Source organism: Sminthopsis crassicaudata, chromosome 5 (genome assembly GCF_048593235.1).
Source record: "Sminthopsis crassicaudata isolate SCR6 chromosome 5, ASM4859323v1, whole genome shotgun sequence".
Taxonomy (NCBI): domain Eukaryota; kingdom Metazoa; phylum Chordata; class Mammalia; order Dasyuromorphia; family Dasyuridae; genus Sminthopsis; species Sminthopsis crassicaudata.
Window position 1 is genome coordinate 230,266,321 of NC_133621.1, and position 72,089 is coordinate 230,338,409.

At 38.6% G+C, this 72,089-nt stretch overlaps 1 protein-coding gene across 8 annotated transcripts; it reads left to right on the forward strand.

Moving 5' to 3' along the window:
• The first annotated feature begins 6,076 nt into the window (after window positions 1-6,076).
• Window positions 6,077-44,570, forward strand: SLC11A2 (solute carrier family 11 member 2). 8 transcript variants are annotated; one of them, XM_074270383.1, is made up of 18 exons: window positions 12,378-12,414; window positions 16,830-16,916; window positions 19,670-19,741; window positions 21,288-21,436; window positions 21,960-22,085; window positions 22,665-22,784; window positions 24,691-24,797; window positions 25,187-25,257; window positions 25,365-25,432; window positions 26,412-26,567; window positions 27,717-27,875; window positions 28,158-28,244; window positions 28,774-28,893; window positions 29,774-29,923; window positions 31,535-31,608; window positions 35,744-35,897; window positions 37,243-37,296; window positions 42,285-44,570. In XM_074270383.1, the coding sequence occupies exons 3-18, from the start codon at window positions 19,708-19,710 to the stop codon at window positions 42,360-42,362; spliced, it is 1,707 nt and encodes a 568-aa protein (XP_074126484.1). In that variant the 5' UTR covers window positions 12,378-12,414; window positions 16,830-16,916; window positions 19,670-19,707; the 3' UTR covers window positions 42,363-44,570. The 8 variants fall into 8 exon arrangements, with proteins under 8 accessions (XP_074126479.1, XP_074126481.1, XP_074126482.1 ...); XM_074270378.1 differs by lacking the exons at window positions 12,378-12,414; window positions 16,830-16,916 and adding an exon at window positions 6,077-6,147; XM_074270380.1 differs by lacking the exons at window positions 12,378-12,414; window positions 16,830-16,916 and adding an exon at window positions 6,129-6,147 and having other exon boundaries at window positions 21,291-21,436.
• The last annotated feature ends 27,519 nt before the right edge of the window (window positions 44,571-72,089 follow it).

Here is a 72,089-nt window from a genome sequence, read left to right on the forward strand (position 1 = left end):
TAAAGTTTTGCAAGAGTCAATGTTGAAAAATTATCTTGCCTATGTTTCAAAAATAAAAAACTCCAATAAAATTAAAAAAAAAGAATTTAGTATAATGCTGAGTACATAGTAGGTACTTAATAAAATGCTAGTTCCTTGCTCCCCACCCGCTCCCACAGGTTTTGTTGGGATTGGATCTTTTTTCTTTCCTTTTTTCCTCCAGAGGGTGATATTGATGCTGTCCTGTAGATAGAGTAGTGGCTTTATCTACTATCTGTGTACCATTGGGTAAATCATTTTAACTCTTTTAACCCCAATTTCCTCAATCTCAAAATGAAAGGATTGGACTAAATTACCATGGAGGACTCCTGCATTCTTAAATATATGCTCCTGTAATTCCCTTCCTTTCTTGATGTTAGCAGTGATAGTGTTTTACCTGCCCTACTCATTTAATGTTGGAAAAAATAAATTAAATCTTTATAGCAGCCTTAGTAAAAATATCAGTGTGATATTTGGGTCCTTAATTATCTCTGCTTTTTTAGCAATGGGAATCTACTGGTCACTTCAAGATTAGCTATTTCTAAACCATATAGTGTTGGAATACATAGGAGCTGATGGAATACATGGGAGCTACTTGACAGTGGCTGCTGGAGATCCAACCCAGACCTGCAGAATGGATCTCCTCTTGTGAGAGGATGCTACAAGGAGACTGAGAGGCAGTTGCTGTTTTCTGACCTCTCTCACTGAGAGGCCATTTCATTGTCTAACCTCTCTCCTCTTCCCTCTGCCCACCAATTTATCTCATTCCTAGTCCACAACACCTGTGTTAGCAAAGGCTGCCTTGCAACTCAAGATGCTATGATCCACAATTGTGAAGGCTCTTGGAGAATTGATCTATCCCTTAAAACATATGTTTGAAATAGACGCGTAGTCTGAATAAAATATATATTATTGAACCATAAAAAATGGAGAAAGAAGTGGATTCAGAATTGGCCTGAATCATCTCATTGTAAAACTTTATTTTCTATTTTCAACAATGGGGTGGTTCAGGCTAGTTCCAATAGACTGCATCCAGAAGGAGGACTGTGAGGATTGAATGTGGATCATAGCATAGAGTTTTCACCTCTTTTTGTTAATGTTTGCTTGCTTTTTGTTTTCTTTCTCATTTTCTTACTGTTTTGATCTGATTTTTCTTGTGCAGTATGGTGATTGTGGAAATGTGTGGAGAAATTGCACATATTTGACATATATTGGATTGCTTGTTATTTAAGGGGGGAATTGAGGAAGACATAATTTGAAATGCAAGGTTTTGCTAGGGTGAATGTTGAGAATTATCTATGTATGTGTTTTGAAGATAAAAAGATAAAAAAATTGGATTCAGAGAAACACAAGTGAATTTATATAGAGTGAAGTGAGAGAAACCAAAAGAACAATTTATAAGATATATAAAATAACCACAATATTGTAAAGGAACAATAATCAATTCATTGATCAATCATGACTTCAGAAGAGGAGGATGATTCAAAGACCTTCATAATCTAGCAGTCCCCCCTAACGTTCCAGGTTTCATACATCTTATACCCACCCCACTTCCTCTCTACTCCTCAGATGTGAGCATTTTCTCTAGCTGTTCTCCCAAGTCTCTCCCTCCTCAAACTTGATTACTGACCTCCCTGGCTTCCTTTAAATCCCGATTAAAAATCCCACAATGTTGGGAAGCAACTAAGTGGTTCAGTAAATAGAGCATTGGGTATACAGTCAGGAAGACCTGAATTAAAATGTGGCCTCAGACACTTACTGTATTGCTCTGTGCAAGACACTTGATCTTTTATCCTTAATATACTGGAGGAAAAAAAAGCATTCTAATATTTTTGCCAAGAAAACCCCATATGGAATCATGAAGATTCAGAAATGCCTGAACAACAACAGAATTCTACCTTCTACATGAAGCTATCCTAAACCCCTCCTAATTCCAGTGCCTTCCTTCTTTTAATTCTTTCTTATTTATCCTGTTTATAGCTCACTTTGTATAAGTTTGTATGTGTCTCCACTATTAGTTTGTAGGCTACTTGAAGGTACTTACTGTCTTTTGCCTTTTTTATATTCCCATTGCTTAGCACAGCATTTGGCACATAGACAAATGTTACTGATTGATTGATTCTACCTTCTTAACAGAGAATGATGGACCAAGAAGTACAGAAGGAGATATACATTTTCAGGATCAGCCAAAGCTTAGATTTGTTTCAGGGACCATACATATTTATTGCAAAGAAAGGCTTTTACATTTCTTTTGGCAGTGAGGTAAGGGAAAGTTATGAAGAGAAGTGTGAGAATAGTAAGAGTGATACCAAAAAAAAAAAAAAAAAAATAGGTAGAAAGAAAAAAGATCAGTGAAAAATTTGTAAACAAAACCAAAGAGGGCAGAAAGAAGTTCAGAAGGATACACAGAGAAGAAGGACAATACTGGAACTTCTGAGTTAAATATAAGTGTTTGGTATTTTTTTAAAGAAGCTATTTAAATAAAGAAATAATGATTCATGGTGTCATGCACAATTCACATTTCCTCTTCTTCTTTATATAAGGAAACATTTGTTATTGCTGATGTTTATCAAGTTTTATTTGTCAATAAAAGAGAAAACAAAAAAAGACTAATTCCAAAGAATTCACAAATGTATGCATGCCTATTTGTACACATATACATAGACATATACAAATACATAAATACTATAAGTAAATATTGACCATAAAGACAAAAAAATGGAATGAAAGAAAAAACGTCTTCTCTTTCTCTTTCCTTCCTCCCCTTGCTATTGACAAGATGAAATTCTTGTGAATTTTGAAACGTTGGAATATCTGGAGTTCCCACTGAAATTAGTAGCAATGTGTATTGCTTCTGTAGCATTGTGTCTCGATCAGGAGCAACCAATGGCAGTATCTGCATTGGAAGTTGAGAAGCACATTGAGAACAAATTGGATACAGTAGGGAAAAGTAACTTCAGGACTTTTAGGAGTCCACTAGAGAGATAAGCAGAATTTTATTAGAACTCCATGAAATGGAAAAAGGAATTCCTGCAAAGAACATATGAATATATTCTTTAGTTGGGCCCATTGCCTTAAAGAATAATATTTTAAGAACTGTTTGTTGGATTGAATGAAGGACTGACTGAATGAATGAATTGTAGTTCTTGTCTTGAACTAAATTTAATTAGTTCATTAAACTGTCAGCACATACAAATTAGTTGAATTTGATTTCCCCTTGTGGGAACTCGAAAGAACAAAACCTTTCTAGTAACTATCCTTCACCCCCACTAGGAGTGTCCTGACTGCCAATAGGCAGATAAACTTAAAGATGATGGGAAAAGTATCACCTTCCTGATGCCCACAGCCTCCATAGTTGTAGTCTAGACCAAATTTTCTGGCATGGTAAAATCTGTTTTAACATCAGAAAATGAAAGTTTTATACGGAAATGACATTAAAGAAGTTTTGTTAGCTTCTGTTTTGCCAATTCTTGCCTTAAGAGGACTGTGGAACTTTTCCAAGTGATTTTCAGCTGGGACTTCCTATATGTGTATTAGAATATAAGCTCCTTGAAAATAAGAATTGTTTGGTTCTTTTTGTACTTTTCAATGCTTAGTTACTTTTTCACTTAGCAGCTTAAATGCTTTTTCATTCATTTATTCATTTGCATCTTCTCCCATTCCTAGAGTTAAGCTCTTTAAAGAGCTTATTATTCATATTATATCTCCTGTGTGGTACTTGATACAGTAAGAGTTTAATAAATGGTTTTTTTTTTCTCTTTCTTTATTGGGATATAAACAACTCATTCACTAATGCTTGCTAGCGATATTAATGAAAGTACGGGACAGAAATTAGTCACTTGTCCAAAAAAACCCTAGACATGAGTTCTAAGGTATAGATTTGAATCCTGGCTTATTTATTTACTAGTTGTGAGACTAAGGCAAATTACACATTTTCTCTGAGGTCTCCTTATGTTAAATAAATAAATGTTAAAATGAAATACAAAAAGATACAATCACATTTGCACTAGTTCATTTCATCAGCTTATTCTGAGGAAAACATGTTCAAAAAATTTAAATCTCTATATAATTTAGAGATCTTTTGATGTCTTAAATGGCACTAAAAGTAATTTTTTTCAGTTTTAAAATAATAAATTTGCTTATCATTCTTCATACAGAATTCTAGACATAATCTTTGACAGAAACATACCCATACTGATACTAACATATTAGCTTATGTTCAAAGAAAAATAAGTGACTGGGGGAGGAGAAGTGGGGTAGTTAGATTGTGGTGATGTGGATTTCTTAACCAAAGACTGTAGAAACAAACTTTGAGCCTGGTTCAAAAAACAAGGAGATAACCGGAATAGTGAAGAGTTGTTTTTATAAGATATGAAGTCATGAGCCTGGGAAGAAGAAAAAAAGATGAATTTAAGTCTCCCTGTGAAGATGGTAAAAACATATAAAAGAAGGAAGCAGTGGGTGTGAGTGACATAGATATTATTCCATTATGACTAACCTATAGTTTCTCAAATATTGCTAAACTCCAGCAGGCCCTTCCTTTTCCTCCTTGAGTTTTCATTTCACAAATGACTATCACACAGATCTATAAAAGGAACATTCCTTGGGAGAGAACATTCCCTGTTTGGTATGGCAAAGGTTCACTCCACTAGGATTCAGAAGACCATATGGGTGATTGAAATGAATAGGTCCCTGAGTTTAATGATTTAGAGAGTCCTGCTGAATCCAGGGTACTCTATGGCAAACCTGGCCAGGAACAATCATAGTTGTTATTAGCATAACCTGTTTGATCACTGACTTATAATTTATTCAACTGTTTGTTGGGTATAGTACTTAAGGTAGCCAGATAGCACAGGATATAGAGTTTTGGTCCTGGAGCCTAGTAAACCTTAGTTCAAATGGCAACATTTAATCTTTATTTGCCTCAGTTTCCTCAACTGTAAAATCCTCGAAGGGGATCTGTAAAGTGCTTTTGTTTTTGCCTAAGTCATTTACCTCTGGCTCATTCATAGCAAATTTTATCTTCTGACTTGTCATGGAAAGTGCTGTCCATCTCCAGAGAAAGAATTGGTGGAATCTGAATGCAGATTGGAGCATATTTTTCCGTTACTTAATTTCCTTGTTTGTTTATTTTTTTCTTTGGGGGGGGGCAGCATTTCTTTTTCACAGTATGACTTATATAGAAGTGTGTTTTACATCACTATGCATGTAGTATTATATCATATTGTTTGCCTTCTCAATGAAGGGGATGAGGGTGGGGGAAAGTAGAAAATCTGGAACTCAAAATTTGAAAAAAAATGTTATTTTTGTTTTTACAAATAATTAGGTAAAATCAAATATTAGATTGTTTAAAAAATTTTATATTTTGCTCTTTTTGATACTGAGATGGGAGGAGAGACTGGGTTGGACAGGTTCCTCCTATCTGTCTTCCTTCTATAATCTGATTATTAAAAATCTGGGCTCTAGGTTTTATATGGCCAGAGAGAAAGCTTTCAGATGGACTAGACTGTTCCTATAGGTCCTTGAGACACAGAATGCAATCCATTAATGGAAAATGCAAGTGGATTACCTGAGGTTAATTGTCCTCAACTAACCTGCTTGGGGAACAGAGTGTATTAGAAACCCCTGACACTAATGACAAACCTATCACTCTTCGCTGAATTTAATGGGAGGCTTGTTTCTAATCCATTGCTGTGATGATGGTGTGATTCAGAAGGAAAGAAGCCCTTAACTCCCGTCCCACTCCCCACCACGCACTAGTGAACACGTCCCATTTCAACTCTGACCAAATGGTACAGAAAATGACTTAAGAATAAAGATTTCCCGAACTAATTAATAGCTCATTAATATCTAAAGCTGACAGATATATGATACCTATCTACTTTTCTATAACAGGTCAAAGATGAAATTTGATTGTGCTTGGGAGCCAAGGAGGGCGTGGGTCAAGTTTATGAATTCAAATCTTACATTTTTCTGCCTAGGGCTAGAATTTGACGTACTTCTACCTTATCAAAGAAGTCGGCTCAGGTCTTATATAGAGGGAGGAACACACTCAGGAGAGAGCAAACCAGTTTTGCATCATGGGGAAGAAGCAGGCTGACACCGAGGCTGCTCCCAGCTGCGAGCTAAGTAAGTAGTTACAGAGCAGCCCAGCAGCAAAGACCTGCCTAGAGAAGCCGAGAGGATACTCCTACCCCGAACTGGAGGCAGAAATATTCAACCTTTTTTCTATTATCTCTTTTTTCTATTATCTCTTTGGGTTCTCCTTTCTACCTCGATCAGACGTTTCTGAAGAAAAGTTTCCTATCTTGAGAAAAGTTGGAGCAAACTCTTCCTGAATCTCAGATTTTTGCAAAGATTCAATCTCTTTTCTGATTTGTTTTTTTTTTTTTTTTTTTTTTTTTCTTTCTCTCCAGAAGAATACTATTTTGAGGCTTAGGAGCCTTGAGGATAATTGCGGGGGTGATTCGGTTTTGCTTCTTTGTCTTCTGGTCTGCTCTCCCCCCCCCCCCCCCCCCCGCCTTGCTGCTTCGTGTCCCCCCACCTCAAACTTTGCAGATTCGCTCTTAAAGATCTTCTTTTCCCGAGCAGTTTGTGTAAGGCATACCAACCAATTTGATTTTCCTGGCTGCTTCCAAGTTTTGTTTTTCCTTAAGTTGCCCCTATCCCCAACAAATAACGCTTAAAAAAAAAAAAAAAAAACTTTTAAAGAAGCATGTTGTATGTAGTTTATTTTTTTAAAATTTAAATTGTATTTTATTGAATTATTTATTTGCCCTTCCTAAAAGATGACTCAGAAGATCCCTGCTTTTCCCTCACTGCTTCTCGGCTCACTTCTCCAGCAAAGAAGTTGAGGTTAGTTATCGATAGAGTGTAGCTGAGTCTTGGAAAGGAACAAGAAAAGGGGAACTTGTAGGGGCGAGGTGCAGAGTTTAGACTAGTGAGTTATACCAAGCGGAGGGAGCCCGAGTTCAAGGCCAGGTGGCTTGTAAAAGGATGGAAAGGATGCTATTACGAAGCGGCAGGGGACCAGGGACAGCGGGGAGTTGTTTCTTCTCCCTCGGATGGAGCGTCAAGATGTGACGCCCTTCAGGACATCCCTGTCCCCAAACTGCGCCGAAGTGCTTGCTGGGGCTCGAAATCCAGCGCGGAGGGTGCAGCGAGAGCTCCTCTAATTCCCAAAGAGAGTTCCTGCAGGAGGCTGCCTATATCTACAGCGGATGCTCACCCGGGACACTTCTCGCACCGCCGGCGCTCCAAAGCCGGCTTTTAGAGACGGACCGCATTCGCTTGCGCCCCTCTCCTCCAGACGCAGCGGGGCGCTGCTCCGGAGGACGGGCGCGTTCCCCTTTCTCTTTGCCACGCGGCATAGCTGGAGAATCCGGCCAATGAGAGTGCGAGGTCGCAGCACCGCCGACCAATCCCGCTGACGCTTGGTGGGACTGGCGGGCGGAGGGGGGGTAGGGAAGGAGAATGGTAAGGAGAAGGGAGGGGGAGTGCCCGGGAACTGAGAGCGCTGGGTGTAATGGATATACTGGGAGCGAGAAAACCTGTTTACGAAGGGCGGCCCTGCAGGTGAGCTTTCGCGCCCCAAGGCCGCCGCAAGGTCAGAGGTCAGGGCTGGACTAACAGGAGCCAAGAATCCTGTGATCTTATATCTTTGTGCGTCTTATGAGACTCTTGAGGGCCGGGGTCCTAGGAGAAGTAGTAGTTCCTGAGTTTTCTAATAGCCCTGCGGGGCTGGGGGTGGGGAAGGGAATGGAAGTGAAAGAGGAGATCATCCCTTTTCCTCCTCCCTTCCCCCCCAGCATATCCCGTGACCCGCAGCCTGGCGCCGCCGCAGCGGATCTCGGCCCAGGGCAAAGTCTCCGCGCTCCAGAAGCCCCTTGTCCGGGCGAGCCGCGCAGTCCAGAGGAGCCGGGTCGCCTCGAGGGAATTGTGGGGACGCGCGGGGCCGGGCTTGGTGGGCAAAGCCTCCCTCTCGCCTCGGTAAAACGCGCTAATTCCTCCCCCCCCCCCCCCCGTAATAATAATAGCAGACGTTTTGAAGACTGCCAAGCAATTTGCAAAAAAAAAAAAAAAAAATCATTTTCTCCTAGAAGTGGGCGGGCAAGGCGGGGCAGTTCTCGTTTTACCGAGGTGAGGAAACTGAGGCAGACGGCGAAGGTGAGGTCGCGTTTGAGCTCGATCCTCCACGGCGCCCCCTGCAGTCTCGAGCTGGGATTCGCGCTAGGAACAAAACCGAGGGAATTGGCTTCTTAGTCACTGACTATGAGTAACGGGAGGCCCGGCGCCTCGGTGCCCCTGTCTGTCAGACGGGAAATCCGAGCGCGAGAAAGCCACTCTGAAAGTCTGTCTGTGTTAAGGAAATCTACCAAAGTTGCCGATTGGTAGCAGGGTTATGGAAGGGTTTATACCCAATGAAGGGAAACGCTGATAACCTTCCAAGGACATGAGCTGTCCCAGGGAATGGTTGTTTCCTTGTCATTGAAGGGCTTAGAGTAGACGATGGGGGGGGGGGGGGGACTTCTGGGAGAGAGGGTTCTTTTTTTTTTTTTTGTGTGTGTGTGTGTGTGTGTGTGTGTGTGAATATCATTTTCTTGTTGCACAATAAACATTAGATTCCGAAGGTACATGCAACCTGGGCAGACAGATATTAGTGCTAACAATTTACATTCACTTCCCAGTGTTTCTTCTCTGGGTGTAGCTACCTCTGTCCGTCATTGATCAACTGGAAGTGAGTTGGATCTTCTTTAAGTTGAAGATTTCCACTTCCATCAGAATATATCCTCATACAGTATTGTTGTTGAAGTGTACAGTGATCTTCTGGTTCTGCTCATTTCACTCAGCATCAGTTGATTTAAGTCGGGAGAGAGGGTTCTTGCTAAAGGTGGGGGAGGGGTTGAGTAGGGCCCCTCCAAGGTCACATCAGATTGCTGGGTCTAGAGCTTGCCTTTGGAGAGCATCAGGTTACTGACCATTGCTGCATCCACTTAGACCTGCTAGTTTAGGAATTCCGCCCTTTCCCTTAAATCTAGTAAGTTTCTGAGTGAGACCTTGGGTATATGTGATTTTCCTGGCTGTTTGGTTTCCTTTGTTCCCTGTCTTGATTGTAACACCCTCTGGAATTTTCTGTAGATTTCTGTGATCTTTATTCTTTCCTAGGTTTCTCTCTTCCCTCCCCCTCCCCCAAATCTGTTTTGGATAGAGCATTTCTTGCTTCCGGCTTAAGCCATTTCTTAGGCTGTTTGTTCTTTACTGTATCTGCTTCTGTTCTTGCTTCTGTTCTATACTTGCTTCTGTTCTACAGGAGGGAGAAGAATGTAGGAAGAAGAAATACTGGGATTTTGCAGGCTATTGTCTCCTATGTTCCTGGAACTACTGCTGGGAGTTGAGAAGGGGATTTCCTGAAGCAGTGAGACAACATTTCTTAGACTCTGTAGGGGGTGGGGAGACCTGGAAGAACTTGCATTGCAGCCTTTGGATATTGTGCATGCTGATAAGTAGGCCCCAAGAGGATCAAAAGTCATAGTAGCTCAGTGGATGGTATCCCTCAGGTTTACCCCTGTGGTTCCCCTTTCCAGTTTAAAGAGCTCCTTGACTCATGCTATCTATTTGATTTTCATAGTAACCCATAGGGCAAGTACGTTTCTGTTTTCAATAATGAAGTGAGTGACTTGCCCAGGTTCACACAGCTAGTAATGCTAGTCTAGATTTCAATTCAGAGCTTCCTAACTTCAGGGACAGTGCTCTATCCACTGGCCTATCTAGTTACCCCAATAATTACCGTTTATATAGTGTGTTCAGGGTTGCAGATTGCTTTGTGTATAGTATCTCAGGGCTTCTTTCCACTCGAGACCTGAGAAATTTTTACATGGTTCCGGGCATATAAATATACAAATCAAACATTTACTGTTAATAAATCATATTTCTGCTATCCCCCACTCCTTATGGGGTCTTATGGGCTAAGTATTATCTTACCTGGTCCTTACAAATAAGTCCAATGAGATAGATGTTTTAGGTATTAATCATTATGCTCTTTATGAATGAAGAAATAGGCTAAAAGTGAAAGGAGTAGGATTTGGACCTGTGTTTCTGGGTTTTTTGTTTATGATTTCCACCGTATGAGGGTAGTAAGGTGGGAAGTAAACCCCAGAGGCACACAGTTGGAGACCATAGTGTCAGACTCGGGATGCCTATTCTAGGAAGGGAGACTATTGTTTTGAGGATTAGCATTGGGACAGACACTCCCTTCCCAAAGAGCGCCCTTCCTTCTGCCTTGTCTTTTGACAGATGTTATACCTTCTGTGATGCTGAAAAAGCTCTCCTGACTCTGGAAACTATTTGTGAGGCCATAATGAAAGACTTTTCTGTTGCCTGAATTTTTCTTTTTCCAGGGAAGTTGCTATTTATATAGTTAACAGTCAGGAACTAATTCCTAAATGAGGAACTTAGAATTTGCTGAGAAGGCATTGTTTACTACGGGAATATAGTGCCTGGTTTGAGCTGCAATCCACACAGCCACGTGGAATTTAGTTACTTAACTCTCCAATAAGGCAGGGAAATGGAAATTAAATTCTTATGACTAAAAGTCTGCTGATAGTATGATGAAATAGGAGAGCAGTATCTTCCTGAAATGTTCAGGTAAAGAAAAGGAACAAGATAGCAGATAATTCTTTTGAGGTGAGGTGGGGATTAATTTAAGGCTGCCTTTTGGCACTTTCTTTTTTTCCCCCCTCAAACCTTTGTTTGTGATAGAAGCATTTTGAAAAATGGTCAGCAGACAGTCCTAGACTGAAGTCAAGAAACAAGACATTTCCTTCCCACTTTCAAATCAGCCTTTGTCCAACTGTAAATTGGGATATTATAATGTAAAAGTGTTCCTTACCTTGTTAAATCTTTTAGTTTAATTAATTTGGAGTGGAAGTGGAAGATCACATCACATCAGAATGTAGAAATAATTTCTGTTTTTTTTTCCACAAATGACAAAAATCCAATTTTAAAGCCCTTATAAGCACAGAGTCAGACTATATTCAAAAAGGTCCATTTTTTCATCGACCATATTAAAAAAAGTAACAAATGCATCTCACCCAGATGATCCTGCCATCTATAAGGAATTTTCTTTATAAATAAATGTGTGTATACATTCACATAAAAAAAAATACAACATGAAAGAAGAGGAATGGAGAATAAGAAGGGGGGAAAGTGTTAAAGAAAGAAAAAAAGGAAGAATCTCTGGTAGGATTTGAACAGGGGCTTTCCTAACTCTAGCTGTAGCTCCATTCTATCTGCTGTGCAGCTCAGTATCCTAGGAACTGGGAAGGAAGATGATGTTATTTCTGATTCCTTTGTGCTTCAGAAGCTAGCCTCAGCCTGTGGGGTTGGAAAGACCTGAGTTCAAAACCAGTCTCAGACACTTCCTAGCAATGTGACCTGGAGCAATTCAGTTCATTTCTGTTTGCCTCAGTTTCTTCATCTATAGAATGGAAATAATAGCACTACAGGGTTGTTGTATTAAATGAGATAAAGTACTGTTAAGTGCTTAAAACAAGGCCTAAGCACTATCTGTTAGCTGTTTTTATTTCTGTTATTCATATTTAATAATGACAAACTCATTTTGATGGGTCAGCTGATGATGGGAAGGTCATCTTATTTCTGAAGCCAAGGTTATGATTGGTCTAGGCATGTGATCTTTTTGTTTTTAACCTTTTTTTTGTGGCCTGGATCCCTTCTTCGAGTGTGTTTAATGTATGAAAAAGATACTTAGGAATACAAAGGAAACCAATTATATTAAAACAAAGATGTAATTTTCCTTACATCCAAGTTCATGGACCCCCTGAAACCTATCCACTGACCCCTTTTAGGTTTGTGGATTCTAGGATATGAACATCTGGCCTAGGATTTACTGGTAATCTAAGGAATTTTGGGTTCCTTTGGTATGTGGAACACTATTGAATCAATCAGCCTTAGGTGAAGATCTTTTTTGCAAGGATAGCTTAGTAAATAAGGATTTTTTTTAGGAGAAAAAGAGTTTTTGGAATGAAAGTACAAGAGGAAATGCAAGCTGTGAGAGTGGGGGCTGAGCCAAATGATGGGCTTTAACTATAAGAATGTGACTATTACCTTGGAAGTTTGGGGTTTGGTCGAGGGCTGTAATAGCCAACTAAGAACAAGAGTTTTTGACAGATACTAGGCCTTTTAATTTGAAGACTCCTGGTTGACAAGTGAGCTTCACTCCTTTTCCACTGGCCTGGCCCCTTTTCCTGATAACTGCTAGAATCTTTATCAGTTGTCCTCTTTAGGCATGTTGCTTTTGTCACCAGCCCAAGTTCACTTTTTTATTTTTACTGAATCAGAGATCCCTGTCAACAGCAATAGGATAGACGTGTCACTCAGGTAAGAAACTAGCCCAACTGTTGGAAGAAAGTTGTGTTTACCAGCCAGGCTAGTAACACGTCTTTAGTGTAACACTGTAGAACCCAAGTTAGGAAACCTAAAGAAACTGGCAGTACTTGTATCCTAATGACCAAGTGTGGGAGAGATTGGCTGACTTCCAGTTGTTGTGGGAGGGATTGGCATTCCTAAGGACATTGTATAATAGCTGTATTGTACCTGGTGAACAGGGTATGTTTGTGTGACTGGATCTGCCCATTATTGCTCCTTCTTTGGATCATTTTCAGAATGTGATTCTTAGATTGAATAAATGAGAAAGTTCCTATCTCTTCCTGCTCCTCCAGTAAGATGACAGTATGGAACCTTGTTAAGGGACAGGTCAATTCTCCAAGAACCTCCACAGCTGTGGGTCATAGCATCTGAAGGAATTGCAGGGCAGCCTTTGCTAACACAGGTGTTGAGGACTGGATATGAGATAAATTGGAAGCAGAGGGAAGAGGAGGGAGGTCAGACAATGCAACAGCCTCTTTCACTCAGAGAGGTCAAAGAACAGCAACGGCTTCTCAATCTCCTTGTATCATTCTCTCAAAAGAGGAGATCCAGTCTCGGTTGCATCTCCAACAGCCACTGTCAGGTGGCTCCTGGGTTTTTCCAACAGCTCCTGTGTATTACAATACAGCCTCTGCTTTCATTTAGCTATTTTGTATCAAGGCTTCTTGAAGAGAAGAAAACTACAAGTTTCACAATTTAATGGACTTTACAACTGGACATTTCATGTGGTGTTTTTTGTTTTTTGTTTTTTTTTTTTTTTTTTTTTTTTTTTTTTAGCAGTTTTTGCAGTTAGTCAATTTGGTTTTGGAAATTTTTAATCTAATTACTTCCATTGAGTAGAACCATGATAGAATCAAAAGGAGTAATTATTCCTAATAAAACTAGTTAAGTATTCCTATTTAACAATATGGGACAGAGAAAACCAGTAATTACCACTATTATTACTTTGGACTATTAAAGTATTTCTGAAGGAGTTATTGAGCCCATAAGCTCCTGGGAAATCAGTCCTTTGTGAAAAATCCTTCAGCAGAGGCTAAAAGCTTATGAAAGAATAGGATCTATTTCTTTTTCAGAGAATAACATTTTAAAAGAGGAATGCAGAAAACACTTTTTTAAGGTTGGATAAATTTCTATCATGAAATCCTTTTACTAGTAGTTCCTAATATGGATCTGAGGCTTCATAGAGCCTCATTGGATAAATTACACAGTGGTAACAAAACATGTCAGCAAAGTGGCTTTCCTTAAAAGGTCCTTGAAATTCCTATCCTAATATCCAACTAATTTGTTTTATATATTATCCCCAAGATCTAAATGATCACCAAGGCTAAGGAGCCTTCCTTCTCAAGATGATTTGGATTTATTTGTTTATATATTTATTTTTAGGTTTCAGGAGAAATGAGGAAGGAAAGAAAAAAAAAAAAACAACAAATGAACAAGAAGACCAGAGCCAAGAGACTTTTATTCAAAATTCTATGTCACAGCTAAAATCAATAAATCTTAAAAATTAGCTACAATCTCTAGATTTAAAAAAGAGCCTAATTTTGAACAGGATTCTAAGGTCTGTGGTAATTTGGGACAGTTCGTTTTTGACTGATCACATGTATGATACAGTGGAATTGTTTTTTTTTTTTTTAATATGTTATATAATACTGTACTTTATAAAAAACAAGGTATCTATGAAATAAGTTTTGTCTTATTAAATAATAAGATTCAGGGCATACGTTTTTATTTATATTGTCATTTAAAAAATTCTTCATTCTGATTTGTTTCATAGAGATCTTCCTATGATCATTATTATTCATAGATATCACTGCAGTTGGTTTAGCTGTTCCTACTTGATGGACATTTTTCTTTCCAGTTCTTTGTCTTTAAAATATTTGAGCTTTTTTAATTTTTTACCTCCATAAAATCTGGAATATCTTGGTCAAAGAGAATGGTCATTTAAATCACATTCTTAGTACAATTCCAATTTGCATTCCAGAAAGTTTAGACAAACCTATAATTCTATCAAGAGTATATTGCTATGCCTTTCTTTGCACAATCATTTCATCATTGATTATTTCTGCCTTGTATCATGGGTAATTTTCTGGGTGTGAGGATAAAAGCCCAGTGGATTTAATCTATGTTTCTCTTATTAGTGGTTTGGAATAATTTTTATATGATTTGATAATATTTTGCTGTTGTTTTGAGAGCTGTTTATTCATATCCATTGGGAGAACATATGTTTTTAGGGAGGGTTGAGGTTTTTATTGTTGTTGTTTTGGAGAGGCAGTTGGGGTTAAATAACTTGCTTATAGTCTCACAGCTAGTGTCAAGTATCTGAGGTTACATTTGAACTCAGACCCTATTACTTTAGGCTGGTGCTACATCTGCTGTGCCAGCCAACTGCCCCTAAGCACGTTTTCTGTTTTAAATGATAGAAGTTTGGAGTACCAGCTTTTAACATATATATCAGCAAAATTCCTCTCAGTATTATGTCCCTCATTACCTTCCTAGAGAGCCATCCCATATAGTAAATATTCATTTTATAAAGGAAAAAAAAATGGGGAGGGTAGAAATCAGTAAAACCAATTAAGGCATTGAAAAAGATCTGATATATGCTGTGTGCTTTCCTGTGGGCTTTTTACCTCTGCAAAGTAATGGGGGGCAGGAAGGTCTCCTAATTTTTCTATGGAGCCTTGTCTCTTCAAATTCTGTGGTCTTCACTTTTGTTCTGTGGTGGTTTTATCCATTTACATTTTTGTCTTTTACATTGTTATGTATATTGTTTTCATGGGTCTGCCTACTTCACTTTGCATTAGATCATGAGCATCTTTTCATACTTCCATGTATTTATCATATTCATTATTTCTTAGGATATTCATATACCATGATTTGTTTAGTTACTCCTCAATTGATGAACATCCATATTGTTTCCAATTCTTTGTCTAGCTTTGTATTAAATGACAGATTTTTCGTTACATTTTAGACTTATGAAATCACTGATTACAAAATTGCCTTTCTGGGAAATAAAAACTAAATGTTTCTCACAAAGAAGAAACAGTGGAATTTTTCTTAATCTATTCTAAATTGTCCTTAGAATTTTCAGTCTGTGTGAGGTGTATATCCTAAGAGTACTGGGTGTGTCCAAGTATGCGTCTCTCTTCTGCACTATAGATAAATGGGTTTCATTCACACCCATGGTCTTGCTGTGAAGCCAGATATCTACTAGTTTTTTGACCAGCAAATGGGTGGGGAGGCCATGAAGTTCTTGGAATTCATTTTAACTACTCAGGCTAACACTGGACATCTCCCACTCTCTCTGCCCCTCTTGGACTTTCTCTTTCTAACTCTACTTTTTTTTTTTTTTTTTTTTTTTTTAACATTATTCATTTCTGAATGTATCCCACTTCCTGATGCTCTTTTCCTACCTAGGGCCTTTTGATTGGAATAATCATTTAAAAAGAAAAAAGAGGGGAGCAGCTAAATAATTTAGCACAGTGAATAGAGCACCAGTCCTGAAGTCAGGAGAACCTGAGTTCAAATTTAGATTCAGATATTTAATACTTCCTAGCTGTGTGACCTGGGGCAAGTCACTTAACCCCAATTGCCTCAGCAAAAAAAGAAAAGAAAAAAGAGACAAGCTGGAGATGTAGGGGAGGAATGATTTCATGATGTGGTAGAGATGACCCTGAAGTCCAAAAGCCTGGGGTCAGATCTTGGCCAGGCAAGTCACTTTGCCTTCCTGGGTCTCAATTTCCTCCTGCAAAATGAGAGATTTGTGCTAAATACTTTGTCAGCTCCAAATCCAGTTGCAACTAGATCTGAATATGTTCTGTGCCATATTCTGTACCAGGACTTAACCTCAGCAATGAAGAAAGAGGTTAATTTTCTCAGTTTTACTTTGGGGACAAGTGTGATCATTATAATCACACATACTACTTCTGGCAGGCTTGTTTAATCCCCCCCCTGCTATTATTTATTTTATCATTAATTATGTCAATTTGGAAAAGCACTTATTAAGCACATACTATGTTCCACACACTGTGGTAAATTCTATGGACTGTGCTGAGTGCTGGAGGTACAAAGGCAGGCAAAAACAGTCCCTGCTATTAATGAAGAATAGGATCAGATCAGATACATCTTTCCCTTTATTCTTCATGTACATTGTAAATGGTATGATTACATTCATGTACCACATGAATATAAACTTTTGTTTAGCTAGTTTCTTGTCACCTGGTACATTATTTCTAATTCTTTGCAAACACATAAAGTGCCACCTGTCTTAACTACAATAACCTTGGTGCAGCCTGCAGTCGGAGTCTGTCTTTTAGCTGTTTCTCTCTTCTCTGAAATGAAAATGTGTCATTTTATCTGTTGGATTCCAGTATGAAATCTGTCTCAATAACAGCAGTCCTCACAGTGACTTCTTCCCTAAAAACAATACCATGTTGACTATGGACTTCTACAAGGAGGTGAGTGTCTTCACATAAGGTTGAAGGTTTGTAGGAGCAGGTCCTTTATTTTTAAAGTTTATTTTTAATACACATTGCTTTATAAATTATTTTGGGAGAGAACAATTGGAGCAAAAGGGAAAAACCATGAGAGAGAGAGAGAGAGAGAGAGAGAGAGAGAGAGAGAGAGAAACAGAAAAAAAAAAGAAATGAACATAGCATGTAATTGGCCCTATCAAATATTTGATACAAGGATATTTTTTTCTCTTGACATCAGCTGCCTTTTACTAACTACATTGATATTTGTTTATGCAAAAATTTTTCAATTTTCTGCAATTGGTTTATCCATCCTATGGGCTAACATGATAGGAAAGGAAAATAAATGCTGAAAGGGATGTGGAAAAATAGATACAGTAATGAACTGTTGGTGGATTGTGAACTGATCCATCCATTCTGGAGAACCCATTTGGAACTGTGCTGAAAGAGCAAAGAAAAATGAAAAAAAATCTATGTGGGTAAAATTATTTATAGAAGCTAATAATTGTAAATGACAGCAGTAAATAATTGGTAACTGAAGAGATACTGATCAATTGAGAAATGGCAGAACTGATCTGGTAGGTGATTGTGATGGAATTTTGTTGTAAGAAATGACAAAAAGAAGGGGCAGTGAAATGGCGCAGTGGATAGAGTACCAGCCCTGAAGTCAGGAGGACCTGAGTTCAACTGTGGCTTCAGACACTTAATACTTCCCAGCTGTGTGACCCTAGGCAAGTCACTTAATACTGATTGCCTCAGCAAGAAAAGAAAAGAAATGACAAAAGGGATAGTTTTAGAAAAATCTAGAATGACTTGCATTAACTGTAGAAAATGGAAGGCTAGGAGAATATTATACATAATAAACAGCAATATAATGATGACAAATTATGAAAGTCATATCTACCTTGATCAGCTCAGTGATCCAAGACAGTTCTGAACAAGTCATGATGAAAAGTGCTATCAATCTCCAGAGAATGAACTGGAAAACTCTTTTGAATACAGATTGAAACAGTTTTTTCACTATTTTTGTTTTCTTTTCCCTTTAAAATTTTTTTTTTGCAATACAACTAATAAGGAAATAGGTTTTGCATAATTTGCATGATTTTACATTGTTTGCCTTCTCAATGGTAAGGGAAGGAAAGAATTTAGAACTCAAAAAATGTTTTTGCTGAAAATGCAATTGTATGACAGTTTCTGCCTGTATAGATATTTTATTTTTATTTTTTTTAACTTCTTTCCTGGTTGTGGACTCTGTTTTAGATATGTGAGATTCCCACAAAATTGAACTTAAATAGATGAGCTGTTAACTTTAGAGTTCAAGTCAATTGACTGAGGAGTGCTATTGTTCGATAACTATGCACACAGAACAGAAGATGCTTTAACCCTCTTAGGATTATCATTATTTGTAGTTATATTGGTGACATTGGAATGATAGCCTCATGCTGGGTTGACTAGGTCACAGAAAATTTAAATACTATAAAAAAATCTTGTTCTTGTGGCAAATTCAAGGACTTACCTATCTTCTGATAACTAGAGAACTGTCCTTTAAAGAGCAACAGAATGTCAAGGTTGAAGAACAGAAACTGAGAGGTCAAAATAATTTATTTAATCTGAAAAAGAAGGGACTAAAATAGGTTGAGAAGAACTCAGAACAGAAAACTTAACATTTCCCCATGGCCCCAGAGGGCTAAACAGAAGTCAGGAAAGCAAAAGTGACTTTAGTTGTTATGAGAACAGATCTTTATAGACCTTGGCTGTTAAGAATGATGGAGGAGGCAGCCAAAGTGAGATGCGTATTTTTTCTCTGGAGAACTGAAGAGGCTGCCATCTATATTTAGAAGATTTGGGTTTAGAGAAAGATGGCACGTATAACTGCTGTGCTATTTAATTAACCTTGATGAACTTTTTTAGATCTGTATTTCATATAAGATGCATATATTCCCAGTTTAATGGTTCTTTTTTATAGCACTGCAATTGTATAATTATGATAGTAATGAGGGAAAGGAAAGAGGGAACCCCATTTCTTGGTGCATAGATAATCCCATGAGGCACAGTGTCCCCTGTAAATGAATTTACAGGCCCGAAAACCTAGATTGATAAATAAAAGGTTTATTGTAGGAATTTGGAAGTAAAGTTCAGGTACAAAGACGCCAGGGCCAGAGGTGGCCACTGGGCGGGCAGGAACCCCTACATGGCTGGAAGGATACCATGTGTTGGCTGGAAGGGCTCCTGCGAAGAAGGCTCCGGCTTGGCCCTTTTTATATCTAGAAGATGATGGGCAGTACCCTTAAGTTCTCGGCGGGCTTTTCAGTTAGCTCAGATCAGGTGAGGGCTGGGGGAAGCTGAGCTGATGGTGGGGGGCTGGGCCCAGATATTCAAAGGGTGCCTTTGACCAGGATTTGCGAATTAAGGTCAGCCATGGGTTGGGCAATTAGAAAGGAATCTTTCAACCCCCATCAATAGGATATGCTTATCCCTTTATACTTACTTTTTACTTCTCCAGATTATGAAGTCTTGATAGCAGATATATTTCTTACACATTGAAACTCATCTCATTTGATGAGATATTGATTTGATGAGACTCCAAAAGTGTTTTTTCCAAGCTACCTCACGATTATTTATGATATTCTTCACAAGTGGACATAGGGGTCACATAGACTTAAAACAGCTGGAATGTTGACAAGTGTTCATCCAGTGTTTGTTGATTTATTCTTATGAATTTCCTCTCTCCTTTCTAGAATCCTATACTAAATCCTTGGATGTACCGCTGTCCACCATGACATTAAGTTCTAAACAGAAGATGCCTGCTGGTAATTTGAAGCTTTGTGTTATTTATTGATGAAGTTCAAAATAGCTTTGTAAATCATGTCTTCTATCCACTTCCAGCATTTTTTCTTTTCATAATGATGTCCACAAGTTTGCTCTTCTAAAAAGAGACAGTAAGTTAAAATGGATTGCCATCCTGCCGTCCTCTGAAGTAACAGATGGGGGGAAATGATGTTATAGGCTTACCAGGGAGCTGTAATGAATGCTCTGTTGGTTTGGGTTATATTGGGTTTTCTTTTCTAGACATGTCCCCCAAGGCACCAGAGTGTAATTGAAAGCCTTGTCTGCTCTCTGGCTAGAACTGTTGCATTCCTTATTGTTCTGATTGCAAACAGTGAGGAGCCTTTGGGGATTCTAAGAGATGTTTATGAATATGTAAAGAATGTCTCTTGCTTTGTACCCTTCTTCCAACTCGGTGAGCTATCCTGAGCTGTAAGAGTTTCAACTCTGAATTCCTAGAGAATAGAATTCTATTCTTTTTCTAGATCATCCTAAATATAAATGTGATGATGATGATGATGATGATACCTAATACTTACATAGCAGTCTTAAAATCTGAAAAGTGCTTTTTATTATCTTACCTTTAAGGTAGGTGTTGAGGAAACTGAGTGAGAAGTGAAATGACTTGCCCATAGCTAGTAATTCCTGAGGTAGCATTCAGATTCGGGTCTTCCTGATTCTTTTGCTCAGTACTTTGTCCGTTCTGCCACTGAGGTTATCCTGTAAAATGAGACTTTCTCCTTCCTCCCTTCCCCCCCCCAAACAAACAAGCAGAGAAACTTGGGTATAGGGTGACATATTTGATCTGACTCCAAGCAAACATGTGGGCATAGTGGTGGCTTTGGAAGCCTGGTTTTCTTGAATGGAATAAGCTGGTCTCCTCATCCCCCTAACTCTCCTAGCCTCTGTTCCCTCCCTCTAAGATAATTGCTGAATGCGGAAGGAATACCTAGATAGTAGTCTACTTTGAACCACCCTATCTTGAGGCACCCTGATCAACACGTGAGTGGCCATTGCTGACCAAGGCAGGAATAAAGGGACACAGAACACATAAGAAAATTCTGTACTCCTTGACTTTCTGTGTGTCAAGAGTTCTTTGGAATTTTTATTTTCTGGGAAGCACCTGGAACCTGAGACATAATGGTCAAGGAGTATCTCCAGCGTGAGTCCTGCCACTTTCCTCCCTTGATATTTCTTTAGATGTTGGGACTTTTCTGCTGGGGATGAGGTTATTCTGATGGAGAGTGAGTTTGAGAGGAAAACTGCATTATAGGGAATACAATTTTTTACCTCTTGGTTACAGAAGGAGAGTATAGGAAAGTTCTTATTGAGAAGTGATATTTTCATTTGTCTGGATGACCCATAGAGCTTGCCTGATGCTTTGTCTTTGTGCCTTTGGATCTCTTTATAAATAAAATTTTTGCAATGATAACAATGAAATGTTGGAGTATTGAGGGGTTTTTTTGGTGAAGGGGTAAAGGTTGTTCTGAATTGCTCTACAAACTGTTTCCATTTTTCATATGAATTTAGAAGATGGTTCTGGGGACCATGAGGATACTGCCAGCCTGAGTGCTGTTAACACCATCTACAGTAATCACTGCCCTTCTGAAGTCTCTGCATTTCAGGATGCACCCTTCACCACTTACTTTGATGAGAAGATCTTCGTTCCTGAGGAAGAGGTTGGTAAACTTTTCTTTCACAGAGAGATGCAGAGAGCTTAGGTGTCCTTGGGTTTCTTATACCTTCAGCTATAAGAAATTCAAAATAAATTTCAAAATAAATATTCAATGAAATTCAAAACAATTTTCATTCCTGCAAAGTTCTGAACTTTGGCAAACAAAAGATTGGACTTTGGCTGTTAAAATTCTGCTGTACAGAACCCAGTCTGGGGAGGAGAGAGCAAGGTTGCTCCCTTCTATGAGCCTCAAAAAAAAGCAGCTCTTTCTTTCTTGTTTCTGGTGGCTTTGGGGCTGTCTGACTTGTAGTTGGGGATTGTTGGTCTTGTTACAGGAGGGTTTGGGGTCTTCTACCTGTCCTGTGACCTCCCCACTCCAAGGGAGCTGCTGTTGCAGTGGAGGGGCCACTTAAGGCCCTTCACCTGTGATACAGTTAAGAAGGTCATTAGTCCCCTTGTGTAATAATGGTTGTGTTTTCTATTTGGAGCAAAGCTGAATTTGTCCTCATGTCTTGTTTCTTGTACAGCATTCTTGTTTTAGCTTCCGCAAACTCTGGGCCTTTACGGGGCCAGGCTTCCTCATGAGCATCGCTTATCTGGATCCAGGGAACATAGAATCCGATCTGCAGTCTGGGGCTGTGGCCCAGTTTAAGGTGAGTCTCCAGCCTCTCCCCTTTCTCTGTGGCTCATGGCTTCTCAGGATTGAAGGCCCTTGGCAGTCTTTGACCAGCACTGTGAGGTGCAGGTCTTAGAGAATGGGCCTCCACCACAGGAAGGCCTGGCTTCAGGTACTGACTGACACATGCTGGCTAGCTAGTGATGACCTTCTGGGGGGTCATCTCTCTACCACCAGAAGTTTCAGGGAAGTTGTGCCTGTGTTGGAGGGGTAACGTCCTCATCTCAGAGTTCCCTGTGCCAGTGAAATCTCAGGCCAGGCCCTAGTCCTAACCCTAGCCTGGTATTTCAGTACTGCAGAGTCTAGCATTTTAAGGGATCCTCAAAAAAACCCTGTACTTTCAAAAGCAAAACACTTCTCATCAGGTCTGGCACTGTAGCTTTGTTCCTGTAACAAAAGAAGGGATTATATTAAAATCAGGAAAAAAAGGAGTTGCACAATGTGACAGGGATTTTCTCAGGCCAGGGCTGGGCCAAGGCTAGATAGAGCCAAGGTCCAAGTTTGAGGGTGTCAGGTCCTGCCATTGTCTAATGAGTGGGGAATTGATTTTTCCTAGTTGCTCTGGGTTCTCCTCCTGGCCACCCTTGTGGGTCTCTTGCTGCAGCGCCTGGCAGCCAGGCTGGGCGTGGTCACGGGCCTGCACCTTGCTGAAGTGTGCCACCGGCAGTATCCCAAGGTCAGTGCCAAGCCACCTTCCTCCCTTCCCTCCTCTAGAATCCTGCAGCTCACTGCAGGAACATCTCTCAGCCCAGCGGCTTTCTAACAGTCCTTGCTCCCTTTGCCCTTTTCACCCTTGCTGTCTGTTCTTTCATGTGAACAGCTACAAGTTTCCTTCCTCTCCTGTGGTTTATTACATTTTCCCTTAAATGGTCCTTTAATCTCAGTGATCCAGGAGTTGTTTTGGGTTTTTCTTTTTAATTTGCTTTTTAAATTATGGAATATAATAAGCATTTCCATATCATAGTACAATGTTAAAAAGGTGATTGGAGGGGAAACCGTAAATCTACTCTGCACAACTTGCTGGTCTTTGAAATAGAAAACAAAATTCTCATCTAAATTTTTTTTTTCTCCTTCCCCCCTCTATGGCTAACATTACCTACAAATAGGTATGTGTATACATATATATCTCAATAGGTATATCATATATACATAAAGTTATTTTATATAATACTCCTATTTATCAGTGCTTTCTTTCTTCATATGTCTTTTACAGTTTCTATTATATAGTTTATATTTCTTGGTCTTTATTTTTGAGGTTCCAGTGACTTGTCCCCAGTCACGCAGCGTGTAAGGGTTAAGCAACTGAGACCAGGTTTGAATTCAGGCCCTTCCTACTCCAGGCCTGGTGCTCTATTCCACTGTACCATCTTGCTGCCCCATTAATTTAGCTTTTTATAATAGTCAAAAGTTGTTGTGCAAAAGAGCTCTCTTGATGAATCCTAATAACTTAACAGAACTACCATATGAGGATTAAGCCATTTGTCACGGTAATCCCTTCTTCCCTTCTATCTCTGTGCTTTGGGGAGTGCAAATACTGTTATTTTCATTTCATAGAGAAGGCAGCAGCCTACCTCAGAACCCCTGTCAAAACCCAGAGCTGGGACATCTTGTGCTTGCCTCCCATGGCTACCATTACCAGTCTTCCCTGTGCCAGCTAGAAAGGATCCCTCTTTATCTGCTGCTCTTCCCCTTCTGCCTCTGTGAGCCCTTTTCCCTGTGCCCAGAATGTTCTCCTCCTTTGCCTGTTTAATGTCCATCTTGCCTTTTAAATTTCAGTTCAGATGCTGCCTCCTCCAGATGTTTTCCTGAGAGAACCTCTGCATCTTCCATCTGAGGCAGGCTGCAGTCAGGAGGCCCTTAAGTGTGTGGGGGAGGGGACTGTATTTTTGAGCAGCCGGCTTCTGTCTGTGCTGTGAGCCCATTGAGCTGGCCGGTCCTGGCTCTCCTGACTGTTCCAGCCATACAGTCCCTAGTATGCCTGGAGGCTTCTGTTACTTTGTCCTTGGGTGTTTTCCACCTTCTTTACTTAGAGGAGACCCCTTTTCTTCTGCTATAATCCTTTTTTTTACTGCCCTTCTTCCCCCTTTGAAATGTGCCTCTGCACTTGCCAGGTACTTAATCTATTTCTTTCCCTTAAATAGAAATCCCTCAGTCCCTTAGGATATTTTCAGCTGGGCAGGATGGTAAGGGGTCCTAAGGAGTGCCATGGAATGGATTAAAAATATCAGTAGCTTCCTTGTCCTTGTCTCTCTAGTCTCCCCATGCCCCATGGAAGGAAGCACAATTGTCTTTCTGTAGCTGAGCCTGTTTAAGAGAGGTGTCAGGGGGGACAGAAGGAACAGAGGTGTGGAGTTTGGCTTCATGTAGCTGGGTAACTTGTCATTTTGCACATGGGCCTGTGCTAAGATATAGGGTATTCCTCAAACCCTAGTGCAGCTGTTCAGCTTTAAAGGCTTTAAGAAGTTCAAATTGCACTAAGATTTTGGGGACAAACTGTATATATGTGCAAAAATCCAAGGACCTCCAAGGAAACATTCTCTGAAATGTCAACACAACTTGATCTCTCCACTGTTTATATTAAGGTCCCCCGAATTATTCTGTGGTTGATGGTGGAGACGGCCATTATAGGCTCCGATATGCAAGAAGTCATAGGGTCAGCTATTGCAATCAATCTCCTGTCTGCTGGGAGGTGAGTTTTTCCCCCTAGAAAGTTTGGTCACCCTCGATGTTGCAAGTCTTTTACTGAGCCCCCCAGTGAAGAAAGCTTGTGGAACAAATTGAGCCTCATGGGGAAGTGTGAGAGCCTCTTACCCGTGAAATTGTTGTAAACAGGGCCAACCTAGCTAGTGAGTGCCTGGAGAGGGGCTCTTGAGCCTCTCCCTGCAGTGGCCTCTGCTGTGAAAGGGGAGGGGAGGCTGTCGGCTTTTCTTGTCAGTGGGCGCTGTCCTATTCCCTCTGGAGGAGGCCCAGCCGCAGCCACTGGGTACCTCCAGAATTTAGCCGCCGATCATTTGCAGAGTCAGGCTCTCCCACTCTCTGTCCCCTTTTCTTCATCTTCATATCTGATCTCTGCCCTAGGGTTCCTCTATGGGGTGGAGTTCTCATCACCATTGCAGATACCTTTGTATTTCTCTTTCTGGACAAATATGGTAAGGAGCAGTAATGGGGTCAGGGAGGAAACAGTACTGGAGGAAAGTTCAAATTTTGCCTTAGAAGCAGTCTCCTTAAGGAAATCTTTCCATGTTTTTTTCCATAGGATTGCGAAAACTGGAAGCATTCTTTGGCTTACTCATCACCATCATGGCCCTCACATTTGGATATGAAGTAGGTTTCACAGATTGTTTCTTAGCTTCTGAAACCAGTTAGTTTTTAGAAATGGGCAATGAGCTCTGGATGACTCAGTGCTGCACGTGGAACACAAAAACCATTCTCATACGTGGCTAGCACGCGAGTGGCTTCCAGACTCATCAGGAGGAGAGCAGACTTGTGAGGATGTTCCAGATCCCCCAGAATCTGCTTGGGCTTCTCTGACCCTGGATCAGGCCTTGGGCAAGGGAGGTCTGTGGACAGGATTTGGCCTGGACAGCTGCCTGGCAGATTTCTTTAGCTTCCTGAGTGATTCTTGTCACTTCCTCACAGAAGGGATCCCAAATTGATGCTGTAGCAGGAGGTGGGAGAGGCTTCCTTGTGTTTGTGCCTCAAAACATAGATTCATGGAGCTTTCAAGGGATGGGTAGGGCAAACATGGATATGTAGGAAAGAACAAAACGGCCCCTTCCTTCTGCATCCTTCTGATTCAGACTGATTTTGGCTAGTCGGCCGGGGAGGATTGAGCTTTTGAGCTGTCTGTAGCTCTAATTGCATGTAGACTAAGCCTCAGATTTTGAGGCAGAGTCAAATGATTTTTTTAGATTAGATTTTAACCCTGTGAGGCTGTGTGTGTGTGTGTGTGTGTGTGTGTGTGTGTGTATATATATATATATATATATATATATATATGTATATATGTATATATGTATATGTGAGTATGTATATCGATATCAATATAGATATACTCTGAGGTATGAGCCCTCCTGGCTCCCATCCTGTGCTCCTTTTCCTTCAGGATGGTAGCCAGGGCCCAGACCTGAAGGCCTGCTAGCCCTGCTGTCCTGGGGAGCAGAACTTCATTCACATCAGGGTAGCCGGGAATAATGGGCGCTGTAAGTTCCATTGTAGTCTGGGGTTGGAGCATCTATTGGGTGGGATGGTGCCTGACCTTGCTCAGGATGTAGATGCTAACCACTCTGTTGTTGATGTCCAGTATGTTACAGTGAAGCCCAACCAGGTTGAGGTGCTGAAGGGTATGTTCGTTCCTTCTTGTTCGGGCTGTGGCACCCCGCAGATTGAACAGGCCGTGGGCATTGTGGGAGCTGTCATTATGCCCCACAACATGTACCTGCACTCTGCACTAGTCAAGGTAAGTGAAGTCAGACCCTGAGAGTCCTGTAACTCACTTGGAGTTCTTTCCTCCAATAACAAGGGAAGCAGATTAAAGTTAAATTATCTGTTTTCTCCTAAAGCATCAGCTTTGCAAGTTTTGAACTGAGCCAGGATCTGTCTTCCTGGGCTGGAGGTTTTTTTGACATGATTGAGCCCTGCTCCATGAGACTGCCCAGGAGGAGGACTAGAGGTTTCCAAACTGAGATTAAGGGCATTGTAGAAAGGCTCAGTGCCTCCTGAAGTAGTTTTCTTTTCGTCTCTGAGATCTGGGGGGAGAGCCAGAGCCACCAGGGCCTTATGTCCTTCATATGCTCTTCATGCCCTAAGCACTTAGCCAAGAACAGGGTCCCCAACTGGGGTTTCCTGGTGTCTTTTGCCTCCATACCCTTTAGCAGAGTCAGGTGAAGGTGCTAGTTACCTTGTTAACAGACCAGGGGAGGCAACCTTCAGTGACCCAGCAGCATGAAGGGGTCTGGTGGTAGGGCAGGTGATCCAACACTTTCCTCCTCTTGGGGGTGAAGATGGGCTTGGTGCAACCTTCTGGTTGGTTGGTTGAAATCAGAAGTGTCAAATTCATCTAAGAAATGCTGAATATCAGCCAAATGGACCCAAATTCAAATTTGGCCAGTTTGCCTCCTGTGGGCCATGTGACCCTGGGCAATTAGTTCTCATTTTATGGATGAGGAAATCTTTTAGTTTCCTCATCTGTAAAATGAGAGCAAATAATTGCACCCACCTCATTGGATTCTTGGGGTAAAGTGAGCATTTTGCAAACCTTAAAGCCACATATAAGTGACAGCTATAATATTGTTATATTGAAATACCATTATCAAAATGAATATTTTAAAAAATATTTTTTAACCTCCAGCTAAGCCTTCTTTTGGAAATAATCTTTTATTTACATATTTTATCTGTAATATTGGATACCTGGTTTTCCTCCTGACATGGAAGCACGTTTTGCACAGGAACTGTTCGTTCATGTTTGTCTCTGTCCTTCTAGCACATAAGAGGTGCTTGTTAACTGTTAGATCACCTACCCCATCACCAGGCCCGCCTCAGGCTGGTGGGTCACTGGAGGCTGCCTCCCCTGGACTGAGCTCACCACTGCCTCTCTCTGCCTTTCCAGTCCAGGCAGGTGAACAGGGCCAACAAACGGGAGATCCGGGAAGCCAACAAGTACTTCTTCATTGAATCCTGCATCGCCCTCTTTGTCTCCTTCATCATCAACGTCTTCGTCGTCTCGGTTTTTGCTGAGGCCTTTTATAATCAAACCAACATGCAAGTGGTGAGTGAGTGTGAGCCACACAGGCCGAGGGCCGAGGGCGACCTTGCCTGGGGAGCGAGGAGGGCCAGCCTGCCCAGAGAGAGAGGAGGGAGCTTCTGGGGGTGAGGGCTCCTGAGGCAGACTCAGGGCCAGCCTTTGTCCAAGCAGGTCCTTTGATTATCCATCTTATCTGCAACAACTTTGCTGCATCCTGCTTAGGGTCTGCCTTTTAGCTGTGTCTCTTGTCTTCTGAAATGAAAACTCTTTTATCTCTTTTATGCTCTTTTATCTGTTGGATTCCAGCATGAAATCTGCGTTAATAACAGCAGTCCTCACAGTGACCTCTTTCCTAAAAACGATACCATGCTGACTGTGGACCTCTACAAGGGGGTGAGTGTGCACAGAAGATTGTGGGTCCACAAGAGCAGGTCTTTCTTTCTTTTTTTATTTTTAGAATTCATTTTTAGCAAACATTGCTTTATAAATTGTTTTGGGAGAGAAAAACCATAGCAAAGGGGTAAGCTGTGGGAAAGATGTGTTGATTTACATTCATTCTCCTTAGTTCTTTTCCTAGTGTAGATGGACTCTTCTGTCCAAAGTGCATTCCCATATTCCCAAAGTACAGGTGTCAGGCTGATCAGACAGCTATAGGCACTTGTAAAAAGTCAGATTAAAATTAGGTCACAAAAGAGCAGTAAGAGTCTAGAGTTGGGTGGGAAGGCTTAGGGATGGGAAGGTTAGTTTCACATCAAAACTTGTTTAAATTTTTTTCTAAGTCCCCAGCTTCTTGTGTTGTGTGGGTGGGGTCCATTGTGATGACCATGCAGAGAAGAGGAAACCAGGAAAGGAGTTCTTTAGTTGTGGAAGTGGGGCTTGGACTCCACCTTACATTTACCTTTTCCTCCTTCTCTTTCTCCAGGGCGTGGTTCTAGGATGTTACTTTGGGCCTGCAGCACTCTACATCTGGGCAGTGGGCATCTTGGCTGCAGGCCAGAGCTCTACCATGACCGGGACCTATTCTGGCCAGTTTGTCATGGAGGTACATGCTGTTCCTACTGGATTAGGCAGGAGAGAGGAGGAGGGAGGAGGGAGGGGAGATAGGTAAAAGAGGCTTACAGCTTTCTTTTGGCAGGGAAGGGAGGGTGCCAGGCAATTGGGATTAAGTGACTTGCTTGAAGTCACACATCTAGGAAGTGTCAAGGATCAGAGACTGGATTTGAACTCCAATCTTCCTGACTGTAGGGCTGGTGTTCTATCCACCGAATTACCCAGTTCTCCCTTTTTTTTTACCCCCAATTAAAAAAAAAAGAAATGTTATTTATGTAAAACAAAATGCAAAAATTGAAAAAGACAGATAGAAAAAGGGGAAAAAATATTTAATGTGCCCAGCAGAACATATGGGAAGATTCAAAATATGTAACAATAAATTTCCATTTCAAGATTGCATATATAATAGCAGACATTATATTCATTGTGTCCATCTTTGATTCTTTGTAGATTATTATTCTTTTGTTCTTTACTGTACACCTTTTATTTTATTCTTATTTTATCCTTTTATCCCCTCCATTTCTCCCAAACAGTTTACAATTAAGCATGGATTTATTTATGTACATACACATACACATATCTATATATACAACTACACACACTCTATGCATACATTCTCACATATTGCCACATGTACAACCATATTAATCTTACTGACATAAAACGTAGATTTCTCACTTCACTGAATCAAGTGTGACTTTGAGATCAATGATTACTAACTCTACTTTTTTTTTCTAATAAATTTTACTCTCGATCATTGTTTAATGTTTAACATTTCTTTTCACCTCCTCCCCTCTCCCCTAGATTTTCATCTGTTCCTGATTAAACTGGGACGGGAAGTATTTAGCTCTACCTGTTGTTCCTTTCTCCAGGGATTCCTGAATCTGAAATGGTCACGGTTTGCTAGAGTGATCTTGACACGTTCCATCGCCATCATTCCCACGCTATTGGTCGCAGTCTTCCAGGATGTGCAGCATTTGACTGGGATGAATGACTTCCTGAATGTGCTGCAGAGCTTACAGGTGAAGGGGCAGCCCTGGGAGCTCTGGATTTTGGGCACCCCCTGGATATAGCTAGGACCCTATTAGAGGCAAGGAAGGCTGAATGAGAATCAGTAGATCAGCTCCCTTCCTTGGCAATGGGGAATGCCTGAAGGCCCTGCCTTGGCTCCCTGCCAGACACTGCCTACTTGGGTGTAGCCTTTCAATAGTTGCCCATCTTTAATTGTGTTTTGGTTCTCTGGCCTTCAATTTCTTCATCTGTTAAGTGGAAGTGATAATACTTATGCTGCCTCAGAGACTTCTTTGAAAAATGTTATGAGGCCTTTGTTTCTTACATTTTCCATCTTCTCCAGAAGCCATCCCTTGTAAGAAAGAAGAAAAATATTAATTAGTTTAGCAAATGATCAAATCAGTATGATCATGTTCCACATTCATACTTCTCTGTGGGATTGTTCAAGGAAAGTATTTTTTAGATGAAAAGCTGAATAATTATAATCTAGAGGACAACCTGGCATAAACATGGGGAAAAGATGAAATATGTAAAAACATCAGCATGAACTAACAGATGACCATATTAACCAATCTTTATTGAGCATTTTCTGTATGCTTAATGCGGAGTGACATAGTTTACTAATGTCAGTAAGGATTCTGGACCTCCAAATAGCTGCTGCTGACCTGCCTCATTCTCTGTGGCAGAGATACCCATCTTTTTTTTTTTTTTTTTTTTTTAAAGGCTGGGGTTAAGTGACTTGCTCAGGGTCATACAGCTGGGAAGTGTTAAGTGTTTGAGACCAGATTTGAACTCGGGTCCTCCTGAATTCAAGGCTGGTGCTCTATCCACTGCGCCCCCTAGCTGCCCCAGAGATACCCATCTTAAAGATAGGACAGGCCATACTTAGTGGCAGACTCAGTCTCTGCTTTGTTCCATTGCTTTTCTTTGTCTTTTGCTCCAGGAGATCCTTCCCTTGGATCAGTACAGTCTCCTGGTGGGCTTTTAGGGCCAGTCTCTCACCCTCCATCTCCTGGCTTATTGCCCCTCTCTGTCCCCTACACATTCTGCATCCCAACCATGCTGGTCCCTAGCCTTCCTTCTCTGCCCCCCGCCCCCCGCCCTGCCCACCCAAGTGCTGCTGGCTACCGGAGACTTAGGCTGCTCCTTCCACTTACACACAATCCTCTGGAAGAAGTAATTTGTATTTATGTTGTAGTCCAAACACATACTCCTTGAGGGAACACTTTTTTATTTTCAGTTTTTTATGATGTTTGGCACATAGTTGGCAATTAATACATTTGTTCCTTCAATTGAATAAATGCTCATTCTGCAGAGATGGGGAAGGACTGTTTTGTAAAGATGAGGTTGAGTAAAACATTTCTTTAAAAGATCAGTGCTAAGTGGCAGTGCTGGCTGTTTTGGGGAGTAGAGCTGGAGTATATGTCAGAGCCATAGGAGTGATTAGTCTTATGTGTAACTGGCATGGTAATTGGGTAGGGTTTTGAGAAGTGGGAAAGAGGCTAGAAGATAGAGATGGTCTTAATATGTTGTCTCTTGCTTTTGACTCCCCTGGGCCTGTCACTTCTGGAGTGATTCAGATACGTAGGGCTCCTCTCTCATGAGAGTTCTCTCTTTTTCAGCTTCCCTTTGCTCTCATCCCCGTCCTCACGTTTACCAGTTTACGCCCAGTGATGAATGACTTTGCCAATGCACTGTGAGTATGCCATAGATACTGCTCTCCAACTCCCCATCAGAGGTGCCAGTGTCCTTGAGGAAGTAGAATCTTAGTGACCCTAACAAATTGAGGCATCATTCTCGGGATCAAAGACCTTTTGGAGGGCACCAGTTAAAATTTGGAGAGTATTCTTTTCCCTGGGGGGTCTATTGTAGTGATGTTGTGTCATTATAATAGTGGTAATGTGGGAGAAATTTTACTTACTGACCTACTATGTGCAGGGCAGAACACTTTGCTAGGTGGAAAAGATAGAAATAATTGAGACTTTTTCCTCAAGGACTCTACAGTTTTTACTGTAAAGTAATACAAGGAGAAAATGTGCTACAACCAAGTGAGATAGCCAGGCAAAGGACTGTTTGAGGAAAGTTACTTTCAACTGGGAAATTCAAGAGATACTTCATGCAGGAAGAGGGATTTCATTTGCACTTTGAGGGTGAGGTGATTACAACATGCAGGATTGGGGCCAGCTTCACTTATTCCTAGCCAGAGAAATGGCTTGAATCAAGATGAAAAGGCTCAAAGAGATAAGGCAAGAAGGGTAGAGTGTGGTTGGCTGGAATAGAAAATATGTGAAAGAATAATAATGGGAAGTGTGGATGAAGAAGGTAAGGCAGAATCCTGTTCAAGTAAGTATGTGATCCCAATGTTAGGTCTTTTTGACTTGTTTCTATTGTATTAGGAACCAATGAAGTCCTTTTTTTTTTTTTTTTTTTTTTTTAAATAGTAAAAGAGTTTTGTGATTAGTGCTACATCGCAGGGGGGTCTTGATATGATATGATATGACATTACATGATAAAGACAAAAAAGGAATGATTCTGTTCAAACAGTCTTGTGGGAAAGAGATAAGGGGAGTTTTGAGGTGGAAAGATGAAAAGGAAAGAATCCCAGCAGATATTATAAAGGTAGAATTGAGAGCTTGTTAATTGATGAGGTGATGGGGTGTGAAAATTCAGGATTTTGATATGGATCATTGGGAGGAGCAAGTTTGGGGAGAGCGGGATGAGTTGATTTTTAGACATGATGAGTTTGAAGAACTTGTGAGGTATCCCCATATGGGATCAGTAATTGAAAATTTGGGTCTGGAGCTCTGATAATTGGGCACAGAGACATAAAATTGGAAGTCACCTTCATAGAGGGAAAATTGACACTTTAAGGAGTGGATGAGATTTCTCAAAGGAGACTGGAGCAAGAAGAGAAGAAGAATTTAGGAATATTCCTCTTTAAGGAGAGGAGATCATGGAGGCAACAAAAGAGCCTGAGGTCAGAAGGAAACCCTGGGACTTCCCTTCTGTGGAAGCCAAGAGGGATCAGACTCAGGGAGGTGTGCCCAAGGCTGAGACAAGAAGATGAGGTCATTATTAGATGTAGTGATTGGTGATGGTGGAAAAGAAAGTTGACCTGAATGGCTGGGGTCCTAACAAAAGCATCTCTGCATGCTCTGCCCAGGAAATTCACTTATCCTCTCTGCCTTCCCCAGCAGAATTCTTTCTTGGTCTAAAGGGCTTCCTGCTCACTTCATGATGCCAGGGATGCATCCTCTGACTGACTTCTGTATTCAGAGGTTGTAGGGATAGGAGGAAAGCTTCTTCTTGTAGTCCTTGTTGACTTTAAGACACTGAAGTCTCAAGGTGTCTCATTTGCTTCTCCATGGAAAGCCTGTGTGAGAGTATAATGCAGGGCTTAGCTACATTTTCAGACCAAAAGAACACAATCACAGCATTGGAGGTTCAGAAAGGACCTCAGGCCAGTCTAGTCTAAGACATCTGTAAAGGGACCCCTCTCTCCCATTAGCCTCCTGACAAGAGATTGTCTGGCTTCTGCCTACAGACACGGTCCCTTCCCCACCCATTTTTGGGCAGCTTGAGTTCTTAGGAAATGTTTCCTGATATCATCAAGCCAAATTGTACCTTCCATACTTTATTCCTGGTTCTATTTCAAATTCTTAAACTGCTGTCATGTGACCCTTCTTTTCTGTACATCACACATGCCCTTTTTCTTCAGTATTGCTTTTGCTTCCCCTGAACTTAAACTCTGGGACAGTTTTCCCCACAGCAGGCTGCTTTCTTATTTATAAGGGCTAACAAACAGTGTTGGAGCTGGGAAAATCCTGAGACATCAAAATCCAGAGACATTGTGCTTATAGAGGGGAAACTGTCCATTGAACTAGGGGCAGAGAAAGCCAGCCCTGACAACTAGATTTCTGTCCAGGGTTCTTTCTGGCATAGCTGCTCAGGGATCAAGCTCTCGATTTGGCTTCTTTCTGATTTCCACTGGTCATTTCTCGCCTAGCCCCAAGAGCCTCTGCATCCACCTTGGCCAGTGGAAAAAGTCTTGAAAAGACTGCTGAACCCCTCTTTTAGATTTTTATGTCTGCTGCACTCTAGGGAGGCATACTGCAGAAGGTCACAGTGTCAAAGGGGGAAACTACATAGGTGATGGAGTTTCTCAGGACTTCTAGTTCTCCATCTATACTCACCGGGAATTAAGCTTTATTCTTTCATTGGCCAACAGTTCCATCTGGTCAAAGATGCTGGATTTGTTTATATTTAGATCAAATTGTTCTGTGATGGAGTAAGTTTGGCAAAAGTTTGTCTCAATCCTTCTACAGACTGTTCCTCATACCCATACTTTATAGGTAATCTTTTACTTTCTGCTTCTAGTTTGATTCATGCTTGCCCATGGGTACCAAAAGACCTCTCAGGCTAGAAGTGAAATGAGGTCCCTTGGAGTGGATATGTCTAAGAGAGAGACTTAGGTTTTCAGAGGAGCCAGGAAAGAAGTCAACCTCGCTCTCCTGTGAAAGGCATTAGCTTTTAGTCATATACTTCTGTGATAAACACAGGTACTGGAGAGTATTTCTGTATTTGAGGGTATCCTCAATATACCCAATCTCTATGTAATTTAGGACACATTAAGAATGATTATCTTTTTTTTTTTTTTTTTGATGAAGCTTTATTGACTATAAGATTTACTGTGTAAATCTGGTTTGTAATTAAAATTTCTCCTCATTTTTAAAAAAAAGCTTTTTATTTATAAAGCATATGCATGGATAATTTTTCCAACATTGACCGTTGCAAATACCTTTTGTTTCAAATTTTCACCTCCTTCCCTAGCTGGCAGATAGTCCAATACATGTTAAATATGTCAAAATACATGTTAGATCCAATATATGTATACATATTTATACAGCTATCTTGTTGCACAATAAAAATAAGAACAAGAAGGAAGAAAAAGAAAAACTGAGAATGAAAGCATAATGCAAGCAAATAACAGCAAAAAGAGTGAGAATGCTATGTTGTGTTCTATACTCAGTTCCCACAGTCCTCTCTCTGGATGTAGATGGCTCTCTTTATCACTCAGCAAGTGAAACTGGTTTGAACCCTCTCATTGTTGAAGAGAGCCATGTCCATTAGAATTGATCATCGTGGGGCAGCTAGGTGGTGCAGTGGATAGAGCACCAGCCTTGAATTCAGGAGGACCCGAGTTCAAATCTGGTCTCAGACACTTAACCCTTCCTAGCTATGTGACCCTGGGCAAGTCACTTAACCCCAGCCTCAGGGAAAAAAAAGAATTGATCATCATTTAGTCTCGTTGTTGCTATGTACAATGATCTCCTGGTTCTGCTCATTTCACTCAGCATCAGTTCATGTAAGTCTCTCCAAGTCTCTCTGAAATCATCCTGCTGGTCATTTCTTACAGAACAATAGTATTCCCTAGCTTTCATATTTATTCAGCTATTCTCCAATTGATGGACATCCATTCAGTTTCCAGTTTCTAGCCAATACAAAAAGGGCTGTCACATTTTGGCACATACAGGTCCCTTTCCCTCCTTTAAGATCTCTTTGGGATATAATCCCAGTAGAAACACCGGCAGATCAAATGGTATGCACAGTTTGAGAACACATTTGAGCACATTCCAAATTGCTCTCCAGAATGGTTGGATCCGTTCACAACTCCACCAACAATGCATCAGTTTTCCCACATTCCCTCCAACATTCATCATTATCTTTTCCTGTCATCTTATTCTCCCTAATTTTGAAATTTTGCAGATTTTTTACTATTGTGGAACAACTATTTCTTTAATGACATTAACCAACTCTTTTTTTTTTGGCAGGGGCTGGAGGATCGCAGGTGGGATCCTTGTTCTTCTTATCTGTAGCATCAACATGTATTTTGTGGTTGTCTATGTTGAAGACCTGGGGAACATGGCATTATATGTGGTTGCTGCTGTAATATCTGTGGCCTATCTCTGTTTTGTGTTTTACCTGGTGAGTGATTCCCAAGGAATATTTGGGGAAGAAACCACAGATAGCAGGATTGTGGAGACTTCCATTGTATTAATGCATGGGGTTAACATTTAGAAACTGACACAGTGTTGCATATGTTTCCCAAACTCCTAGGCCCTTTGCAAGGTTTACAGGAAACTGATGATTATTTTTCCCCTAAAATTCTGCTTTGGTTCCTACTAAGCCTTTTCTTTGTGGTTTTCTTTCTGGTCCCCTATCAAAGGCTAACAGACACTAAGAATCAAGACTCCCAGAGAATTCTCTTGAAATTCATCCTCTGGGTCAAAAAGAGAAGCCACGGACAGGGCTTTCTGTCCACTTTTCCTTCATAATAGGACCTTTTAGTCCATTATTTCTCCTGGTTTACCTAGAGCCTTCAAAGTGAAAGCACAGTCTGCATGTTCTCTTTGTCTCATAATGTAAAACACCAAGGCAAGGGTGTTTTCTCTGGGGCCATTTCTGGATAGGATTCAGGAGGCCCATGACCTTGGAGATGGGGAAAGGAATATCTTTCTTTTCAGTAACTTTTAATTGAAATTTAGCATTTTGTTCAATCATGAATATAAGCAGTACACAATTTTTCTGGGAAGCATTGAATAATTCAGGCTTCAACAGACAAGAGGCTCTGTGGTCCCAGAAGGGTTAACCACTCTGGCCAGCATGAACCTTCACCATTCAGTATACCCTCAGGGCCATTCCTTCTGTCACCACTGCCGCATGGCATCAAGTGCTCCCCTGGCCTGGCTGGGCTTGAGTTCTTACTGCAGCCAGACTGCAGCTCAGCCCCTGGACTCATCCATTCAGTGGGCCTGGAAACAGTTGAGTGTCACCTCTCCAGCTCTAGCAGCGTACCCTCACAAACCTGTGGGAGGCTGGAGAGGAATCTCAGGGTTGGAAGTTAGACACCCAAGTGTCTGGGCCATCTTTGGGCCCTTTGCTGGAATTCTCTTCCCTGTAGACTTCCCTTGTCTCCTGACTCCATCTCTCCCAAAGTTCTCAGCCATTATGAGGCAAGCTATTGCACTTTAATTTTTTTTTATATTTATTGAACGCCTGCCATCTGCGAAGGGCCTTGTGAAGCACTGAGGTAGTGTGCTTCAGAGTAAATAAGTAAGCATAGTCCTGATGAGGTATCCTTCCTGGGAAGGAGAATGGTCTCCTTGAATAGCAGAGTTCTTGGGGAGATAAGGAGATACTTCTACAAGAAATAGACCCCATATGGAGGAAGGATGTGGACCAGTCATCTAGGCTAAAGCTGGGCGGTTCAGCTACAGAGGTCAGCCTTTCATTCCTTCAGCATGAGTGACAATTTTGTCTTCTCTTTCAGAGTTGGCAGTGTTTGATTGCTTTGGGTTTGTCCTTCTTGGACTGTGGACAGACGGTAAGCATCACTAAAACCCTGCTGACTGAAGAAGCCGCTGCTGGCTACACTCACTAAGCACTGGGTTAGCCTGTTTGGCTTTCGCAGGTAGCCATCAGAGCCAGTGCGTTTCTATGGTTTACTGTGTGAACTTAGCCACATGTATGTGCCATTGCACAAAACTCTGGGGTCCCCTTGGTTTTTTCCCCTCAAATCCACTATGTATTTTGGGGATGATTGTTCTGCAAAGATGTTAAAAGCATGGATTTTTTTTTTTTAATTTGTGACCTTCCCCCTTTGAACTGTGTGTGTCACCCAGGTTGGGGGTTGGGAGTTACTTGTGGGCTTTAAGATACTTTTGCTGCTAATGTAAAAATACTAAACACTTGTACTCTAACATTAAGTTACAGATCAGTTGCTTGAGAAGAGCTAGATTTCCTTGTCTTTCCTCTTGAGGAATATATTTAGATGCCCCTGTGAAGCCCTTTCGTTTTCTGATTTTTAGTTATTTAAAAAAAGAAAGAAAGAAAGAAAAAGGCAGGAAGGAAAGAAGTAAAGAAACCATGGCCAGAATTGCTTAGAGCTATCCCATACTTACTAGATGTAAAAGTCAGGCCTTTCATCTGACATAGGAAGCAGAACAAGGTTAAGCAGGATCAGATTTCTCATCCCTTTGTCACTTTAACTTTCTTCATAAATGATAGGTAGGAATGAGGAAACATTTGCACATTTCTTTGTTTCATAAGCTTTAGATGGTTTCCCATTTTGGGAACATTCTGATTTAATACCTTTTATGTGAAACTAGGGTTTTTACAAGGCACTTCATTCACATTTAATCTTTGCACCTGAAATGGAATGAGAATATGCTTTTGGCAGTATTCACCACTGTTGATGATTTGGTGGTGATGGAGGTTAATAATGATCTCCTCAATTTAACAGACAGAAGAAAGCTTTTTAAAAAAATATTTTCATTTCATTTTTTTCATTGACCTTTCCCTGGCCTTCCCCTCCCTCCAAAACCCTCCAAAACATTTGCAACAAATGTGCAATAAAAATACTCCCACATTGGCTATTCCAAAAAATAAATATTTTCTCCTGCTCCCCAAGTTAAGAGATTCTTGAAAAACCACAAGTCATTCTGCTATCTGCCTAAGACCTTTGCAGGCATTCTGTGACTTCAAAAGACTGATCTAGCTATTTCTTCCCTTCACCAAATATGCTGCTGTCAGGTACGGAGAATACTAATGTTCCATATAGTGCATAGTCTCCAGTCAGGCACTTATGCTAATTTTTCTCTTTGTCTGCCTCTAATATTTTTAGTGATTAGAAAAGATTAGTAGGTTGTATTTGCGGAACTTGAATTCTTGGAGTTTCCTTTCCAGAAACACCCCCCCCCCCCTTGTTCATGATGTGCCCTTGTTTGAGCCCAGGCAGCATCATTCTTACCTGGTGCATAGGATGGGTTGTCACTTGTGTCACACTTGCACAATTAGAATACTAAGAAGAGCCCAGCACAGGCCGTGGATACTGTGTACAGGCCTAGAACACAGAGCAGCCTTTCCATTCATGTAGCTTATCACACACTTGCTCCTGCCCCTATCCTCCCACACTGCCCCTGCCCTCTGCAGATCTGGGAGCACCCACAGCAAGGCTGTGCTTGATAGTTGCAGTGAGGGAGATTCCAGGGGATTGAGGTCTTTTCTCAGCATGGTACCTGATAAGCCTCTCCATCCATTCTCCTGCCTCAGCAACTTTCAGCAAAGTTTCAGTAGTAGTCACAGACAAAAACTCAAGATGGTCAGTGGGTAAAACATTCACTTTCAACTTCATGAGAAAAACTCCCATTCCCTGGATACAAGCAGTTAAGTCAAGTCTTCCCAAACTAGGATACAAATCTCATTTTAATTAATTCATGTGTATTTAGGGGTGGGACACTTGCAATTTATGTATTTGAACCACGTGTATAAGCTTTTTGAAGAGCAAGATTGTTTGATTTTTGTCTTTGTACTTTCAGCACCTTGCAAGGTGCCTGGTGCATAGTAGAGACTTAATAAATGCTCTGGTGTTCAATGCTCTCCTCTAGCTCTGTGGTCTGTAATAAGGGCAACTGTCTGAGAACAATTCTGTGGGATTTCTTGTGGGTTCCTAGGGGGCCCTGGAAGTCAGGAGTTTTCTTTGTGAAACTTTCACAGATTTTATTGACCATGAAACACTATGTAAATCTGATTTGTAATTAAATTTTTTTTTCCAATTTGGTTTCTTGGGTGTGTTTTTTCCCCCAGCGTGATAATTTATTAAGAGGCCTTAGTGACTCTACATCTGTCCTCATGTTCTAACTTCAGCTATTTATTAACTGGAAATGAAGTTATCTTTATTTAGAACTGGTAGAGGAAAATGGCTCATAAAGTCCAGAGAATGGGCTGCTTGCAGTCAGAACCTGGCCAGCCGAGTCGAACTTGCAAATCATCAGTTAGTTGTATTAAAACACTTTGTGCAGTTCTACATAACGGTTTTCCCTATCACACACAGTGAGCCTTTTGTGCATCAATGTGAAATCATTAGCAGGTGTTTTAATCCTATAAGACATATTAAAAATGACAAAGAATTTTAAAAATGCATTTTAAGAGTCTTGATTTCTTAAATGTGAACTCTTAAAAGAAACCTGACACAAAAAGAATTCACTGTTTCCACTTAGAAGTCGGTGTGAAGGCAGATATATTGGAATCTGGGCAGGAGAAATCAGATCTCAGCCCTGATTATCTATTAGTTGTGTGATCTGGACACATTCATCTTACCTGCACCTTTCCTCCCCCTACCCATGTCACTGTGTGGTTGTAGGGAAAGTGATCACAACGTACTGGGAAGGAGTCTAAGATCTGAAGTCACAAGACTAAGGTCTCCTAACCTTGGACACTGTGGGCCTCAGTTCCTCCCTTGTAGAATAAGGGAATTGCCCTGCTCACTTCTGTGCCAATTCTAATTCTGTGATCATACCATCAGTAAGATGTTCTAAGAGGAAATCTAAAACTCCCTTGGGTCCATTTTTCCCTTCGGAGTGTTCTTTGCAGAGTCCCATTTGTTTATGATCTGCTGTCCAAGATAGCATCATTCTGATTATTTGCATGTGGCAACAGGTACAGACTACATGGGACTTGCACAGTTAACTTTAAGGAAAGCCCAGTTCAGACTGATATATCCTGATATTAAAAAAACAACTGGGTGTTACAAATGACCCCACCAAGAGAAACCCTTGGTAAAATGCATTCCTTTCTCTCCACCTGATTGACTTGTGGTTTAAGTGAGTCTCCTAAGAAAAAAATCATTAACAAGAAAGATTAAGTCGTAAAAACTCAAATTAACAAGAAACATATTCTGGGGTGGATCCCACTAGAATATCCTCTATCCCTTGCTCCTTAGCTGCTGGAAAGGTTAGAGAAAAAGATTGGTGAGTTTATTTCTGTCATCACCTGTGAATGCTGCAATATTAATAAGGTCCAGGTTTATGCTTTGATTTCCAAACACAGCTATTCAAACTGACTTGAAATTTTTGTGAAAGCTAATTTCATTTTTGACAGTGCTTTTCAAAGCTCTTTGAGGTAGGCAGTGCATATGATATTCCCATTTTATAGATGAGGAAGTTGAGGCTCAGAAGTAAGTTAACCAAGAACATAAGAGTGACATAGTTCTGCTAAACTGGGATTTGATCTTGGGTCTCAATCCTAATCAGAACTTATTCCATTATTCCATCCTATGCCCTAGTTATCACATATTGGATCAGTTGATTTATATTGTGGCTAATGGGAAACAGCTAGTGATAGACCAAGAGCTGCTTGCAATGTCCCGACGACTGCAGTTTAAATACTACCTCAACAGAACAATCCCAAGCACTTATTCTCTGAATTGTAGATTGCTCACTGATAAGTGAGAGGATGAATGGAGATGTGTGTAGAATGCTTTGTAAACTTGAAGGCATTAAAAAGAATAAGTCTGGCCCTGATATTAGGAGTGCTCATTTTCCAATAATGAGCAAAAAGGACTTCATGGGCCAAATGTCTCCCTTTGCTATCAGGGATGAAGGATTGAGTCAGTAAAGGTAAATAAGCACATCCATGCCTGATAAAAGTGCCTACCCTCTTCACTCATTGAACCATCTCTACCATGTGGAGCAACATATTTCTATAAAAAAGACTTTATTTCCTACAAAATCCTTCTAACATATTCCTGTGAAAAAAAAGATCAATTTATATACAATATGAAATTCACACTGAAGTCACAACCTGTTTCAACCATAGTATTTTGACCTGGTCAGACTCACCAACATTTAGATATCCTAGGACAACCACCAACTTTTTAATATCCCTGGCAACATCTGTAGTACTATCAACTATCAACAAGGACAGAAACAAAGAAAAAGAGAAGAGAGGAGGTGAAAGAGGAAAAAATTGTCAGGGGGTTACCTTTCTGGATGACCGAGAGCTCTCTCCTGCTTGATCTCCCCAGCCTAAAAAGAAAGATGGATGAGATCAACAATAGACAGGCTTCAAGATTTGTTCTTTGCAGGATCAGACATAGATTCTGCTAACAGCATTTCTAACCCTGTAGTCTCACTTTTGTGAGGCACAGGGATGTTGCTCCCAGGGAGGGCTGGACTCTGAAAGAGTCTCTTATCTTACTGCAGATATTAGTTGTTTGACCCTAAGCAAATTTCCTTCCTTATCTGCAAAATGGGAAGGACAATTGGACTTAACCTCTAAAATCACTTCCAACTCTAAATATGTTCTCTCACCTCTCATTTCTGTTGTTATATTTATGGTCAACCATGAGAAACTTTCCCTTCTCCAAAACTTGATTTTTCTTCTGAGATATCAGGGATAGATTATTGTGGCAGTCCCTAAAGAAATAACTAGGCTGATACACTGTTTACAGTCATTTCATATTTGGGATGAGTCTGGCACTGAAAAATATTTCCGACTCATCTTTTTTTTTTTGCTTTTTCTCTTTGCTTTTAGTGCCACCTAGGACTGAATTCTCATCCTGAACTCTTCCTCCTGAACAACGTTGACACTGACTCCATCCTCTCAAGATGACAGCTTCAAAAGACTATTGAAATAATATTTTCAAAAACTCTTATGCCAAGTGACCTGTTACATAATAACTTTGTTAGTTCAGAGGTGAGTTTTTGTTCAAAGAACTTGAACAAAAATTAGACATTTCCTTATGGGAAGGCTATTAAAAGCTGACCGATATAAGTGGAAGGCAGAAAACTACCCACCTTGTAAAGGTGTAAACAGTCATGGGAGCATCAAGAATCAAATGACTGGTGGATTTTGGCCTTGTGCCCTATGGGCTTGTGTTGTAATTTCTGACTTTTTTTTAGAAGTTATAATTTATATAATTACATATAAAGCTATAATTATTTGGGTGGTATTTCTAAAATTTTATATAAATTGATGATTGTAGATTTTAAAACTTTTTAATGCTTAGAGAAATCAGATTACACTGAACTCTCTGGATCAGATATGAGAAAGGAGAATTAATGGAGCTTTTAAAAGCTGAATTGGTCAAACTGAATCTCCTTTAAAATAATGCTTCATATCAGGGCAGCTAGGTGGCGCAGTGGATAGAGCACCAGTCCTGAAGTCAGGAGGACCTGAGTTCAAATTTGGCCTCAAACACTTAACACTTCCTAGCTGTGTGACCCTGGGCCAGTCATTTAACCCCAATTGTCTCAGCAAAAACAAACAAAAAAAATAATGCTTCATATAAGAAGTCCAAGTTATATTTAAATTGACTGGTTAAAACCAGACTATATACTTGGTATTTGAAAGAAAAATATTGTGCCTAATAATCACTTCTTTTTTCCAAAGGAGCTCTACCACTTCTTGCCTGTAATATTTAAGCTTTAAGTTAGAAAACATCATAATGTTTGCTAAGATATTTAATTCACTACTTCCATATGTCACATCCTAGATGACCATCAGCTTATCATTTTTTCTGGTCAAAAGTCCAAAGCCTTAAACTTTTTAACTTACACAGGACATTTCAGGTATTCTTTGAAACTGCCTACCATTTCTGATATTTTCATGTCTTTATGTAAACACTCCATACAAGCCCAAAGTTTGCTTCCTGTGGTTACCGGTATTTGTTTTTACCAAGAGCTAAGATCATATGATCTTAAATGTAATCTTTCAGGAGTGAGATTTTTCTGGGCATTGTGGCAAAGTGGACATTGACAGTGGCATAAAAATCAGAAGACTTGGATTTTAGCCATAACTCACTTATTTTTGTGACCTTTACCCCTCCAACTTGGTTTCATCATCTGAAAAACATACGAAACATTTGAATTAGATAATTTTTAAGCTTCCTTATAGCACCTACATTCTCTGATTCTGTGATTATCAATCTGCTACCTCTTGAAATAGAAGATTATCTGACTCAAGCCCCTTTAAAAAAATTCACTACATTTCAAGTCAACATGATGTTAAAGCATCGTCTAAATTTATTCACAATTTATTTTGTTACCTAAGGCCCTAGTTCCCTTTGTTAGAATTGTAGCTTGAATCTTGTTTGAAATTGAACATTTCTTTACACATCAGAAATTCTAGAAATTCTTGAGTATTTGTAACATGCTGGTTGTTTATTAATAGTAGAAATAGGGGTAGGGGAATAAGTTTGAAATTTATTAAGCATCTGAGCCACTTAAGTCAAGAAGTCTTTTGTTTTGTAAAATATTTATTAAATACCTGTTATATTTCTCTGAATCCTTTAAGCCTGGTGTCAGGTGAGCCCCAAGATGGGGTCTCTGCCCTCAAGGAGTTTCCAGTCTAGTAAATTAGAATGTAAAATTGATTCTGAATTGGTCTTTTTGAACTCAGAGTTGCTTTATGACAATTTAAGTACTCCTGTTAATTTTTGAAAAACTTGAATCTAAAATGTTCATTTTTTATTTTTGTAAATGCTCATTTCCTTTGTTAATTAGATTTTCACTTAGTCAAAAAGAAGTATGAGAAGGGAAGCATCAAAACAACCAGGCTTCCTATTGGTGCCTCCTGATTGGGTTTTCAAAAACAGGCTTAAAGAATTCTTTCCAATTCTTCCTCTTTTCCATTAGAGTGGAGAATTAAGAATAAGTATGAATCAGTGGTATACCTCTCATTTTGCATAATGACTCAATTCCTTGCTATGGCATTTTTGTGAATCTGATCATTTCAAATGAGTTTTAGACTCAGAAGGGACCCTTCACCCCTTGCTTTCCGTAACTGGCATCCTACAATAAATGTACTACTTTCAAAGGCTTCTTGATTAATTTTTCGACAGCTTTAATTAAGATCTCCTTTATTTAAACTGAAAACTGCTTTTCTGCCCACTAGAGATAAAATCTTACTCTTCTTTTAGGTGACAGTCCCTTGGATCTTGATTCCACAAACATTTAAGTGTTTACTATCACAAAACTGCAATCAGAAAGACAAAAGTAGAATACCCCTGCCCTCAAGGAGCTTACATTCTAGTGGGTAATAAAATAAACACAAGATATAAAAAGTCCTGGGGACTAAATGTGTCTGACCTGTGGCAGAGCATTCTGAACTTAATATTGGTCTGATCAGCCACAGTTGGACACACTGTAACTGTACTCTAACATACTGATGTCTAGTATGAAGGACCACAAGCAAAATGCCAACACATTTTCTAACTTTAATTCCAACTCTAATCTTAACCCCAGCTCTATCCCAAAACCTATTCTGTATATGTACAATGTATGTAAAATGAACACAAGCTAATTTTGGGAGGGGAGTATACTAATGGCTAATGGGATTTTTATGAATGAGTGCTTCTTGAGCTGAGGCTTAAAAGAGGACACCAGGGATTCTGAGGGGAGAATGAGAAAGGGAATACCTTTTAATTATGGGAGAAAGCTAGTGAAAAAGTATGGCTATGGAAATATGTCTTCCTAATTCCAAGCCTGCCTAACTACATACTAATACAACTTACTCTACTTTAAATGCCCCCCCAAAAAAATATCCAGAAAGAAATTGTAATTGCTTCTCTTAGAACATGAAATCCTACCCAGGGTCTATAAACTAATAAAATTTTTTTAATTAAAATTTTTTTTGATAATTGCATTTCAGTATAATTGGTTTCCTTTGTAATCTAATTTATTTTAAACTTAGAATAGGATTAGGAAGAATTTCTAGAGCCTTACTGGATTTATTGTGCCAAAAATAGTTATAAAATCTTAGCAATCCATTCATCCACCTGTTTGTCCATCTGTCTTTCTGTCTTTCTATCTTTGAGACATTAAATCCCCATTGAGGGAGAGTTGCTTGTGATTTGTCCTCATTCATCAATTGTACCTTTTTTCTTGAGAGTTCTCCAAGGAACAGCCTATTTATGAATATCATATCTCTGGTAAACATGAGCTGGAGCTTGGCTTGTTTATTTTAGGTAAGTCAAGAGCTGGTTACATCTCTAACTTATAGAGGTAGGTATTGGGAGGTTATATTTCACAATTGCTTCCCAGAGGATGGAACTCTTTTCTCTAGTGATGTCATAGCCATGATTGACATATCACTGGAAAGGTTTTGTGTGTGTGTGGTCTTTTGAGTATGGAAATATAGGGATGAGAAATTGGTGGTTTTTAAAGTTTTATTGATGTGTTTTGTTTTTACATTGCAAACATTCTGCTTCTCAGGAAGCCTTTTGTAACAAAATTAGATAAAACATAATAAAAATGATTAAATAAAGCAATAACTTGAGCAAACTTGAAAGATATGCTATGAATCCATACAAATCATTAGCATTTTTACATAATACCAATAATACCCAGTAGAAAGAGATAGAAAAAAGAAATTCTGTTTAAAAGTGCTACAGAATGTATAAAGTACTTGCAAGTTTATCTTCCAAGATTATATAAATACAACTATTAAAAAACAGTTTGCAGAAATGAAGATTGATTAGCTAACAGGAAGAATTACTATTTAAATAAATTTACTTATTCAGTGCTATCACAAAGGATCTTTATATAACTACTAAAGGTCTAGAAAAAAAAGATAAAATTATTTCGGAAAAAGAGGTCAAGAATCTCAAGAGATAATGAAAAGAAATGGATACAAAGGAAACTTAGCTGTTTTAGATCTCAAACTATACAACAAAGTAGTAAATTATCAAAAACAATTTGATTTCTGATTTAAAAACATTCAGTGGATTAGATATGGTCTATGACAAATGTATTTAATACCTTAAATACCTTAATAGTGTAATGCCAGAGAAACTGAGGCAAGATAGAGAGTTATTAATATTTTATTTGAAAGGGAAAGATTTACTGGGACCAAATGGATCCATGCTTTGGTCCCAGGACTGAATGAGACTATCCAAGAATCCAGCAAGGAATGTCGGATACAAGAATCTTTTATAGGGTAACAAGAATGATGACATAATGGGGGAGGTACTTGAGATGAGCATGACCTAATGGGAGGAGGCACCTAGGATGACATAATGAAGGGAGGTACCCGGAGAGGCTCCTGATATTCTAATGATGTCTAAAATGGTTAAAGACCTTTATTGCATCAGACATTAAGAGAGAATGGTTATACCCTGAGATCTTGGGGCAGAGTAACTGAAGTAAGACAATTAGGGAAACTGGGTCAAGACATTAAAAGGGAACTGTGCCCACAACAACATTAAATAAACACAAAAGATCTCAGCTACTGGGATAAGGAATTCGTTTTTGACAAAAAGTAATAGGAAAATTACACATGGAGAAATTAGAATTAAATCAGTTCTTATACATTATACCAAGATAAACTCTATCTGGGTACATGTCACATTATAGGTAAAAGCCACATCATAAATTAGATAAACATGGAAAAAATTACCTATGAGAAAAAAAAAAGTTCATGACTAAAGAAGAGATGAAAAGGATTATAGAAGATAAAATGGATTATTTTGATTATATAAAATTAAAAGTTTTTGCACAAATCCAATAAACCTGAAATTAAAATGGAAACAACTGGGACTAAAATTTTGCAATGAGTTTTGCTGATAAAGTTCTCATTTCCCAGCTATATAAAGCCCTGATTTCAAATTTATAATAACGAACCATTTGCCAGTTAATAAATGGTCTAAGGATTTAATCTCATTTCCATTGATAGAATTTAGTACTGAATTATTTGACCATGATAAGGACTTTGGTGATGAGAATTTTCTTTTTCAGTGGCTGCCTTGAAAGGAACTGTAGCATCTGCGGAAGTAGTAGCCAGGTCACATCTTCACAAGAATTAATTCCCTGAATGATGGCTGAGGCATCAGACCTCCTGCCTGTGCAGAGAAGAGGTTGAAGATGGAGAGGGAGGAAGGGACAGACAGGAAGTACTAGCTGTTCTGGAAGCCTGATAGCTCTTGATCCTTTGGAGTCAAGAGTTTTTGGCTGTCTTCTAGTTAAGTCTGAGGGGAGGTGATAGTCAAGGTGGTAGTTTGACCTGCCTGGCCCATACCACCTCTGATCTCTTCCTGAGGATGTTAGTTCTATAGGAAAATGCAGGGACAGGTTGTCATAAAAGTGTGAGGAAGATATCAACACCTAATAAGAGCTGATGCTCATTTAAAAGAGTCTACTGAATGACTGAGTTTAAAATTTCTTTGAATATATAAGAGAAGGAATTCATAATAAGAAATGGCAGATGTACCTTTGTTTAATGTCCAGAAGATTATCAGGTAGTAATTGAAAAAAAAAAAAAACAAAGAATTCACCAGTATAGTCATTAACTTGCCCTAGACAGGTCCAAATACAATAATTTAGCTGACATAAAAGTTAGTTAAATCTTTCCCTATTTAAGAAAAACAAAGGCAGTGAAGTCTTCCATTTAGTATGGATATGATAGGCTTTCTCTAGCCACTAGAATATTTAAATACTAGTTAATATTTTCTATAATATCCAATGTGGCATATGTTACTTAAGTGTTCTTTTTTTTTTTTTAATAGTATTTTGTTTTTCCAAATATATATATTTAAGTATCCTAAAAGAAAACTGCTTTGGTTGCTAAGCTAGGTCCTTAAGTGAAGTCTTTATCAATATGTTCTATCTATAGAAACCATAATAGGCTGGCCATTTTCAGCAAATAGTTTGGAAGCTAATTTCCAAACTTGGATTCTTTAATAGTTCATCCTTGTAGGTTTTCAGAATATGTGCATCACCCCATTTCATCCTCCCAATAATGTTATGAGGTAGGGACCCCATTCCTAGAACACTCTCCTTTCTCTGTTCTGACTGAGAGTCATGGTTCATAGGAGCTTACAATCTAATGGGGTGTAAATATATATAAAATGAGCTGTACCCAGGATAAATAAGGAATAATTAAATTTTTAAAAAGGGGGGGCATTGGAATTGAGGATTAAGGAGGACTTCTGTTAGGTTGGGTTTTAATTGGTACTTAAAGAAAGCTGGGAGGTCTCTAGTTAGGAACAGGTCTCTGATCCTTTTCCCCCAAATTTGTCAAAAAGATAGATAGTGGGTGGTCAGAGTCCAGAGGCTACTCAAAACTGCATATCTAGTTAAGGAATGTAGAACAATGAAATCTCTCTTCTGTGGCTCCTCATTTGTCTTCTATAAAAGCCCCAGCTGACTGCTTATCTGTCTCTTCCCTAGACTTTGTAAAAAGTCTCATTATTTGTACTTATTTTTCTTTTTATCTCTCCAGTATTTTTCCTTCCCCACTCCCCTGCCTGTTAGCCTGCTGACTGAAACCTAAAATTTCAACATATAAAATTCTCTCAACTTTTATAAATTAGTTAACAAAGTATTTTGTGACTACAAGAGAAACTCTTTGAATTCTCTTTTGTGGTTTTTGGTGAGGCATTTGTGTTTTGCCACAGTTCCCTTTTAATGTCTTGACCCAGTTTCCCTAATTGTCCAATTTAGTTACTCTGCCTCAGATTATAACCATTCCCTCTTAATGTTTAATGTGATAAAGGTCTTTTTTTTAAAGACATCATTAGAATATCAGGGGCCTCTCCAGTACCTCCCTCCATCAAGCCTTTCTCCATCATGTCATCCTCATCCTAGGTTCCTCCCCCATTAGGTCATCTCCATGCAGGTACCTCCCCCATTATGTCATCATCTTGTAACCCTATAAAAGAATCTTGTATTTGATATTCACTGCTGGATTCTTTGAGAGGATAGTCTCATTCAGCCCTGGAACCAAACCATGGCTCCATTTGGTCCCAGTATGTCTCTCCATTTAATAAACTATTAAATTGTTCTCTAATCTCTATCTTGCTCAGTTTCTTTGGCATTACAATTTGGAGTTAAGTGATTTGCCCAGGATCACACAGCTCACAAGGGTCAAGTATCTAAGATCAGACTTCCGGCCAAGATGGCGGAGTGGAGGCAGACAGCTGCTTGAGCTCCTCGTTTTCTCTCAGAACTTACTTCATGACAAGCCTCTGACTTAATGCTTGACCCAGAAAGAAATCCACAAATTATCACCAAGAGAAGACATCCTTGAAAGTCGCCAGAAAAGGTCTGTGTTTGCTCGGGGGAGGGTCAATCAGACTGGGCGCAGACTGAGGGCAGACAGCCAGAGCGAGACAGGCAGCTCACACAGCTCAGACCGGAGGGGGAGGGGTGTGATCTCTGCCGTTTCTGTGAAAGGGCTTTTGCCCCAGTGTGGATGCTCCGTCTTGGCAGCAAGCCAGGAGCGGTGGAGAGGATGTAAACACCGGAGGTGAAGATTAAAACCCCAGAAAGCCAGCGTCTCTCAGAGCCCGGCCACCCCCAACCCCCACCTGGACTGACTCAGTGCGTTCTCAGAGCCTCAGAGCGCAGACTCAGTACAGTCATTGCTGTTCTGTTAGTGGCTCTCTGCTGCCCTACCCCCAGTCTGTAGAGGAAGCCCATTATACCATCCAGCCCCATCCCCCGCAAAACAGACCAATTGTTTCTCTTGTCAGTTTGTTTTCTTTGATTCCTACTCTGACAAAATGAACAAAAAATTCAAAAGGGCTCTAACCATTGACAGCTTCTGTATGGAGAGGGAGCAGACTTCAAATGCTGAGGAGACTAGGAACAGACTGTCCCCAGATGTATCCCCTGGGAGGGATATAAGCTGCTCCTCAATACAAAAGAACCTCAAAGAGGAAATCAAAAAGGCTCTCACAAGAGAGCTGGAAGAGAAATGGGAAAAGGAAAGGGAAGCTTGGCAAGAGAGCCTGGAGAAGTCATCCCATGCATTCAAAGACAGAATGGATAAAGAAATCAAATCATTGAGAAACAAGATTAGTGAGCTGGAAAAGGTAAACAACTCCAAGGAAAACAGGATTAGTGAGCTGGAAAAGGTAAACAACTCCAAGGAAAACAGGATTAGTGAGCTGGAAAAAGAAATCAGCTCTCTAAAAAATAAAATGGATAAAATGGAAAAAAATTCCATAGAAGATAAAAACTCAATTGGACAATTACAAAGAGATATAAAAAAAGTGAGTGAAGAAAATACATCATTGAAAATTAGACTGGAACAAGTAGAAATGAATGACTCAAGGAGAAACCAAGAGGGAGTCAAGCAAAACCAGAGAAATGAAACAATTGAAAAGACTGTCAAGTACCTTACCAGAAAGACAACAGACCTGGAAAACAGATCCAGGAGAGACAATTTAAGAATAATCGGACTCCCTGAAAAATGGGAGGAAAAAAAGAGCTTGGACACCATTTTCGAGGAAATTATCAAAGAGAACTGCCCAGACGTTTTGGAAACAGAGGGTAAAATAGACATTGAAAAAATTCATCGATCACCTACTGAAAGGGACCCTAAAATCAAAACGCCAAGAAATATAGTGGCCAAGTTCAAGAACCATCAGACAAAGGAAAAGATATTGGAAGCTGCTAGAAAAAAAACAATTCAGATATGGAGGATCCACAATAAGGATAACCCAGGATCTAGCAGCGTCCACATTAAAAGAACGCAGGGCCTGGAACATGATATTCCGAAAGGCTAAGGAACTTGGTATGCAGCCAAGAATAACTTACCCAGCAAGAATGAGCATCGTTTTCCAGGGAAGAAGATGGACATTTAACGAAATAAATGAATTCCATCTATTTTTGATGAAAAAACCAGACCTACATAAAAGGTTTGATCTTCAAATACAGAACTCAAGAGATTTCTAAAAAGGTAAAAAGAAATCTTGAGAACTATACTTCTGTCAAAAAAATATGTAAAGAACATATGTACAATTTGTCTTAGAAACTAGAGGTGGAAAGGAGATTATATCATAAAAAAGTATAAAGTGGTGGTACTACATCTCATGAAGAGGCAAAGGTAACCTATTATATCTGAGAGAAAGAAAGGAGGGAGATGAACATAGCGTGTATCAATAGACATATTCGATTTATGGTGAAACTTCTTCCACTTCATTGAAAAGTGAAAGGGAAGGAGTAAGCTAAGGGGAAGGGAATACAGAAATTTCGAGGAAAAGGGGTAAAATAAGGGGAGGATGTTTAAGGTGGGGGAGGGATCCTAAAAAGGGAGGGCTGTGAAAAGCAAGTGGTGTTTACCAGTTGAATACTGGATAGGAGGGTAAAAGGGAAGGAAAGGGGAAAAGCATAAGCAGGGGTTAATAGGATGGCAAGCAATATAGAATTAGTCCTTCTAACCATAAATGTGAATGGGGCAAACTGCCTCATAAAGAGGAAGCAGTTAGCAGACTGGATTAAAAGTCAGAATCCTACTATATGTTGTTTACAGGAAACACACCTGAAACAGGATGAGACATTCAAACTAAAAGTAAAAGGGTGGAGCAGAATCTATTATGCTTCAGGCAAAACCAAAAAAGCAGGAGTAGCCATCCTCATCTCAGATCAAGCAAAAACAAAAATTGATCTAATTAAAAGAGATAAGGAAGGGCATTATATCCTGCTAAAGGGAAGCATCAATAGTGAAGCAGTATCAATATTAAACATGTATGCACCAAGTGGTGCAGCATCTAAATTCTTAAAAGAGAAATTAAGAGAGCTGCAAGAGGAAATAGATAGCAAAACTATAATAGCGGGAGATCTCAACCTTGCACTCTCAGAATTAGATAAATCAAACCACAAAATAAATAAGAAAGAAGTCAAAGAGGTAAATAGAATACTAGAAAAGTTTGATATGATAGATCTTTGGCGAAAGCTAAATGGAGACAGAAAGGAATATACTTTCTTCTCAGCAGTTCATGGAACCTATACAAAAATTGATCATATACTAGGGCATAAAAACCTCAAAATCAAATGCAGTAAGGCAGAAATAGTAAATGCATCCTTTTCAGACCATAATGCAATCAAAATAACATTTAATAAAAAGCCAGGGGAAAATAGACCAAAAAATAATTGGAAACTAAATAATCTTATACTAAAGAATGATTGGGTAAAACAGCAAATCATAGACATAATTAATAACTTCACCCAAGAAAATGACAATAATGAGACATCATACCAAAATGTGTGGGATACAGCCAAAGCAGTAATAAGGGGAAGTTTTATATCTCTACAGGCCTACTTGCATAAAATAGAGAAAGAGAGGGCCAACGAATTGGGCTTACAACTAAAATTGCTAGAAAAGGAACAAATTAAAAACCCCCAGACAAACACAAAACTTGAAATTCAAAAAATAAAAGGTGAGATTAATAAAATTGAAAGTAAAAAAACTATTGAATTAATTAATAAAACTAAGAGTTGGTTTTATGAAAAAACCAACAAAATAGACAAACCCTTAGTAAACCTGATTAAAAAAAGGAAAGAGAAAAAGCAAATTGATAGTCTTGAAAATGAAAAGGGTGAACTCACCACTAATGAAGAGGAAATTAGAACAATAGTTAGGAGCTACTTTGCTCAACTTTATGCCGATAAATTTGATAACTTAAGTGAAATGGAAGAATACCTTCAAAAATATAGCTTGCCCAGATTAACAGAGGAAGAAGTAAGTAGTCTAAATAGTCCCATCTCAGAAAAAGAAATAGACCAAGCTATTAACCAACTTCCTAAGAAAAAGTCCCCAGGACCAGATGGATTTACAGGTGAATTCTACCAAACATTTAAAGAACAACTAACTCCAATGCTATGTAAGCTATTTGAAAAAATAGGGATTGAAGGAGTCCTACCAAATTCCTTCTATGACACAGACATGGTACTGATACCTAAACCAGGTAGATCAAAAACTGAGAAAGAAAACTATAGACCAATTTCCTTAATGAATATTGATGCTAAAATCTTAAATAAGATATTAGCAAATAAACTTCAGAAAATCATCCCCAGGATAATACACTATGACCAAGTGGGATTTATACCAGGAATGCAGGGCTGGTTTAATATTAGGAAAACTATTAGTATAATTGACCATATTAATAATCAAATTAATAAAAACCATATGATCATCTCAATAGATGCAGAAAAGGCATTTGATAAAATCCAACATCCATTCCTACTAAAAACGCTTGAGAGTATAGGAATAAATGGACTATTCCTTAAATAATAAGGAGCATATATTTAAAACCTTCAGTAAACATCATATGTAATGGTGATAAACTAGAACCTTTCCCTGTAAGATCAGGAGTGAAACAAGGTTGCCCACTATCACCATTACTATTCAATATAGTACTAGAAACTCTAGCCTTGGCAATAAGAGCCGAGAAAGAGATCCAAGGAATTAGAGTAGGAAATGAAGAAATCAAATTGTCACTTTTCGCAGATGACATGATGGTATACTTAGAGAACCCCAAAGACTCTGCTAAAAAGCTACTAGAAATAATTCAGAATTTTAGCAAAGTCGCAGGATACAAAATAAATCCACATAAATCCTCAGGATTTTTATACATTACCAACACAATCCAACAGCAAGAGATACAAAGAGAAATTCCATTCAAAATAACAGTCGATAGTATAAAATATTTGGGAATATATCTACCAAAGGAGAGTCAGGAATTATATGAGCAAAATTACAAAACACTTGCCACAAAAATAAAGTCAGATTTAAATAATTGGAAAGACATTCAGTGTTCTTGGATAGGCCGAGCGAATATAATAAAGATGACAATACTCCCCAAACTAATCTATTTATTTAGTGCTATACCAATCAGACTCCCAAGAAACTATTTTAATGACCTAGAAAAAATAACAACAAAATTCATATGGAAGAATAAAAGGTTGAGAATTGCAAGGGAACTAATGAAAAAAAAGTCAGAGGAAGGTGGTCTAAGTAAGTGTACCTGATTTAAAGCTATATTATAAAGCAGCAGTCACCAAAACCATTTGGTATTGGCTAAGAAATAGACTAGTTGATCAGTGGCATAGGTTAGGTTCACAGGGCAAGATAGTGAATAAAAATAGCAATCTAATCTTTGACAAACCCAAAGATCCCAAATTTTGGGATAAGAATTCATTATTTGACAAAAACTGCTGGGAAAACTGGAAATTAGTATGGCAGAAACTAGGCATGGACCCACATTTAACAGCACATACTAAGATTAGATCAAAATGGGTCCAAGATTTAGGCATAAAGAATGAAATCATAAATAAATTGGAGGAACATGGGATGGTTTACCTCTCAGACTTGTGGAGGAGGAAGGAGTTTGTGTCCAAGGGAGAACTAGAGACCATTATTGATCACAAAATAGAACATTTTGATTACACCAAATTAAAAAGTTTCTGCACAAACAAAACTAATGCAAACAAGATTAGAAGGGAAGTAACAAATTGGGAAAAAATTTTTACAGTTAAAGGTTCTGATAAAGGCCTCATCTCCAAAATATACAGAGAATTGACTTTAATTTATAAGAAATCAAGCCATTCTCCAATTGATAAATGGTCAAAGGATATGAACAGACAATTTTCAGATGATGAAATTAAAACTATTTCCACTCATATGAAAGAGTGTTCCAAATCACTATTGATCAGAGAAATGCAAATTAAGACAACTCTGAGGTATCATTACACACCTGTCAGATTGGCTAAGATGACAGGAACAAATAACGATGAATGTTGGAGGGGCTGTGGGAAAACTGGGACACTGATGCATTGTTGGTGGAGTTGTGAAAGAATCCAACCATTCTGGAGAGCAATCTGGAATTATGCCCAAAAAGTTATCAAAATGTGCATACCCTTTGACCCAGCCATACTACTACTGGGCTTATACCCCAAGGAACTACTAGAGAAGGGAAAGGGTCCTGTATGTGCCAAAATGTTTGTGGCAGCCCTTTTCATAGTGGCTAGAAGCTGGAAGATGAATGGATGTCCATCAATTGGAGAATGGTTGGGTAAACTATGGTATATGAATGTTATGGAATATTATTGTTCTATAAGAAATGTCCAACAGGAGAAATACAGAGAGGCTTGGAGAGACTTACATCAACTGATGCTGAGTGAAACGAGCAGAACCAGAAGATCATTATACACTTCAACAATGATACTGTACGAGGATGTATGCTGATGGAAGTGGATTTCTTCAACATAGAGAAGAGCTAATCCAATTCCAATTGATTAATGATGGACAGAACCAGCTACATCCAGAAAAGGAACACTGGGAAATGAATGTAAACTGTTATTTTTACCTTCTGAATCCAATTCTTCCTGTGCAACAAAAAATTCGGTTCTACACACATATATTGTATCTAGAATATACTGTAATATATTTAACATATATAAGACTGCTTGCCATCTGGGGGAGGGGGTTGGGGGAGGAAGGGAAAAAATCTGAATAGAAGTAAGTGCAAGGGATAATGTTGTAAAAAATTACCCATGCATATGTACTGTCAAAAAAATGTTATGATTATAAAATAAAATAAAAATTAAAAAAAAAAAAAAGTATCTAAGATCAGATTGGAACTCAGGTCCTCCAGGGCTCTAACCATTGTACCATCTAACTCCCCTCCTCTGAATTCTTTCAAAATAACTATGAACCATGACTCTCAGACATTGTCAGATCAGAGGAAGGAGAGTGTTCTAAGAATGGGGACTAGGCAGATAAAATGCCTGGACTTGAGTAGAACAACCATGAGGCTAGTGTCACTAAATCAAAGCATACATATTGGAGAATAAAATGTAAGAAAACTGGGGGCAGCTAGGTGGTGCAGTAGATTGAGCACCAGCCCTGAAGTCAGGAGGACCTGAGTTCAAATCTGGTCTCAGACATTTAACATTTCATATGGGTTAGTCACTTAACCCCAATTGCCTCAGGAAAAAAAAAAAAAAAAGTAAGAAAATTGGAAAGTTAGAAGGGGGCTAAATTATGAAGGGTTTTGAATGCCAAAGAGAACATTTTGTATTTTTTCTTAGAAGCTATGAGAAGCCACTGGAAGAGTTTATTGAGTAGGCAATGACATGATCAAACATTTAATTTAGGAAAATCACTTTAGTAGATGAATGGAGAAGAAATTATAATGAGGACAGAAGAGGCAGGCAGTCCCACCAGCAGGCCACAAACTTTTCTCAACCATTTGTCAAATGATGGAACACTCTCTTTGTTTCTAATTATTTGCTTACCACAAAAAGCTTCAATGGATATTTTTATATGTATTTATGTGGGTATTGACCACAAAAACAATCAGAGACTTTCAAAGTAAGAAAAACAAAAAGGGGCTTATTCTGATCTCAGGAGAAAAGGCATCTCCCATCTGACAAGGTGTTTATCAGCAAAAAGAATGCAAAGTAAAACTTCAAAACACAAGATTAAATAAATACCCTGAATGCAGAAGTCTTCCTGGCCTTCTCTCCCAATGTTTGGGGAAGTACAAGCTTATATTCTAATCACAGAAATCTAACATAGAAACAATAATAAATTGTTTTTAAAAGAGATACTCAAATGCTAATTAATAAGAGGTGGTGGGAAACAAGAGGGGACAAACACCAGTAACTTTTATCTATAGCTCTATTATTATAAAGTCTCAAGTCACAATTAAGATATAGTTTAAAGGGGCAGCTAGGTGGCACAGTGGACAGAGCACCAGCCCTGAATTCAGGAGGACCCGAGTTCAAATGTGGTCTGAGACACTTAACACTTCCTAGCTGTGTGACCCTGGGCAAGTCACTTAACCCCAGCCTCAGAATAAAAATTAAAAAAAAAAGATATAGTTTAAAGCTATAATGCCATGAGAGTGTCTTCACTTAGTTAATTCCACACAGTATTGAACATTTGTTGTTTGTTTCCATCTGACTTCTTTAGGGTCCATGCACAATTATGGGATTACTGGGTCAAAGACTTACAAAGTCTTAAATTGAATCATTTTTCTTGCATAATCTCAATTTAAAATTGAGAACACAAACCAAGCCACTGGTCTATTAACTATATCTTCTCTATTGTGGAAGTGGAAGTGAAGAATTTAGGTGTGTAAAAAGATGTTAGAGGAAACACTACAAAAAGCTACAGATAAACTATGTTGCCTTTACTTAATCTCAGATGGCAGAAAATGTAAACCAAGACAAGTAAACAGTAGATCCAGAATTATCATATACATTAAGACATTAATATAGCTAATATAATAACCTCATTTAGTGTTCCAATGAATACGACACAACTCTGTACATTTATGTTCATGTAATAAACTACAAAAGGATCATTATTACCTTATTCTGTTATTTATAGAATATTTGTTACACAATTATTTAACACTGTTTCCTTTCTAAACTAAATTGCCAAGCATTCCAACTCTACTGAGGAGAACACAACTTTATTGGGCTGGCCATATTGTTTGAGTGCCAAAGGTACACTTGCCAAAAAGATTATTTAATGGAGAACTCACACAAAGCAAGCGCTCACAAGGTGGTCCAAAGAACTTTAGAATTGACTATATAACATGAGAGCCACTGGCACAGGATGGCCCAGCATGGTGTGCTTTCATCAGAGAAGGGGCTGTGTAATATGAGCAAAGCAGAATTAAATTAGCTGAGAAAAAACGTGAGATCTGCAAAGTTAGAGAAGTCATCCTAAATGAGACTATTTGTGTCTGACCTGTGGCGGAGCATCCTGACCTGATAGTGGTCTAATCAGTCATAGTCAGAGATACATTAACTGAAATCTAGTGATGTCCTTTTGGTCCTCTTTGAGAATGAAGGTTAACAACCATTAATTTTAAATTTGTTCAAATTCTATTTCTGATTTAATTTATATCATACCAATATATTTTCTCTTTATTCACAGGGCATAGGGGGAAGAGGGAGAAATCCACCACGAACATATGATGGAAAGAGCCCATTGTTGGTTTATAATTTCTTTGTGGAGGAATAAGATTGTGGAGAGGGATAAGGAAGTGTTTAGAGGCCAGCATTCTTTTGATTGATTTCTTACCTTCCAGTTTCTACCTCTACTTACAATGTGTCTGTCTAGTTGTAGTAGTCACTATCTCATTAGAGATTGTGCTCTTATCTCTTATCCTACTAAGACTTAAGGTATGAATTAGGCTCCTTCTGTCACTTCTCTTGAGAGTTTCCTCCATGGAATTGATTAGCATGTTTGGTATTTATTCTTCTTAATAAGCATTTCTAAAAAAATTTTTTTTTTACTCTAGGGGGTGGCTGTGTCTAGAGTAAAAAGGATTTTTTTTGGGGGGGCCACCCTGAAAGATTGAGCTTTAACAATACTTAGACATTTAGTCTTCAACACTTAGAAGCCCCACACAAGTATATAGGGAGAAAGGGCAACTTTGAATTTGTTGAATTCCCAGGTGTTTCCTTCTCATTAAGTTAAAACAAACTAATCTTATTTTTGCAATCTCCAGTTAGTTGCCAACAGGCAACCAATTTCTCTTCTTCTTTGCCTCTATCTCTCTCTCACTTCTTCCATCTATTTGTTCTTTCTGAAACCCAACCTCCCTCGATGCACAACCTTTCTGGCTACTCTTTCCAGTATTGGTTGCAACCTCCATTTATTCTTCTCTCCTCATTGCTGAAGATGAAAGGATTAGAATACTCCTTACTCCCCATTTCCACTTTCCGGTTCTCCCCTTTCCTCCATACTTACCACCCAATCTACAGACTCCCAGATCTTTCTCTTTTTCTTCAATGAGTGTTAGCTGGCTTACTAACTCTTGCCTTTATACTGGGAGGCTTCAGCATATATATCGAATCTCCCTCAAATATACAACCCTTCAGTCTTTTGGTCTACTCACCTCTTCTGAGCTAGTCCTTCACTCCCTCTTAGTCACACACAAGGAAGGTCAAAAATTTGATCTTGCAATCACTCACAAAGGTATCACCACCTGGTTTAAGAATTCTGAAATCCCTTTATCCAATCAGAACTGTTGGCTTTTTACTTCTTCCTCTGCCTTTCCTTACATCCGTGGTATAAATTTTCATTTATACCATGACCTCCAATCCCTTAAGTCATAGTTCTCTTCTAGGCCGTCTCTCCTGAAACAGCCATTCTCTCCTCTTTTCCATGTTTTGACTTCTTAGTGAATCAACTCAATTCTATACTGTCTTAAGTCCCTAGAGCTCTTTTCATCTTACAGTTACAACTTGCCATCAGATGATTTCCATCATTCATCATCTTTTCACTTGCAATGTAAGTAGAGAAAAATCACACAACCTTCAGACTGAAATTCACTACAAATCTATGTTATGTTAACTCCACAGGGCCCTCGTAGCTGCTAGGAAATCCTACTATAACTCCCTTGTAGACTCACTATCCCTCTTTACAACAACTCTTTTTCATCCACCTGTAAATGGTTCATGGTTTCCCCTTCCTTTGACTCTTTCAGCTAAGCCCCTTGTTTCATATTAAAAAAAAAAAATTGAAGCCATTGAGCCTCTTCTTTCTCTTCCTCATCTTCTATCACTTAGGTTCCTTCTGCCAGTATCTTCCTTTACCTCTGTCTCATGATGAAGAAGCCTTACTATATAATAACCAAATATTCCATTGCATCCCATCTCCAATACCAAGCTCTCTCTATTGGCTTATTTCTTATTACCTACAATATGTCCATGTCTTTTGCATCCTGAAAAAACTTTCACTTCACCTTTCCATCTTTGTGGCAGTGGATAGAATGCTGGGCCTGGAGTCAGAAAGTCCTGAGTTCAAAGACAGCCTCAGCTATGTGATCCTGGGCAAGTCACTTAACCCTGTTTACCTCAGTTTTCTCATCTATAGAATGAGCCAGAGAAGCAAATGGCAAACCACTCCACTATCTGTCAGACTGAAAATTCAATAACAACTTTCCTGAGATAACGCTTTCCTATAGTAAATGATATGCATTTTCCTTTAACAAGTAGACTATTTTTCTTTGTATGACCACCTGTACTGTAATGAACAGCCATCTTTCTTTTTCTTTATTTCATATAGCATATATATATATATGTATATATATATATATATATATATATATATATATATATATATATATATATATGGCTTGCTTAAAAGTGAATGATGTGATTTATCAATGCCTTTCAGAAGATTGATCACTCTACAATGAATATAATGACTTACAGGGGGTCACACTGGGATGGTGTTACAGTGATGACCTGCATCCCTAAAAGTGGGCATTATTTATTTCTAAGATTACATTAGCTTTTCCTCAATAAATTCCCAGAAGTTTGGAAAAAATAGGCAATGTATACATCATGTGGCTTTGCCTAGAGAGAGCATCAGTGAAAACTATAGCTTAATGCAAACAGGCAAATCTTATCAAAGTCTTTATATATAGTGCTTTAGAGACTCAATCTGAAAATCCACACATACACATATACAATTACAGAAGAATTAAGTCAGCTCAACTTTGTCCAAACTCTTCACACTAGATGCCAGGGCTAGAAAATAGAAATCACATGAATATAGAATGAAGCAGAGTCTAGGGGTATAAGCTCTAGGATGCTATCCAGGAAGGAAAATGGAGAGGTGATCAAAGACAGAGAAAGCCAAGGTAACCAAGACTTGATTGCATCTCTCTTGCCTAATGCTTCCATAGAAGAGGGATAGTAGAGCATGCTGAATTTCTAAGACTGCCAAGAATGGATTCAGCCAATTTTATCAGTGACAGTGGGAGAGAAGAGAAAATTCAGAAAAGCATCTTATTTAGATACTTGTATCCTGTCTTCTAAGAGGATGAGAGATTAGGGGCAGCTAGATGGTACAGTGGATAGAGCTCAGGACCTAGAGTCAGAGAGTCTGAGTCAAAATATAACCTCAGACCCTTATTAGCTATATGATCTTGGGTAAGTCAGCTTGACTTCTTAGGAACCATTGTCCTAGGGGAAAGGAAACTTTCATATTTATTTTATTTATTATTATTATTTTTTGCTGAGGCAATTGGGGTTAAGTGACTTGCCCAGGGTCACACAGCTAGGAAGTGTTAAGTGTCTGAGGCCAAATTTGAATTCAGGTCCTCCTGACTTCAGGGCTGGTGCTCTACCCACTGTGCCACCTAGCTGCCCCTAGGAAACTTTCTAGTTAAGGATAACCTGCCTATTTTAAATCTTCTCAGGCAATAGCTTATTCAAACAGAATAAATGTGTGAATAATGCAATAAAGAGGGGCTACCAAAATGGTCTTCTGGGAGTCAGAAGCATCCAATAGCCCTTTTTTTGGCAGGGAGGAAGGAATGTGCAGGGGATATGAGCATCAATAGCTCATTGCAGACTCTTATCTGTAATCATCTACCCATACATAGGGCAGACAGGTGAATTAAATAGTGGGATGGATAGCAGATAGAACACCAGACTTGGAATCAGAAAGATTCATCTTCCTGATTTCAAATCAGGCTTTAGACACTGATTCTGTGATCCTGGGAAAGGTACTTAACTCTGTTTTTCTGTCTCTTCCCTTGTAAAATGAACTGTTTTACGTGATTGCAAATGTATAACCTATATCTCATTATTTATCATTTCAGGAAGGTGGGAAGGGAAAAAAGGGAAGGAGAGAGAAAATTTGAAACTCAAATCTTAAAATTGTTTTAATGTATAATGGGAAGAAATTATATATATTATATATAAAACTATACATATATATGCATACACATACAGACACCCAAACACACACACACAGATTTTTATATAGAGAGAGCTGGAGAAAGAAATGGCAGAACATTCTAGTACCTTTTCCAAGAAAATCCCAAATGAGGTGCCAAAGAGTTGGACAAAACTGAAAGGATTCATCAACACAGATGCATAGTGTTTTAAAAAAAAAAGGCATTAAAAAACGTTGAATTTTCTGAATTTTCTTAGGTTTAATCTTCTGTTCCTTGTCTCTCATCTGGTCCAGCCAATATCACATCATAAACATATTAATGATTGCAGGAGATGGGGCCTTTTTTCATAACTCTTCTTCTTCCCCTCTTGGCTCTCCCAGGACAAAAGCTGGTCAGTGTAGAGGAAACCAGACTTAAAGGCTCTTAATTGGAGAGGGAAAGAGGGACCATCCAGAGTCCAACCACCTTATTAGTCTGGGAGCCCAAAAGACTCAATTGAATCCCACACACAAGTCCTATCTTTTTCTTTCTTTCTTTTCTTTCTTTCTGTTTTTAAATAATAGCTTTTTATTTTTCAAAATACATGCAAAAATAATTTTCAACATTCACCCTTGCAAAATCTTGTGTTCCCAATTTTTCTCCCTCCTTCCCACCTCTCCCCTTCTCTAGACAGAAAGTGATCCAATACAGGTTAAATATATGCAGTTTTTCTAAATGCATTTCCATTGTTATCATCCAACCACTGTTCTTTGCATAGTAACATATGAAAGGTTCCAGAAGAGAACAACTGTAGAGATTGCTTAAATTTGGCTCTGTGTGTGTGTGTGTGTGTGTGTGTGTGTGTGTGTGTGTGTGTGTGCTGTCCTTGGCCCTGGGAAAACAAAAGACAAAAAATAAATAATCTGCTCCCAGGAAACTTACATTATGGATATAGGGATAGAGGAAGGAGTTGGGAATTACATATAACAAAAGATAACATGATGAAATAATGAGGCCAGCTCAAGGGCCTTGTTGAGAAAAAAGTATAATGCAGGACAGTTGGAAACTTCAATTAATGAATTTTGAAATGTATTTATTTATCTGAGAGTCAGGGTTTATATAATCTTTATGCTAGTGCTGCATAAAGGTGTATATAAGTTACATAATATATATTTCATTGTTATATTATAGCTAGACATTAATATTAAACAGTAACTAGCAATAGAAATTTGTATATCACAACATAAATTGTCTACTTTGTGATATATGGATCACCAAAGTTATACTGAATTTATATCAAATATGTAACTACATCACTACAGTATACTGTGCATGTGCTAACTATACTAGGCATCTGCTAACTATACTAGACATAGGCCAACTATAGGAGGCTGTGCATGCACATAAGCACATAAGCACCTTGCTATTATTATGTAGATGCCTCCTTGCTGCAAGTATCTCTGTTTCAAATAGAACACAGATTGTTCTCAGGAACATTGAGATGCCCCCAAGGGAGATGATTGCCAAACCAGACATTGTCAGCAGATTCCTTCTGGGCTAAAGCATCTTATACCTCACCCAGAGTTCCCCCACTATCTGTGGCCCTCTACAATAGACAACTCTAGACGAAGGATGATAGTATGATTTTGTATTGACTGTAGCAGTAAGAGGCCAGAATCAGGAAAGTTACTGGTTTTTAATACATAACAAAAAGTGATGTGCAGCATGATAAATGTAGAAATATGTATAGAAGAATTATACATGTTTAACATATATTGGATTATTTGCCATTTAGGGGAGGGGGTGGAGAGAAGAGAGGGAATTGGGAACACAAGGTTTTGTAAACAGGAATGTTGAAATCCATCATTGCATATATTTTGAAAATAAAAGCTATTATTTAAAAAAATGAGCTTCCATTTTGGGAAGCTAGAAGCTACAGAAACCTAATGGTTATTTAGGGTGGCCATCTCTAGATGCTGCCAAAGCTCTATTAAGACCTCTACAAACTGGGGCAGCTAGGTGGCACAGTGGATAGAGCACCAGCCTTGAATTCAGGAATTCAGGAGTTCAAATTTGGTCTCAGATACTTAACACTTCCTAGCTGTGTGACCCTGGGCAAGTCACTTAACCCCAGCCTCAGGGGGGGAAAAAAAACAAAAAAAACAAACCTCTACAAACCAGAAACCCATATTATCATAAGAGTAGTGGGGGAAGACTGATAAATTATCTACTTTATGTTGCAGAACAAAATCATAATGGTTAGTATTTCCTTTAAGATGAGACAAATCTAACAAATAGATAAACCAAAAAAATGCAAAGATCTGAATAGAACTTTAGCAAAGTTTGATATGACAAACTCCTACAGACTAATAGATGCAAACAGGAAGGATCATATGTATTTTTCAGTTGTAGGTGACATCATCTTCATAAAAGTTGACCATGTGCTTTTGCATAAAGACCTTGAATAAATATAGAAAAGTAGAAAAAGTAAATACATATTGTAGTGGCACAACCTAAGGAATCATAATCAACAAAAGGCCTTTTGAAAAAAGGTTTCAATAAGCCATTCTTCAACTGATAAATGGTTAAAGGATATGAACAGACAATTTTCAGATGAAGAAATTGAAACCATTTCTAGTCATATGAAAAGGTGCTCTAAATTACCATTAATCAGAGAAATGCAAATTAAGATATCTCTGAGGTACCACCACACACTTGTCAGATTGGCTAAAATGACAGGAAAAGATAATAATGAATGCTAGAGGGGATGTGGGAAAACTGGGACACTAATACATTGTTGATAAAATTGTGAACTCTTCCCACCATTTTGGAGAGCAATAGGGAACTATGCCCAAAGGGCATACTGTGCAAACCCTTTGATCCAGCAGTGTTTTTACTGGGCCCTGTACCCCAAAAAGATCATAAAAAAGGGAAATGGACCCATATGTATAAAAATATTTGTAGCAGCCCTTTTTGTAGTAGTAAGGAGCTGGAAACTGAGTGAATGCCCATCAGTTGAAGAATGGCTGAATAAGTTATGGTATATGAATGTTATGAAATAATATTGTTCAATAATAAATGATCAGCCGAATAATTTCAGAGAGGTCTGGAGAGATTTATATGAACTGCTGCTAAGTAGAGTAGAACCAGGAGAACGTTGTATACAGCAACAACAAGATTATACAATGATCAATTCTGATAGACAAAACTCTTTTCAGCAGTGAAATGATTAGGCCAGTTTCAATGATCTTGTGATGAAGAGAACCATCTACACACAAAGAAAAAGGACTGTGGGAACTGATTGTACATCACAAGACTGTATTCTCTGTTTGTGGCAGCCCTCTTTGTAGTGGCCAGAAACTGGAAACTACGTGGATGCCCATCAATTGGAGATTGGCTGAATAAATTGTGGTATATAAATATTATGGAATATTATTGTTCTGTAAGAAATGACCAACAGGATGATTTCAGAAAGGCCTGGAGAGACTTATATGAACTGATGCTGAGTGAAATGAGCAGGACCAAGAGATCGTTGTATACTTCAACAACAATACTGTATGATGATCAATTCTGATGAACATGGCCCTCTCCAACAATGAGAAGAACCAAATCAGTTCCAATAGAGCAGTAATGAACTGAACCAGCTACATCCAGTGAAAGAACTCTGGGAGATAACTATGAACCACTACATAGAATTCCCAATCCCTCTATTTTTGTCCGCCTGCATTTTGGATTTCCTTCACAGGCTAATTGTACACTGTTTCAAAGTCCGATTCTTTTTGTTCAGCAAAACAAGTGTTTGGTCATGTAAACATATATTGTATTTAATTTATACTCTAACATATTTAACATGTATTGGTCAACCTGCCATCTGCAGGGTGGGGGAGAAGGAGGGAAAAATTTGGAACAAATAGTTTGACAATTGTCAATGTTGTAAAATTACCCATGCAAATATCTGGTAAATAAAAATTATTTTAAAAAAAGATTATATTCTCACCTTTTTTTGTTTCTGTTTGCTTACATTTAGTTTTCTTTCTCATTTTTTCTCCTTTGTGATCTGATTTTTCTTGTGCAGCATGATAATTTGGAAATATTTATAGAAGAATTGCACATGTTTAACATGTATTGGTTTACTTGCAGTCTAGGTGGAGGGAAGATGGAGAAAAAATTTTGGAATGCAAGGTTTTGCAAGGGGAATGTTGAAGCTATGCATGTGTTTTGAAAATAAAAAGCTAAAAAAAAAAAAAGAAAAAATGATTCAAACAATGGGGAATAAATAATTCAATCAAAGAATGGGTGGGAGAAGATCAAAGAAAAGGAATCACAGAAACAGATAATTTCACCAAAAAATATGACAACATTAAGACAACAGACTAAAACTTTTGGGATACAGTCAAAGCAATCCTGAGAAGAAAATGTACATGTCTAAACATTTTTATCAACAAAAGAGATTAAGAACAGATCAATGAACTGAACGTGAAACTAAAAAAAAGAAAAACAATTTTAACCTAATTAAATACAAAAATAGAAATTCTTAAAATAAAAAAAGACTAACAAAACAAAGCAAAAAAGAAAGAAAGAGAAAGAAAGAAAGAAAGAAAGAAAAGCTCCATGAAATTAATAAATAAAACACAGATCAAAGAACAAGGTTAGATTTTGCAAAGCAGTGGGAGAGATGGTACGACAATAAATTGTGACTAGATTAAGGAATTTCAGAATGCATGAACATGGAAGTGGGGCATTTGTGCCTGATGGCAAAATCAAAGGTATGACCATCCTTGTGGGTGGCTGACATTCATAGGGATGGAGAAGTAGGCAGTAGGCCTTGAAGTAAGTTCAGGAATTAAGATGTTTTAGTGAATAACAATATATTGAAGACCCTAGTATGAGGACAGAAGTTGAGAAGAAAAAGATTATGAGGCAGCATCAGTTGGGGAATGGCTGAATAAGTTATGGTATTTGAATGTCATGGAATGCTATTGTTCTATAAAATCAGCAGGATGATTTCAGAAAAGCCCAGAGAAACTTACATGAAGTGATTCTGAATGAAGTGAGTAGAACCAGGAGAACATTGTATACAGCAACAAGATTATGTGATGATCAACTCTGAGGGATGTGGCTCTTTTTAACAATGAGAAGAATTTTACATACTTAATATATGTTGGATTAAGTACTATTTAAGGGGGGGGGGGCAAGAAAATGTGGAGCACAAAATTTTGTCAGGGGGAATAATAGAAACTATCTTTGCATATATTTTGAAAATAAAAAGCTATTATTTAAGAAGAAAAATTGTGACATAGGCACTAAACTCATTGAGGCAGTAAGACATATTTTTTTAAAATAAAAATTCATTAAATGTCTATTTCTCTCCTCCATCCATAGAATTATACTTCATTTTGCTAGGTAGTTTATGCTTGGTTTTGATCCTATCTCTTTCACAAACCCTTCATTCCCTTAAAACTGTGTCATACAGAAATGGTGAGGGATCACCATTTAATAAAAAAAAAAGCTGGAGAGATCTCTAGAAGCAAATCAAAGCTTATTATACATTTTTGCAAGAAGGGTGTCCTACCACTGGAGCAGACAATATTTTCTTCACTATTTGTAAACTCTTCTCACAAACCCCAATTGTGTGAAATGGTAAGTTCTCCATATTCTTTGTTTTCTCCCTAGTTTATTCCTTCTACAACCACCCTTTTATTTCTAAAACCTCCACCAACAAAAAAGTAATCAAATTCATAATCAGGCCCTCTTTTTGTATTTTTCTTAACTTCCTCAGGATCCCAGGAAGACAGCAAACTTCTGAAGAAATACTTGTTTCTTCTCTATTTATTACAAATGTAAAACTTTCATCACCATTTAGTTCCTTCCAATTACTCAAAGGTACTCTATTATCCTTTCTCATTAGTTTTTTTCCCCCTTTACTCATGTTTGCATTTCAAACTTTTTATTTGGTTTTGGTCTTTAATTAGGAATGCTTGAATGTCTTTTCTTCTCAAAATTACAAGATGTTTTTCCCTAAACTATACTCATCTTTACAAGGTAAGTTATTCTTGGTTGTAAATTTTTATCTTTGCCTTTGGAATTAATTATCTTATTCTAAGATAATATCATAGTTCCAGCAGCCTTTTGTGAGATTGATTGAGGTTCTTTGATATTTAGATTATTTCTTTCATAGCTCTTAGAATACTTTTTTATTTGATGTGGTTGCTTTGACATTATTCCTGGGTAGTTTTACTTTCTCTAAGTTTCTTTCCCTACTTAACCAATGAAGTTTTGCTATTTTTACTTTTTCTTTTAAAGCTATTAGATTTGACCAGTTTTCTTTTGTTTACGTTTTTTTTTTTTAACGATTTCATTAAATATTCCATTTTAAATTACTGTAGATGAAATAAAATACCTGGGGGTCTACCTGTCAAGAATTATATGAATAATTAAAAAACACTCTCACACAAATAAAGTCAGATTTAAGCAATTGGAAAAATAGCAATTGTTCATGGGTAGTTCGAGCTAATATAATAAAAATGACAATTCTACCTAAATTGATCTACTTTTTCAGTGCCATAACAATCAAACTGCCAAATGATTATTTTATACAAGAAAAAATAATAAAATTCATCTGGAAGGACAAAAGGTCAAGAATATCAAGGGGATTAATGGGGGTGGGGGGAGAACACAAAGGATGGTAGCTTAGCAGTACCAAACCTAAAGCTATATTATAAAGCAGCAGTCATCAAAACCATTTGGTACTTGCTAAGAGGTAGAGTAGTAGATCAGTGCAATAGATTAAATATACACAAAACAATAATCAAGATCTATAGTAATCTAGTATTTGATAAACTCCCTAAATCCAGCTTTCATATTACATGTAATGCTGGAAAAACTGAGCAAGATAGAGATTAGAGAGTATTCAATACAGAATTTATTAATTGAAGAGATTTACTGGGACCAATGGATCCATGGTTAGTCCCAGGGCTGAATGAGACTATTGTCTCAAAGAATCCAGCCCTGAGCTGGTTTAATATTAGGAAAACTATTAATATAATTGACCATATTAATAATCAAATTAATAAGAACCATATGATCATCTCAATAGATGCAGAAAAAGCATTTGACAAAATCCAACATCCATTCCTACTAAAAACTCTTGAGAGTATAGGAATAAATGGATTATTCCTTAGAATAATCAGGAGTATATATTTAAGACCGTCAGTAAGCATAATATGCAATAGAAATAAACTGCAACCTTTCCCAGTAAGATCAGGAGTGAAACAAGGTTGCCCACTATCACCATTACTATTCAATATAGTACTAGAAACGCTAGCCTCGGCAATAAGAGCCGAGAAAGAGATTCAAGGAATTAGAGTAGGAAATGAGGAAATTAAACTATCACTTTTTGCAGATGACATGATGGTATACTTAGAGAACCCCAAAGACTCTGCTAAAAAGCTACTAGAAATAATTCAAAATTTCAGCAAAGTGGCAGGATACAAAATAAATCCACATAAATCCTCGGCATTTTTATATATCACTAACAAAATGCAACAGCAAGAGATACAAAGAGAAATTCCATTCCAAACAAATGTTGAGAGTATAAAATATTTGGGAATCCATCTACCAAAGAAAAGTCAGGAATTATATGAGAAAAATTACAAAACACTTGCCACAAAAATAAAATCAGATTTAAATAATTGGAAAGACATTCAGTGCTCTTGGATAGGCCGAGCGAATATAATAAAGATGACAATACTCCCCAAACTAATCTATTTATTTAGTGCTATACCAATCAGACTCCCAAGAAACTATTTTAATGACCTAGAAAAAATAACAACAAAATTCATATGGAAGAATAAAAGGTCAAGAATTGCAAGGGAACTAATGAAAAAAAACTCAGAGGAAGGTGGTCTAAGTGTACCTGATCTAAAGCTATATTATATAGCAGCAGTCACTAAAACCATTTGGTATTGGCTACGAAATAGACCGGTAGATCAGTGGAACAGATTAGATACAAAGGACAAAAAAGGGTACATCTATAGCAATCTAATCTTTGACAAACCCAAAGATTCCAACATTAGGGATAAAAATTCATTATTCGGAAAAAACTGTTGGGAAAACTGGAAATTAGTATGGCAGAAATTAGATATGGATCCACACTTAACACCATATACCAAGATAAGATCAAAATGGGTCCATGATTTAGGCATAAAGAGGGAGATAATAAATAGATTAGAGGAACAGAGGATAATCTACCTCTCAGACTTGTGGAGGAGGAAGGAATTTATGACCAGAGAAGAACTAGAGATCATTATTGATCACAAAATAGAAGATTTTGATTACATCAAACTAAAAAGTTTCTGTACAAATAATACTAATGCAAACAAGATTAGAAGGGAAGTAACAAATTGGGAAAATATTTTTAAAAACAAAGGTTCTGACAAAGGTCTCATTTCCAAAATATATAGAGAACTGACCATAATTTATAAGAAACCGAACCATTCTCCAATTGATAAATGGTCAAAGGATATGAACAGACAATTCTCAGAGGAAGAAATTGAAACTATATCCACTCACATGAAAGAGTGTTCCAAATCACTACTGATCAGAGAAATGCAAATTAAGACCACTCTGAGATACCACTACACACCTGTCAGATTGGCTAAGATGACAGGAACAAATAATGACAAATGTTGGAGGGGATGTGGGGAAATTGGGACACTAATACATTGCTGGTGGAGTTGTGAAAGAATCCAGCCATTCTGGAGAGCAATCTGGAATTATGCCCAAAAAGTTATCAAACTGTGCATACCCTTTGACCCAGCAGCGCTACTACTGGGATTATATCCCAAAGAAATACTAAAGAGCGGAAAGAGACATATATGTGCCAAAATGTTTGTGGCAGCTCTTTTTGTTGTAGCTAGAAACTGGAAGATGAATGGATGTCCATCAGTTGGAGAATGGTTGGGTAAATTGTGGCATATGAAGGTTATGGAATATTATTGCTCGGTAAGAAATGACCAGCAGGAGGAATATAGAGAGGCCTGGAGAGACTTAAATCAACTGATGCTGAGTGAAATGAGCAGAACCAGAAGATCACTGTACACTTCAACAACAATACTGTATGGGGATGTATTCTGATGGAAGTGGAAATCTTCAACATAAAGAAGATCCAACTCACTTCCAGTTGATCAATGATGGACAGGGGTAGCTGCACCCAGAGAAGAAACACTGGGAGGGGAATGAAAATTGTTAGCACTAATATCTGTCTGCCCAGGTTGCATGTACCTTCGGATTCTAATGTTTATTGTGCAACAAGAAAATGATATTCGCACACATGTATTGTACCTAGACTATATTGTAACACATGTAAAATGTATGGTATTGCCTGTCGTCGGGGGGAGGGAATAGAGGGAGGGGGGGTAATTTGGAAAAATGAATACAAGGGATAATATTATAAAATATATATATATATATAATAATAAAAAAAAAAAAAAAAAAAAAAAAGAATCCAGCCCTGAATATCAGATACAGCATTCTTTTATGGGGTAACAAGAACAATGACATAATGGAAGGAGGTACTGGAGAGGCTCCTGATATTCTAATGATGTCTAAAATGGATAAAGACCTTTATCCCATCAAACATTAAGAGGGAATAAGTATGCAGTGGTCCTCAAACTTTTTAAATAGGGGGCCATTCGTTGGAGGGCCAGACTATAGTAAAAACAAAAACTCACACTCTGTCTCTGCTCCTCAACCCATTTGCCATAACCCAGCAGGCCACAAAACGTCCTCAGCAGGCCCATCTGGCCCTCGGGCAGTAGTTTGAGAAACCCTGGGCCCTCAGATCTAATATATAAGACCTTTATCCTAACATTAAAAGGGAATGGTTATAACCAGAGGCAGAGTAACTGAATAGGACAATTAAG

What these genes read in the sequence shown, in the direction of transcription:
- SLC11A2 (XM_074270378.1), top strand. Translation starts at nt 6,099, where the DNA reads ATGGGGAAGAAGCAGGCTGACACCGAGGCTGCTCCCAGCTGCGAGCTA. An exon ending in ATGTGCTGCAGAGCTTACAG is followed by an intron (nt 29,924 to 31,534) that starts GTGAAGGGGCAG and finishes TCTCTTTTTCAG; the next exon opens with CTTCCCTTTGCTCTCATCCC. An exon ending in TCTTGGACTGTGGACAGACG is followed by an intron (nt 37,297 to 42,284) that starts GTAAGCATCACT and finishes CTTTGCTTTTAG; the next exon opens with TGCCACCTAGGACTGAATTC.